The sequence below is a fragment of the Papaver somniferum genome, unplaced genomic scaffold (assembly GCF_003573695.1).
Source record: "Papaver somniferum cultivar HN1 unplaced genomic scaffold, ASM357369v1 unplaced-scaffold_132, whole genome shotgun sequence".
NCBI lineage: Eukaryota > Viridiplantae > Streptophyta > Magnoliopsida > Ranunculales > Papaveraceae > Papaver > Papaver somniferum.
In genome coordinates this window covers 18,084,161-18,156,249 of record NW_020622381.1, presented here as the reverse complement: position 1 = coordinate 18,156,249, position 72,089 = coordinate 18,084,161, and the positions used below count along the sequence as shown (strand labels likewise).

At 36.3% G+C, this 72,089-nt stretch overlaps 3 protein-coding genes across 3 annotated transcripts; 2 read left to right on the top strand and 1 right to left on the bottom strand.

Moving 5' to 3' along the window:
- The first annotated feature begins 15,847 nt into the window (after positions 1–15,847).
- Positions 15,848–18,649, top strand: LOC113332878. Its single transcript, XM_026579379.1, has 5 exons — positions 15,848–16,260; positions 16,330–16,893; positions 17,036–17,571; positions 17,941–18,101; positions 18,377–18,649. The coding sequence occupies exons 1-5, from the start codon at positions 15,848–15,850 to the stop codon at positions 18,647–18,649; spliced, it is 1,947 nt and encodes a 648-aa protein (XP_026435164.1).
- A 20,840-nt stretch (positions 18,650–39,489) lies between these two features.
- Positions 39,490–40,324, top strand: LOC113332958 (ferredoxin C 1, chloroplastic-like). Its single transcript, XM_026579451.1, has one exon. The coding sequence runs from the start codon at positions 39,570–39,572 to the stop codon at positions 40,017–40,019; it is 450 nt and encodes a 149-aa protein (XP_026435236.1). The 5' UTR covers positions 39,490–39,569; the 3' UTR covers positions 40,020–40,324.
- A 2,096-nt stretch (positions 40,325–42,420) lies between these two features.
- On the bottom strand, positions 42,421–51,319 carry LOC113332696. The gene is made up of 9 exons (XM_026579218.1): positions 48,731–51,319; positions 47,619–47,748; positions 47,392–47,480; positions 46,803–47,041; positions 45,792–45,878; positions 44,900–44,999; positions 43,838–44,051; positions 42,866–43,761; positions 42,421–42,613 (listed from the first exon to the last, which is right to left on the bottom strand). The coding sequence occupies exons 1-8, from the start codon at positions 50,957–50,959 to the stop codon at positions 43,292–43,294; spliced, it is 3,558 nt and encodes a 1,185-aa protein (XP_026435003.1). The 5' UTR covers positions 50,960–51,319; the 3' UTR covers positions 42,421–42,613; positions 42,866–43,291.
- Between the last annotated feature and the right edge of the window lie 20,770 nt (positions 51,320–72,089).

Below are 72,089 nucleotides of genomic sequence, written 5' to 3'. Positions count from 1 at the left end.
CTGTTAACGTTGGATTATCACAAAACATCTTTAGATCTACAAACAATCTAAAGATCCTTGTCGAAACTTCAATCTAGTTTGAGTAAATCTTATATCAGAAGAGAAGATTCTCAAGTATAAACAAACTAGGTGCAATCAAAGTTCAACAACCATTAGTCAATCAAATCAATCGAAAACTAATAATAAAATGCAATTATCTAGTTTCCCACCAACGGTACTAATATAGCTTCTCAATCCCAAAGAAGTCTTTAAACTGAGCGGCCGTAAGAGATTTCGCCTAATTAGGTTACTTTCCTCTCTGAATAGGCGACTCCACCAGTAACATCACAACTAGGTAGTTTTGATGGCTCTGAGGACTAGTTTGCTAGAAATGCAAACTTCAATATTTATAGACAATGAAGTTTGGACACCAAGGAATTTCCAAAACCGAATATTCTCAAAGATATGCAATAAACAAAAAATCGGTTTCCATAACTCCTGGAAATTCACTGTCCAAATATTGACAGAAATCCCAATAGAAAATATATAATCAGTAAATGCACATTACTAATTATTATTTTCTAAAGATATGCATTTAATTGCTGGAGATTAAATAACATATAAAAACTAAGAAACCTTAATTAAAAGATTCTCAATTTATTTCGATCCTGGGGTTCTCCTTTATCTATTAAGGAATATATTTGAACAATTATTGATAGGAGTTACTGCACATGTTCAAAGTATGTCGACATCTTTACTTTGCAACTCCTTTTTCATACTTACAATCTTGGAAACGATTTGCCACACTTCCAACCAAGTATAGAATTGGTTCGTCTGAATTCCAAGAACTATGTGATTGATTATCCTATCAAATCACCAATCATGGGTTTCACGGTTCTACCAAAAAAAGTTCGGTTCTACCTCCATGTGAGTGTTGTGCATATTCACACTAGTTACCAAAATTCGGTTGACTAGGTACGAGGATCGGTTCCCCACAACTTATGGTAACTACTTGTATTCAGTTGCACATGTCCATAGGATCGGTTCCCCCAAAACTACAAACTTGTTGCACATGCTCATAGGATCGGTTCCCCTATCTAGTTAAAACGTATTGCACCTCTTACAAGGATAGATTCCCTCTTGTAAATTTATTGCACCTCTTACTAGGATCGGTTCCCCAATGACTAGATAAAAGTTTCTACTTACAAGGCATCGATCATACCATCTTGAGTGATTACTTAAGATCGATTTCACTAATAAAAGTCATACCAATACATAAGTCAGGCCTTGTGAATAGTTTTACCAAGATACATAAACAAGTTTATGAGCGGTTATACTAAACACACATATTGGTAATTCAAAATAGATTTGCAATGAATAACAATACCAATATTCCTAGCGATTTCCCTTTCGATTCACAAAACGAGTTTATGAACTTACTTCCTTTAAACAAATGTAAAACATTGTTTCCTAGGATGAAATGTCCACTCATACCCATACATAATCATAATAGCATTCATATGATCATGTCGATGTCTTATATACAAAGTTTAATGGTTAAGCAATAAACCTCGTATTGTATTCCTTAATACTATATCTAACTAGAGTATCATACACAGCTTCGCAGTTATGTTTTCAATATGTACGACTTGAAAGATACGTTGGGGAATGAAACAGTTCAAGTCAAATATTACTAACCTCTAGAGGAAGGATGATGATGTCGTTGTATCTCCATACTTCTTCACATTCTTCAAGTCTTCATGTAATACTTGTAAGTCTCATATCCTAACACTTTCAAGCTAACCTATACGAAGTTGACTCTAGTATATAATCAAAAGACTCTTCAAATTAGTTTTGATTCACTAAAATATGACAACCAAACTTGACATACCAACGTTTGGTGGGTTCAACCGAGCTATGCTCTAACAATCTCCCTCTTTGTCAATTTTAGTGACAAAACTCTTACATCATATGGATAAACAAATTACAAAAATTCATTATACACATACGCTTGATTCCAAGTTCAACGGCACAAAACCTGCATTAAATTCAATCCTTAAATGCCGCTGCTGACATCATAATAACAAAGCTAATATTCCCCCTAAAGGTAAGATAGGTATATTTTCAATCCGCACATCTTTGTTATTTTCATGTAGTTCCTCATAATTACATATCATATGGTATGTGACTCCGCCTTAGTCTATGCTTTCACTCTTTTCGTTAGAATAAACATTTTAGCACAAATGTCCTTTCCCTTAGTGATACCAACTCACAACAAGTCAATATCACTTGTTTACTCCATATATTTCTCCCCCTTTTTGTCACAAAATGACAAAGAAACAAAAAATAAAGGACAAACCGAATGAATCTTACAAATCTCACAAAGAGAATTTGCAAACCTATAAGAGTTGAGCACGAGGGTTTTACACACCATTTTAGATAACCAATATCAAAACCGAAACTACAAGTAATTTGGTTTTAACATGTTATCTAGGAAAAAATAGGCCGAAGCAATTTTCCCTAATAGTTTAGCACATCAATAATCAACTAAGCACCTTAGTTCTTTTGCTAAACCGATTGTACAAATACAATCGCTTGTTCGATAAGACCAAAATAAAGATCAGAATTAACTTTATTTTTCTCATCAGGCTCTAATTATTCTCAAAAATAACTTAGACCTTTCACTTTTAAACAAGACAAATACTAGGTTAGTTAACTAGTAATTCTTCTTAAGGCATTCGGTTAGACTTGAATAACTGAAACCTTCACATTTTATAAGTCTAACTAAGATCCGAAAAACTTAGTTTCTCTTATCCGGAAATCACTTGGACTAAACAAATGATCCCGGACCACTTTTGTTAAGCCATAAAAAATCCATACAAACCAAATAAATCAACTTGCATAATAATTTATCTTAACCGGAAGCAATTGAAACAAACATAGACATTATAGCACCGCAATTGCACCGAAATTTTGTAAGCCTAAACAATTGATACCAAACAATAACGAAAGATAACAATAGTTTTTCTTAGCCGGAAATAATTGAATCATAATCAAACATCCATACACAAATAATGGAATCAACATCAATTGTACCGAAATTTTGTTAAGCAAAAGCAATAAGGATATGAAATAAAATCATGCTTTTCTTAAACAGGAAAACAATTTAACCAACAAGATTATTACCTCAAATTCTGCATCCTCTTCTCCCCTTAAGATATGTCATTAAGCGCAAGTTCACTTAGAACTCCCCGTATTAAAGTTGTCATCCTCCCGCCAAAACAAAAGAAAAACAACAAAGAGCAACCTTTACCAGAGAAAGGTTGAAAACCGGTTTTAACTATGCGATGCAAAAGTTGAAACCTCGAAACATATATGTTTTTATGCTAAACCAAAAGATTCAACATATTGTGACTTTTTCACATATTGTTTCTACAGGAACCCCTCATGATCCTTTGATAAAGCCTACCAACATGGGCTAGAACTTAATCCCGCTAAATCAAAAAGTCACCCAAACCATAAGGGTTCACACATTATGAGATCGAATATCAAGGTAATAAAACCTAAATCAAACATCCCATAAACATACATAGCAATAAAATAGAGCATTCAAGCAAAGGCTATGTGACCAAAAACTATCACAAGAAAAATTATAAAATAATAATTTTATTCATAATAAGATAGTTTTATTCATAATAGACTTTAAAATAATCATAACTATTGTCTATTAAACATTTTTAAAGATCATCTTCAATTTCCTCAAATTTTTCATGATCTTCATCAACAACATCTCGACTGATATCACAGATTCTTCTCGCAGTACCTTGATTATGTTCACAGGCTAAAGCGTTAACCTTTCGATTAATATTTCGAGCATACTCCCTATTACCGATTCCAAACTTGATCAGTTTTATTTGGTTACGGATAAGAGATCTTAGTAATGCTGCATGTCTATGATGAGTTTCGATGGTACTGAGGAGGACTTGCCGAAGATTGATAATATCAATATTAGTATCCAAACTATTTTGGACAAGGAGATGAGTCATATCACCTTTTTCTTTTTCATGATCTTCACAACCAGATTTCTTGAAGACTTTATCAAGATACATAGCTTCATTTGAAGACATTCCACTCAAAGCTTTCAGAATATTTTCTTGAGATCTGGTTTGAGGATACATCATGTTACCATAGATTCTCAAATAATCTGAGTTTATATATTCGAGAGACATCTAATACATTCCAAAATAGGAGTCTGCCTTAAATAAATAACTCTGACCAGATTTGAAAAGATTTTCACATCTAATGTGTTAGTCAATCACAAATATTATTTGAAAAGAATCAACCTTTTAGGTCAGACATCTAAAGATACTCTCAGAGGAGTAATTTTATCCTGCTTACACTTTTCTACGCTAGAAGACAGATTAAGCATCTTTAGTTAGATTTTGTAAGTTCTCTATATTGAATCAGAGAAGTTGTCAGGATACAAAATGGCCGGGTATATTGATAGCTATCGTAAGTGCAGTCAAATTAGTAATCTTATTTCCACACAATTAACTGGTAATATAATGGAAGTAAGGATCGTTCCCACGAAGAGCAGTGAGTTTTAGTTGTCAAAGTGTCACAAAGGGGGGTTTTGTTTTAGATTGTGAGCAAAGTAAATAATCAAAGCAAATAAAATTGCATTGTAATCAGTAGAGAGAGATATGATCGAGGAATCCTTCTTCGTATGTATATAAACCGTCAATGAGTTATTATAATTGCCTACTTGTTGTTAATCACAGATTATCACCAACCGTAGAATAACAGCTAGATCAGTGTTATCTCCTAAACTCATTATATCATTGGATACATAAGTTCTCGCCTACCAGATTCTATTCAACGAACCACCAAGTAGTAGGTCACTCAAGGTGTAATCCAATCGAATGATTTATCTTTTGTGAATTTATAGGTTGATCCTACTAGTTAGACTCTTAGATCAAGGTCCACTTTTTAGTGTTGTTTATACACACAATCGCTCCACAGAATCCCTCTGCAAGGTCTTGTGTTCTCTACTTGTGTAAAGTTTATTCGACAATTACTTATCTCCTAACTCAATACTAGCAATAGATCAAATCAACAAATCAATCCAGTTGGCCACCTAGACAATCTATCAATCATAAATATTAATTAGTATAAACAAACGATAATCATATGAAGAACTTCAAAGTAGATTAATATAATAACTCAAATCTTGTTTACAACTTAGAATCCATCCTCAATCAATAGGTGTTTAACTACTCATGGATGTAGAAACATCCATGATATACATATGAGAAAAGTAAGAGATAACGTTACGATTGATAATCGCTCCGTATGATGTTTCTTCTCTCCAAACCCTAACAATTTCGTGACCTTATGATATATGATGTATGATATATTTCACATAACCTAATACCTTTTTATAAGTTTACATTGCTTGGCCATCACGTATTGGGTTTGGTTCAAGAATCCGACCCAAAATAACGAAATAACGTTCCCAAACATTCCCTTAGGTCTTCCAAGGTGTGAATACACGTTTACCCTTTGCTAAATGCGCGATCCCAGTCCGAAAACTTCAAAATCCAGCAGAAATCTTCGGAATTAAGTCTGCGAACCCAGTTCGCGGACTGCACTATCTTCGGTATTCGATAAGAACTGTTTTGGCCAAAACTTCTTCATCCGAACTCGGAATGACCTCATTCTTTTTGCATTATTTTTATATTTAAATTCTCTTCAAGATGGTGACGAGAAATCCTTAATTTGAATGAGTTAAGATCGGTCTTTGTCCCTTCTCTTGATTTTGAGCGTTTTGCTCCTTTTCGTCGCTTTTCTTCCACTTCTCTTGGACTTGGGCACTTGGATACTTGAAATACTTCTCTTCCTAACTCTTTTCAGAAATTTTTAGCTCCTTTTTGGATGATTCACCTATTAGAGGCAAACAAGAGAAAACAAGAGTTATAATACGAAAATATGCAAGAATAATAACTAAAACAAGTATGGAATGGACACTAAAATCATATGAATTATGCACTTATCAAATTTCCCCACACTTAGATTTTGCTAGTCCTCGAGGAAACTAAATAAAACTAATCCTAAATACAACAACTCCATCTCGTTGAGGATACGGTTACTCTTAGCATGAATAACATGCCTTTAAACCTCTAGGTGTCCCTAGTGGACGAGTTTTAGTCTCATGAGGGTTTAAAAGAGGTATACCCACAAAACCTACTCCAATTTCTTGCCTTGGAAGAACCGCTAAGGATAGACACAAAGTAGAAAGCCAAATAATTAGCTTGCATATGTTCTTTAGCTACGAGAATCTCACATACATTCCAATCATCACACATAAGAAATTACTTACGTATGTCATTCAACATGATTGCAAAACTCTACTAAGATAGTCATCGTACTTGTTGCAACGTTTGTCACAACACTCGCATACTGAAGTCACATGGATAGATAAGAAAATGGAAATAGAAAAGTGAAGTGTGCAAATGTTGACTTAAGTGAAAGATGTGACCCACAATACTTGTATGAATGTCGTCAAAGAGAATATATTTATAGCGCACTAGTTGAGAGAAGCACCCATTTAACTCGACCAAATGATTAGATACTCTAAGCGCATGTTCCTTTCCAGCAAGTACATGATAGTTGCCTTGGATCCTGCATTCCACGCTTGTTTAGGCGACGGAGACAGGGACAACGTTTCACATATATTGCTATCACAGTGTCAAGAACCTCATCAATAGTCTCTTTGACTTTCTATATAATGATGATATGGTTTTTGTTTTCATTGACTATGATTATCCGCGATTCCGGACCTATCATTTATTAGTGTCGATAAATGAAGAAGAGCCTTTTTTTCGGCTCACTCTTTATTCTTTAAGAGTGTAAGACAATTGTCTTATGGGGATTTTATATACTCAACCAATGATTACCTTGCTACAACATCCACGGCAATATCTGGATCCCACCAAATCACTTTAGTGAAACATAAAACTGCAAAAATAAAAAGAAAGTGATTCAGTAATGATTAATTGCGAGGATGACTCTTTCAAACGACTACCATAACTTAGTTTCGCATTTAATTATGAACGTATATATTAATTAAGGATATGCAAAACTAAGAAAATTAAAAACAAAAGGGATAGAGATACAACACCGATGGGTTTCCTCCCATTAAGCATTTGGTTTAACGTCGTCATCCTGACTTGGCATCCTTTCAATTACTCCTCCAGAGGGAGATAATCACGAAATCCTTGCACATCGATATCCACATAAGCAATGCTTTCATAATATGGCTTCAATCTATGGTCGTTCACCTTCAAATTTTTTTCCATCTCTAAGACTAGAACTTTCAACTGCGCCATGAGAATAAACATTAGTAACAACATACAGTCCAATCCATCTGGACCTTAGCTTACCAGGAAATAGTTTAAGACGAGAATAAAATAAAAGAACTTTTTGACCCACAACAAAATTCTCTCGAGAAATCATCTTGTCATGGAAAAGTTTCGTCTTTTCCTTGTATATACGGGAGCTCTCGTACGCATCATTACGTATCTCCTCTAGATCATTGAGTTGTAACTTCTTTTGTTTCCTCGCATTGTCATAATCCATGTTGCACATCTTTATCGCCCAGTATGCCTTGTGTTCAAGTTCAACCGGAAGATGACAAGCTTTGCCATAAACCAACCGATATGGAGACATACCAATCGGTGTTTTGTACGCCGTTCTATAAGCCCATAATGCATCATTAAGCCTATAACTCCAATCTTTCCGTGTAGTGTTCACGGTTTTCTCAAAAATGGATTTAATCTCACGGTTTGAGATTTCGGCTCGCCCACTAGTTTGTGGGTGATACGGCGTACCAACCTTGTGTGTCATGTTGTACTTCTTTAGTAGAGCATGGAAAGATTTATGAAAATGCGAGCCTCCGTCACTGATAACCACTCCTGGTGTACCATATCTAGAAAAAATATATTCCTTCACAAACTCACAAACAACTTGAGAATCATTAGTAGGGGTGGTTTTAGCTTCCACCCATTTTGAAACATAATCCACGGCAAGAATTATATAAAATTTCCCATTAGAATTGACAAAAGGACTCATAAAATCAATTCCCCACACATCAAATACTTCAACAGTAAGAATTGGTGTGAGTGGCATTTGATTTCGAGCACCTAGATTGCCCGTTCGTTGACATCTATCACAAGATTTGCTAAAAATATACGCATCCTCAAATAGGGTAGGCCAATAAAATCCACTTTCAAGTACTTTGAAAGCGGTACGTTTAGAACCAAAGTGACCACCACATGCATAAATATGACAAAAAGTAAGAATAGATTGAAATTCAGAATTAGGTACGCACCTGCGGATGATTTGATCAGAACCGTGAAAAAACGGGGGTCTAACAACACCACCCAATATTTCTCTTAGCAATCTGTATGGACTAACTCCGAAATACTTTGCTAGAGAATCAACTAGACAGTCATACTCAATCTAGATAAAAGTATCTTAAGGAGTTAATATCTCTCTCTTGATTTGATTTTTACTCAAGCTAAAATCAATAGCGAGTCTTTATCAAATACAAGGAATAACTTGGACGGTACAAAAGACCAATGTCCAAGGATCAATCAATATCAATCAACAACCAAAGGTTGGATTTCCAATTGATGATCACGAAGGCACAACCTGTATTTTTTCAATTATATAAAATATAATGCGGAAAAGAAATAACACAGACACCAGAAGTTTTGTTAACGAGGAAACCGCAAATGCAGAAAAACCCCGGGACCTAGTCCAGATTGAATACACACTGTATTAAGCCGCTACAGACACTAGCCTACTCCAAGCTAACTTCATACTGGACTATAGTTGAAACCAAATCAGTCTCCCACCGATCCAAGGTACAGTTGTACTCCTACGCCTCTGATCCCAGCAGGATACTGCACACTTGATTCCCTTAGCTGATCTCACCCACAACCAAGAGTTGATGCAACCCAAAATCGCAGACTTGATAATAAACAAATCTGTCTCACACAGAAAAGTCTATTAAAGGATAAATCTGTCTCCCACAGATAAACCCTAGGTTTTGTTCCGTCTTAAGATATCAAATCAAGGTGAACACGAACCAATTGATAATCCGGTCTTATATTCCCTAAGAACAACCTAGATTAATCAATCACCTCTCTACAATCCTTCCTGACTACACAGGCGGTTTGTCGAGGAATCACAAACAGTGAGACGAAGATGTTTGTGAATTCTTTATCTTGCCTATCGGAGAACTCTCACGATCTCAAGCCAATCAAAGATTGTACTCGTACGATAGAAGATGCAAGATCAGATCACATAACTACGATAAAAGTAGTATCGGTCTGGCTTCACAATCCCAATGAAGTCTTTAAGTCGTTAACCTGGTTTTAGAGAAGAAAACCAAAGGTTAAAGGAGAATCGACTCTAGAGAGCGCACTAGTATCACACAGACGTGTGGGGATTATTTTTGCACAATGCTAGATGTCTCCTTTATATAGTCTTCAAATCAGGGTTTTGCCTTAGTTACAAAGCAATCTATATTCACCGTTAGGTGAAAACCTGATTTAGATTCAAGCTAATATTTCTCAACCGTTAGCTCGAAAACTTAGCTTGTCACACACACTTGGGTAGACGTTTACTGGGTTTGTGAAAACCATGCCCAAACGTGCACGTGTATGTTGGTTCAACATAGTAACCCAAAAGGTTAACCATATGAGCATTTCATATTAACCTTGTTCTTCTTCACCGTAGGTAATTCAATTGACTCAAATGAACTAGTTAAAGAGTTGTTCAATTGCTATGAGATCTTATGTAACTACACAAGAAACAATTGAAACAAAGATGATTCGATTCGATTGAATCGGCCCATGAACTTTATAGTCACGGTTTGCATAAAGCATTCCTTAGTAATTTAAGTTTCATGTTCAGAGCACATATTTAGATCATAACCTCTTAAGCTCACAAACAAGTTCGCGGACTTAAGACAACCGGTGGAGTTTTCCAAACTCAGCAGAAAATCTCGGCAAAGAGACTTTCGCCAGTTCGTGGACTAGGTTCGCGTACTGAGTTCGCGGAATTACACGCAAACGAGTTTTTGGAAAATCCCAGTAGAAATTCTCGGTACAAGAACTTCCGTCAGTTCGTGGACTGAGTTCGCGGACTTGGCAAAGCCAATTCCTCCGGTTTCTCTCAATCAACAAAGTTCGAAAACTTCGGATTAAGGAATACATGGTTATGTAATCTAAACTCTCATTCCAATCATTGAGACATTCTCAGAGGACGTTATATAGCCGTTATTCACAGATCGTTTCGCGTCAGAGCAATTCTCAAAGTAATTGAAACTTTTCATGACTTTCGTCACTAGGTGAAGATAAACTTGATCAAAGCGAAACGCTTTACCAACACATGATTTCGAGATATAGATAGGTGAAATATACTTGTCTCGAAATATCAAATGTGTATGATCCAGTCTATATAGCATACGACTTTTTTCTCATAAGAAGTAGGAGATAGAAGAGATAGACTTTTGAGTGATAGATAAGTTCAAGTCTCCACATACCTTTTTGTTGATGAAGCTCCACGGTTCCTTGAGTAGATCTTCGTCGTTGTATGATGAATCGCCATGAAGTCCTTGAGCTCAACTACACTTTTCTATCCTAGTCCGAGACTTATCTATGTAGGCTAGAAATCAAGACTCATAGTTTTGATCACTAACATTGAAAAACATGCTTGAGATAGCAATGCATACGAGGTCGACCGAGCTATGCTCTAACAAACCGTATTTCCACAAGTAGGGCTCATCCCACACATACTGCTTGGATATTTTCTTAAGCTAAAGCTTTTGAAAATTAGACATTGTACTAGGTACTTGTCTTGTAACCAATTAGTTCACAATATCCGCTTACCAAGGTGTTAAATCTTCAATTGAGAAAAGTTGTTCGTCTGGAAAACGATCTTGTAAAGGAAGTTCTTCTTCGGAAACAACAGGTCTACTAAGGTGATCAGCAACAGTAATTTCAACACCTCTTTTATCCTTGATTTCATAATCAAATTCTTGTAATAGTAGAATCCACCGTATAAGTCTTGGCTTAGCTTATTTCTTCTTTAATAGGTACCTAAGTGCTGCATGATCAGAATATACAACCACTTTTGAAACCACTAAATATGATCTAAATTTTCTAGTGCAAATACTATAGGCAAAAATTCTTTCTCGGTGGTAGAATAGTTGATTTGTGCATCGTTTAGGGTCCTAGATGCATAATAAATCACATGAGACATCTTGTCTACTCTTTGACCCAAAACGGCTCCAACTGCATAGTCACTTGCATCACACATTAACTCAAATGGAAAACTCCAATCCGGTGACTTGATAATTGGTGCAGTTGTCAGCAATTCTTTCAATTTATCAAAGGCATCCTTGCACTCCTTGTTGAAGTCAAAAATAACCTCTTTTTGAAATAATCTGCACATCGGCATTGAGATTTTGGAGAAATCCTTGATAAACCGCCTGTAAAAACCTGCATGACCAAGAAAAGAACGAATTTCCCTCACTGAAGTGGGATATTGTAAGTTTCTTATCAAATTTATCTTTGCTTTGTCAACTTCAAGCCCTCGAGAGGACAAAATGTGACCAAGCACTATGCCATGGTTTACCATAAAGTGGCATTTCTCCCAATTATGAACAAGATTGGTGTCTATGCATCATTTAAGCACAAGTAAACAAAAATCAAATGAATCACCATAAATACTAAAATCATCCATAAATACCTCAATTATACGTTCCACATAGTCAGAAAATATACTAACCATACACCTCTCAAAAGTGGCAGGCGCATTGCAAAGACCAAACGACATCCGTCTATAGGCAAACGTACCAAAAGGAAAAGTGAAAGTAGTTATCTCTTGATCCTCCGGTGCAATAACAATCTGATTGTAGCCCGAATAATAGTCTATAAAGCAATAATATGAATGTCCCGCTAACCTCTCTAACATTTGATTAATGAAAGTCAAAGGAAAGTGATCCTTTCGGGTTGCGGCATTAAGCTTTCTGTAGTCTATGCACACTCTTCATCCTGTTTGAACTCTTGTAGGAACAAGTTCATCATCTTGATTTCTAACAACAGTGACACCTGCTTTCTTAGGTACCACCTGAACTGAGCTAACCCATTTGCTGTCAGAAAATGGGTAAATCACCCCCACACTTAGCAATTTGAGGATCTCTTTCTTCACCATTGGGGGGTTAAGCCTACGCTGAGCATCACGCCCTGGCTTAAAATCATCTTCCATTAGGATTTTATGCATGCACATGGATGGACTAATGCCTTTGATATCAGCAATTGTCCAACCAATAGCCGTTTAGTGCTCTTTCAGAACCCTAAGGAGACGTTCTTCTTGTATTGGGGTGAGGTTCTTTGCAATAATCATCGAAAGTTCTTCTTTATCACCCAAGTATGCGTACTTTAGGTGGTCTGGAAGTGGCTTCAATTCTAGTTTCGGTGCCTGCACAATAGAAGGTAATGGAACCTCATTAGTTATGGGTAAAGAAATATAAAAAATATTACCCATTTTTGCTTCTTGTAGTGCTGTTAAAGCATCACACATCTCCACTAGCTCTTTGGCTATCTTAACGTCCAGGTTCGGTTGCCCGTGAACGTCCAAATCAATATTATTCTGTAACACAACTCCAAGTTCATCTTCAGCATTCAATTCAAACATTTGTTGTGCTAACGAACCAATAACATCAATGGAGAAAGCTGAGTGAACATCACTAGGATAGCGCATGGTTTCAAAAATATTGAAACGTATGATTTCCTTATCAAATTCCATAGTGAGTGCACCACTATCGACATCAATCTTCGTTTTTGCAGTCTTCATGAACGGTCTCCCAAGAAGTAACGAAGTAGATGAACAATTATCTCCATTGTGCATATCCATAATATAGAAAGCAACCGGAAAGATTAATTGATTCACTTGAACTTGAAAATTACTAAGGAATGCAGGTTACAAAGAAGGAAAAAGATCGGTGAGTTGAGCTCTGCAACTCGGCGACAGAATCGGTGAAAAAATTCTTCCCGAAATCACTCGATCTGTCCTCAAATCTTAATTGCTTCAGGTGAAAATCATAATATCAAGTGAATTACAACATACTCAATGATTGGTGTTCGTTAATTGTTCTTTGTGATTTCGTTTTTTTCTATTTTTCTTCCTTCTTTCAATTTTAATGGAGACATCTCAAAATACTGAGATGAATTCAAACCCAAATTCAGAAGTAAATCCCACCATTGTTGATCTTGATAATACAGTAGAGGAAAGTCCTTCTATAAATCTTATTAATGGAACTGAGGAGAGGTGTGTTGTATGGAAATTTTCTTTGATTGGACGTCTAGATTTGCTTCGTTTAAAATTTGCAGATGTTGTTTCAAACTTGAAATCTCGGTGGAAACTAGTTGGCCAGTGTAAGATTATTCCATTGGGAAAAGGATTTTTTACAATTAAACTTGACAATGAAAGAGATCAGAACTATATCAAAGCAGGGTTATGGGAAGTTTAAAACCAAACTTTATGGATTCGAAACTGGATACCAGATTTTCGTCCAGAATTGCATAGAACTTCTTCAACAATGGTGTGGGTTCACTATCCTGGTCTGAGTTTAGAATATTGGGATGAGCAGACTCTGTTCAAAATCATTTCAGCATTGGGAGAACCAGTAAAGGTAGATGAAGCTACTTTAAACTTTGAAAATTGTTTATATGCAAGAGTTCTTATCAAAATTGATTTAGCAAAGAAGATTCCACATAAACTATGGATTAAAACCAAGTTTGGAGGCTTTATGCAAAGTGTTCTTATAACAAAGTTACCAAAATTCTGTCATCATTGTAAGATTGTTGGTCATTTACAAGCTGAACGCAGAGTGAAAGTATCCAATGATGCAGAAGCAAGTGCAAGTCAAGAAAAACATGGAGCAGAAACAACTAATTTCAGACCAAAATCTACAGAGCAGAAAAAGGATAAAGAAAAGAATTCAAATATTAATACATCACCCAGAATAGAATCTCAACAAGAACAGGTCAAATTTGATATATGTTATACTCCAGTACAAGCAATCAGTCAGAATACTCAAATTCCTCAACCAACATCTGTTAATCTATCTTCTGGTATATTTGAAACTCTAAATACAGTGATTGAGGAAGAAGTAGAAATTAATATAAATGAAGGGAGTGGAATTTTATCTCCAGCAAGAATACAACAAATAGCTGAGGATAATGCAGTTGAGAAGAGTGTTATCAATTTCATTAATGGCAAAGATGGGTCAATATCATAGGAAAGAGTTCCAACAACAACTTGGTCAAAAATAATTCAAAAACCTTCAACTTCTGGAACACAGCCAACTCCAGTAATGACACAAAATGAAGCTCCATCTAAGGTAAAATCTCAGCAAGTAAGCAACAAATATAATTTCAGAAAGAATCAAGGAAAAGGGGATATTAGGGACCTCCAACCCTTACAATGAGAATTTTCTTTTGGAATCTCAGGGGCCTGAGAAGACCTAGGGATCAAGAGAAATTAAGGTCTTTAATAAATCAATTTCAACCTTCAGTAGTGTTTATAGCAGAGCCTAAAATAAGTTGCAATGCAACATTTTGCAATAAGTTGCAATGCAACATTTTGCAATAAGTTGAATTTACCTGGGATACAAAACATAGTAATTCATAATTCATTGTTAAATAAGAAAGGGAACATTTGGTTATTTTGGAATAAGAATCTTCCTACACCAACTGTGGTTTCAATTTCATCTCAAATGATCACAGTCAATATTGGAGGTAATTTAATATCTGGAGTACATGCTCATGTTGGTGCAGTGCAACGAAGAAATTTATGGTCTGAGATGGAGGTAATAAGCGACTTAAAGCTTCCTTGGTTGGCTATTGGTGATTTTAATGCATTCCTAACAGCAGAAGAAAAATCTGGAGGAAGAGCTCCTAATACAAGAAATATGCTTGATTTCAATAATTGTCTTGACAAATGTGAACTTCAGCAAGCTTCAAAATCTGGTTGTGAGTATAGATGGTCTAACTGTCAACATGGTGCTAAAAGAATCTTATGCAATCTTGACAGGGCAGTAATAAACAATTTGTGGGTTCAAAAGTATACAGGTTGGAGTTATAAAGTTGGTTTGAGGATAACTTCTGATCACTCCCCTCTTTTAGGTGGTTGTGTAAGCTGTCCAAAACCAAAAAATGTCCCACAAAAGTTTAAAAAAATTTGGATTGAGCATCCAGACTTTATGGAAGTTGTTACTAAGTGTTGGTCTGAAAAGGTAGAAGGAGATCCAACTTTTGTGTTCCAGAGTAAGCTAAAAAAGCTAAAAAAGGTGTTAGTAGAATGGAACTGGAAAGTGTTTGGAAATGTAAATGAACAAATTAAGGAAGCTACAAAAGAAGTTCAAGAAGCAATGAAGTTATCTGATGACAATCCATTTAATGAGGAGTTATTGGAAAACTTAGTAACGGCTGAAAATAAGTTAAATTCAAAAGAAGTGCAGTTGAGTACAATGCTCAAGCTTAAAGCTAGAACCAAATGGGTTAAAGAAGGATCATCTAACACTAATTTCTTTCATACCAAACTCAAGGTAAGACAAGCAAGAAACTCAATCTGTGAATTGGAAAATAGTAAAATGAAATTATTACATACCAAGGTAAAATTGCAGAAGTGCTTATTAATTTTTTTGAAGAAAAATTCAAATTCAAGGAAGTGAATATTTCAGAAGCATTACTTGATGTAATTCCAAGTTTTAATAACAGCTGAAGATCAAAAAATGTTGGATGCAATTCCATCCGTGGAAGAAATTAAACAAATTTTATTTGAAATGGACCCAGACATCTCTCCAGGTCCAGATGGGTTTTCAGGCAGCTTTTACAGGGCTTATTGGATGATAATTCAAGATGATGTGGTCAATGCTGTCCAATTTTGCTGGAAAAGAAAATTTATTCCAAAGGGTTTAAACTCTAATTTCCCGGTGCTGCTTCCAAAAGTTGAAGGTGCAAGATCTCCTCAGCAATATAGGCCAATTGGTCTAAGCAATGTCAGCTTCAAAATTTTTACTAAAATTATTGCATCAAGAATGTCAGGTCTCATGCATAAGCTAGTTTCTCCTCATCAAGCTGCATATATCAAAGGAAGAAAGATACAAGATCAAATTATCTTAGCCTCTAAAATGGTTAATGAAATGTAAAAAAAAAAAAGAAATGGCAATATTGGTCTCAAACGTGACATATCTCAAGCTTATGATTCTGTCAGCTGGAGATTTCTTTTTCAAGTTCTAAAGAAATATAGATTTCCAGATACTTGGTGTAAATGGCTTGGCATTGTTTTTGAGTCTGCAAGAATCTCTGTCATGATAAATGGAGGGCCAAATGGTTTCTTTCCGGTGGGTAGAGGGTTAAGGCAAGGAGACCCTCTATCTCCATTACTCTTTGTTTTGATGGAGGATGTACTTAGTAGGAATATCACAAAGTTGGTAATGGAGGGTAAGATTAATCCAATGGTGATAAGAAATGGAATACACCCTTCTCATATGTTTTTTGCAGATGATGTTTTTATTTTCTGCAATGGAGCTAAAAAGAGTATTCAAAATTTGATGAAGATATTAGAAGCTTATCAAGACAGTTCAGGTCAAGTGATAAACAAAAATAAAAGTAAACTGTTTGTGGATGGTACAACAGCAGCAAGAGTAATACAAATTAAGGAAATGATGCAAATGGAAGTAAGTAAGTTACCTGACAAATACTTGGGAGTCATCTTACATGCTGGCAGAGTTAAAATTGCTACAGTCTGGCCTATGATGGAGATGATGCAAAATAAGTTAGCTAGCTGGAAAGGCAAATTGCTTTCTTTTAATGACAGACTGGTCCTGATTAAATCAGTTCTTTGCAGTGTTCCAATTTATAGCATGTCAATTATCAATGGACAAAACCTGTTATAAAAATTTGTGAAAAATTATCAGAAATTTTCTTTGGTCTGGAGATGGTGATATCAAAAAATTTAAGACCCTCTCATGGAAGAAGGTGTGTTCTCCTTATAGTGAAGGTGGCCTTGGTCTGCAAAGATTGGAAATTCTCAATAAATCTCTGCTCATGAAGATTTTATGGAGAATCATTAATTCAGAAGCTGAATGGGCATTATTTATTAAGGCTAAATTTCAAGACAAACAACAACAATGGAAGTGCAATTGGCAACTGTCATCCATTTGGCCAGGACTGAAAGGGGCTTGGAATCATCTGAAAGAAAACATAAGATGGTGCCTTGGAAATGGACAAAAAAATTCTTTATGGTATGACTCATGGCTTGGTAATACTCCTATAATTGAAGAGGTTGGACTTACAGATTATGTCAAGAACCATATCAACTTAAAGGTGTCAGATTTAATTCTAGAAGGAAAATGGAATGTACCTGAGGAGCTAAAACCAATAATTGCACATTACACTCTGCCTGAAATTGGTGTTGGTGAGGATATTTTGGTATGGAAAGAAGACATCAAAGGTAATTTCACTACTTCTTCTGCAATCAAGTCAATAAGAAACAAAGAACAGCCTTTGCAATGCTGTAAAAAAATTTGGAATTCATTTTTGCATCCTTCAATAGCAAGCAACATATGAAAAATATTACAAGGGGTGTATGTGGATGATTCTGTAATGGTTGAGAGGGGTTTTGAATTAGCTTCCAGGTGTTGTATTTGTGAAGAAGAGCAAGACAATATGCATCATTTGTTATGGGAATGTAAATTCAGTGAGCAGATTTGGCATTGGATATGCCCCGTGTTCAATTTTCAAATTCCAAAATCCTTGGAGGAAGTGTGGAGAAGTTCAAAAAGTAAAAGTCATTTCATCAAAGAGTGTTGGATTATTGCAGCTTGTGCAATTTTAAAAGAGCTCTGGTTTCAGAAGAATAAGATGTGGTTTGAGCAGATAAAACCAAATTTGCAAAGTTTCAAGGCAAGAATTAAGAAAACAATATATAAAGGAAGCCTCAGAATGAAAAGCAACAAGTGGAACTCTGACATTGATAATCAGGTAATCCTTTTCTTCAAACTTGAGCCAAGAAAAATCAAATATCAATGCATAAAAAATTGCTACTGGAATCCTCCTTGTCCGACTTTATTATGTTTTGTTGTGATGGTGCATCAATTGGAAACCCAGGATTTGCGGGTTTTGATGTAGTAATTAACAATCATATGAGTCAAGTGTTGGGAGTTTTAACTGGAGGAATTGGCATTGCTACAAATTACATAGCATAAGTGTATGCAGTTATAAGTGCAGTGGAACTGGCTGTTAAATGGGGGATGCAGAAGGTAATTCTGGTTTCAGATTCCAAAACAGTCATAACTGAATTTGAAAATAATAAGATGCCCTGGTTTGTGAGAATGAGATGGCAGAAGGAAATAAAACAGATTCAGAATATCCAATTCTTACACAGCTACAGAGAAACAAACTTTGCCGCAGACACAGCAGCAAAAAAAGGGGCCAAATTGGCTGCAGGGCAAAGGAAAGTATATGTTGGAAGACCTAGATTTCTGGCTAGAGTAGAACAACCAAATGTGGAGTATTATAGAATCTGTTAATCTTGTTTAACAAAGAGCCTATGTAGTTGGCTGTTTTGAGTTTTCTTTTTTATTGTAATTTTTCAGTAACTCTTTTTACAACTAATATAATGTGATTCTGAAAAAGAAAAAAAAAAGACTCACTTGAACTAACACGTCCTCCACGACTCCCTTAGGATATATATTGGACTTGTTAGCTAATTGAATATTAATCTTTGCCTCTTTTTAAGGTCCGAGATTCAAAGAATCATAAATATCGGCTGACATAACACTTATGGATGCTCCCAAATCAAGCAAAGCACACTCGAATCTTCGGTTACCAATGGTAACGGGAACTGTGAAGCCGCCAGGATCTTCACACTTTGTAGGCATCTTCTTTAGTAACATAGCTGTAGCACTTTCGCCCACTTGAGTAATCTCATTAGCAATCAACCTATCCTTCCTTGTACACAAATCCTTCAAAACCTTGGCATACCTGGGTATGGTTTTGATGGCCTCAATAAATGGAATGTTGATGTGTATCTTGCTGAAAATATCCATGATCTCCTTGTCTTGAGCTTGCTTCTTCGACTTGGCAAAACGACTAGGGAAAGGAGGTGGTATGGTAAAAGTGGGAACTGTGTCCTTAGGTTGGACGTTAGAGGTTGGCTTTACCTTTGGAACAGTTTCCTCTTCTACTTCCTTTTCGATGTCGTTACTAATCTCTTTTTGTTGATTTGGTTCCTCAGTTTGTCTCCCACTTCTTAGAGTGACTTCATTAACGTGCTCTCTTGGATTTCACAAAAGGTTGTGATCGGAGTGTTGTAGACGCATGAGCCTTCATAAGATTCATATCTGTTGCCAATTACCAATCTGAGTATGGAAATCTTTAATGGCAGCATCATTCTTTTGTTGATTTTTCATTACTGTTTCTTTAATAGCCTCATTAGAAGAAGCAAAACTCTGCATAGTTCGCAAGATGCTATTGAGATTATCGTCTACAGATGAATCTGTATTCCGTGCTTGATGTTGTTGTGGTTGCTGAAACTGTTGTTGACAACCACCCTGTCTTGCATATGGATTAGGAGCTGCAGCTTGCTTGTTAGCATAACTGAAATTAGGATGATCTTTCCAACCAGGATTATAAGTACTAGAATATGGATCATACCTGGGCCTCTGATTAGGAAATATAGCATTTACCTCAGCTTCATCTTCATATGAAGGAATGATCACTGCTGCCATACTTTGTATTATCTTCTCCATGTTGTTCATTCGTTGCTCTGATTGTGAAGTTTCTTCCATATTGCTAACTCTTCTGACATTTGAGTCATGTCTGGTGTAAAATTGGTGAGAATTCGAAGCCATACTCTCGATCAAACTAGTCGCCTGGGAGATTGTATTCTCAGTAAGTGAACCACCAGCGGCTGCATCAATCAAGTTTCGTTGTTCTGGAAGTAATCCTTCGTATAAATATTGAATGATGAGTGTTGTAAATATTTTGTGGTGAGGGCAACTCGCCACCAACTTTTTGTACCTATCCCAGTATTCATAAAGAGATTCCCCAGTAATCTGAAGAATACCACTAATCTTTTTACGAACAGAGGCTGCCTTAGAAGCAGGAAAATACTTCTCTAAAAATAGTTTTTTCATCTCACTCCATGTTGTAATACTCCTTGGGGGAAGGTAATACAACCATTCTCCTGCTGAATCTATTAAAGAGAATTGGAAGGCTTGCAGCATTGTCGTATCACTGTCTTCGGTACTTTGCCTAAGACTAGTCATCTTTTGTTGAAATTGTCGAAGATGACGATTCGGATCCTCAACTGGAAGTCCCTTGAACTTTGGCAGATGATGAAGTAAGTTTAACTTCAGCTCCACTGGGTTAGTAATTGTAATACACAATGGTTTCGAATCTAAGCATGGAGATGTCAACTCTCCTAACTTCTTCTCCGCATGTGGAGGTGGTGGATTATTTGTACCACCTACCATTGTTGATGTAGAAGGTTCTTATTGCAACTGTGGATGTGCTTGTAACACCGTTCCCCTACGAGTTTGGATTCCGCACCTCTGGTATTCCCAGTCTTTCGGTGCCAGAGATTAAGTGCCTGAAAACAAAAATAACAACTAAAACTACCGACTGCTCCCCGACAGCGGCGCCAAAATTTGATGGATGTCATAAGTGCAATCAAATTAATAATCTTATTTCCACACAATTAACTGGTAATATAATGGAAGTAAGGATCGTTCCATGAAGAGCAGTGAGTTTTAGCTGTCAAAGTGTCACAAAGGGGGGTTTTGTTTTAGATTGTGAGCAAAGTAAATAATCAAAGCAAATAAAATTGTATTGTAATCAATAGAGAGAGATATGATCGAGGAATCCTTCTTCGTATATAAACCGTCAATGAGTTATTATAATTTCCTACTTGTCGTTAATCACAGATTATCACCAACCGTAGAATAACAGCTAGATCAGTGTTATCCCCTAAACTCCTTATATCATTGGATACGGAAGTTCTCGCCTACCAGATTCTATTCAACGAACCACCAAGTAGTAGATCACTCAAGGTGTAATCCAGTCGAATCCTTTATCTTTTGTGAATTTATAGGTTGATCCTACTAGTTATACTCTTAGATCATGGTCCACTTTTTAGTGTTGTTTATACACACAATCGCTCCATAGAATCCCTCTACAAGGTCTTGTGTTCTCTACTTGTGTAAAGGTTATTCCACGATTACTTATCTCCTAACTCAATACTAGCAATAGATCAAATCAACAAATCAATTCAGTTGGCCACCTAGACAATCTATCAACCAATCATAAATATTAATTAGTATAAACAAACGATAATCATATGAAGAACTTCAAAGTAGATTAATATAATAACTCAAATCTTGTTTACAACTTAGAATTCATCCTCAATCAATAGGTGTTTAGCTACTCATGGATGTAGAAACATCCATGATATACATATGAGAAAATTAAGAGATAACGTTACGGTGATAATCACTCCGTGTGATGTTTCTTCTCTCCAAACCCTAACAATTTCGTGACCTTATGATATATGGTGTATGATATATTTCACATAACCTAATACCTTTTTATAGGTTCACATTGCTTGGCCTTCACGTATTGGGTTTGGTTCAAGAATCCAACCCAAAATAACGAAATAACGTTCCCAAACATGCCCTTAGATCTTCCAAGGTGTGAATACACGTTTCCCATTTGCTAAGTGCACGAACCCAGTCCGCAAACTTCAAAATCCAGCAGAAATTTTCGGAATTAAGTCTGCGAACTCAGTTCGCGGACTGCACTATCTTCGGTGTTCGATAAGAACTTTTTTGGCCACAACTTCTTCATCCGAACTCGGAATGACCTCATTATTTTTGCATTCTTTTTATATTTCAATGATATTCAAGATGGTGATGATAAATCCTTAATTTGAATGAGTTAAGATAGGTCTTTGGCCCTTCTCTTGATTTTGAGAGTTTTGCTCCTTTTCGTCGCTTTTCTTCCACTTCTCTTGGACTTGGGCACTTGGATAGTTGGAATACTTATCTTACTAGCTCTTTTCAGAACTTTGTAGCTCCTTTTTGGATGATTCACCTATTAGAGGCAAACAAGAGAAAACAAGAGTAATAATACGAAAATATGCAAGAATAATAGCTAAAACAAGTATGGAATGGACACTAAAATCATATGCATTATGCACTTATCAAATTCCCCTACACTTAGCTTTTGATAGTCCTCGAGAAAACTAAATAAAACTAATCCTAAATACAACAACTCCATCTCGTTGAGGATACGGTTACTCTTAGTATGAATAACATGCCTTTAAACCACTAGTTGTCCCTAGTGGACGAGTTATAGTCTCGTGAGGGTTTACAAGAGGTATACCCACAAAACCTACTCCAATTTCTTGCCTTGGAAGAACCGCTAAGGATAGACACAAAGTAGAAATCCAAATAATTAGCTTGCATATGTTCTTTAGCTACGAGAATCTCACATACATTCCAATCATCACACATAAGCAATTACTTACGTATGTTATTCAACCTGATTGCAAAACTCTACTAATATATTCATCGTACTTGTTGCAACGTTTTTCACAACACTCGCATACTGAAGTCACGTGGATAGATAAGAAAATGGAAATAGAAAAGTGAAGTGTGCTAATGTTGACTTAAGTGAAAGATGTTACCCACAATACTTGTATGAATGTCGTCAAAGAGAATATATTTATAGCAGACTAGTTGATAGAAGCACCCATTTAACTCGACCACATGATTAGGTACTCTAAGCGCATGTTCCTTTTCAACAAGTACATGATAGTTGCCTTGGATCTTGCATTCCACGCTTGTTTAGGCGACGGAGACAGGGACAACGTTTCACACATATTGCTATCAAAGTGTCAAGAACCTCATCAATAGTCTCTTTGACTTGCTATATAATGATGATATGGTTTTTGTTTTCATTGACTATGATTATCCGCGATTCCAGACCTATCATTTATTAGTGTCGATAAATGAAGATGAGCCTTTTTTTCCGGCTCACTCTTTACTCTTTAAGAGTGTAAGACAATTGTATTATGGGGCTTTTATATACTCAACCAATGATTACCTTGCTACAACATCCACGGCAGTATCTGGATCCCACCAAATCACTTTAGTGAAACATAAAACTGCAAAAATAAAAAGAAAGTGATTCAGTAATGATTAATTGCGAGGATGACTCTTTAAAACGACTAACATAGCTTAGTTTCGCATTAAATTATGAACTTATATATTAATTAAGGATTGTGGAATTGATAAAGTGGAACTCAATCTATAGCCGTAAGAACTGTTTCAACCTTAAAAAGGTTTTGAGTGTCGTCCTAAATAGCTCATAATTAACTTCAAAAGATGAAGTCTCAAGAATGCAAGAAATCAAAGAGTATGATTATTATTTTTTATGTGTATATGCATAATGTATAACACTAAATGCTCCCCCACACTTAAACTCAACATTGTCCTCAATGTTCAAAACCGAAAATTCTTATTTCTGACATAACAGCCCTGAAAAACTCAAAAACTGTACCAATAGGTAGGGAACTAGGAAAAATATTCTAAACTAAAGTTTTTCACCTATATCTTTTATATAACGTGTCAAAAGGTCACAATGTTTCGAAAAATGGTCTGATTTTGATGGCCTCCGGACTGACTGACATGCAGTCTGAAAAAGTTCTGGAAAAATTCCGAAACTCAAATGTCCAGGCCTATAACTCCAACTTAACAGACTTCAAATTAGGATTTTATTTTTGTAAAATAAAGGTAAGTATGTCCTCTTTAAAATTTGGGGTCAACCACTCAAATCGGACTCTGTATGAAGTCTCGAGAGCTATTTTCGTTACAAGTGCGCAGTCAGAATTTTCTGACGAGAGTTCGTGAAAACTTTCATTATAGATATAGGACTTGTAAAATCTAAGATGGGAATGCAAAATATGATATGAAAAACTAAGAAAATTAAAAACAAAAGGGATAGATATACAACACCGATGGGTTGCCTCCCATTAAACGTTTGGTTTAACATCGTCAGCCTGACTTGGAATCATTTCAATTACTCCGCTAGAGGGAGATAATCACAAATCCTTGCACATCGATATCCACATAAGCAAGCTTTCATAATATGGCTTCAATCTATGGCCGTTCACCTTCAAATTTTTTCCATCTCTAAGACTAGAAATTTCAACTGCGCCATGAGAATAAACATTAGTAACAACATACGGTCCAATCCATCTGGACCTTAGTTTACCAGGAAATAGTTTAAGACGAGAATAATATAAAAGAACTTTTTGACCCACAACAAAATTCTTTCGATAAATCATCTTGTCATGGAAAAGTTTCGTCTTTTCCTTGTATGTACGAGAGCTCTCGTACGCATCATTACGTATCTCCTCTAGCTCATTGAGTTGTAACTTCTTTTGTTTCCCCGCATTGTCATAATCCATGTTGCACATATTTATCGCCCAGTATGCCTTGTGTTCAAGTTCAACCGGAAGATGACAAGCTTTGCCATAAACCAACCGATATGGAGACATACCAATCGGTATTTTGTACGCCGTTCTATAAGCCCATAATGCATCATTAAGCCTATAACTCCAATCTTTCCGTGTAGTGTTCACGGTTTTCTCAAAAATGGATTTAATCTCACGGTTTGAGATTTCGGCTTGCCCACTAGTTTGTGGGTGATACGGCGTACCAACCTTGTGTGTTATGTTGTACTTCTTTAGTAGAGAATGGAAGGATTTCTGAAAATGCGAGCCTCCGTCACTGATAACCACTCTTGGTGTACCATGTCTAGAAAATATATATTCCTTCACAAACTCACAAACAACTTGAGAATCATTAGTAGGGGTGGCTTTGTCTTCCACTCATTTTGAAACATAATCCACAGCAAGAAGTATATAAAATTTCCCATTAGAATTGACAAAAGGACCCATAAAATCAATTCCCCACACATCAAATACTTCAACAACAAGAATTGGTGTGAGTGGCATTTGATTTCGAGCACCTAGATTTCCCGTTCGTTGACATCTATCACAAGATTTGCAAAAAATATACGCATCCTCAAATAGGGTAGGCAAATAAAATCCACTTTCAAGTACTTTGAAAGCGGTGCATTTAGAACCAAAGTGACCACCACATGCATAAGTATGACAAAAAGTAAGAATAGATTGAAATTCAGAATTAGGTACGCACCTGCGGACGATTTGATCAGAACCGTATTTCCACAAGTAAGGCCCATCCCACACATACTGCTTGGCTATTTTCTTAAGATTAAGATTTTGAAAATTATACATTGTACTAGGTACTTGTCTTATAACCAAGTAGTTCACTATATCCGCGTACCAAGGTGTTAAATCTTCAATTGAGAAAAGTTGTTCGTCTGGAAAATGATCTTGTAAAGGAAGTTCTTCTTCGGAAACAACAAGTCTACTAAGGTGATCAGCAACAGTAATTTCAACACCTCTTTTGTCCTTGATTTCATAATCAAATTCTTGTAATAGTAGAATCCACCATATAAGTCTTGGCTTAGCTTTTTTCTTCTTTAATAGGTACCTAAGTGCTGCATGATCAGAATATACAACCACTTTTGAACCCACTAAATAGGATCTAAATTTTTCTAGTGAAAACACTATAGACAAAAATTCTTTCTCGGTGCTAGAATAGTTGATTTGTGCATCGTTTAGGGTCCTAGATGCATAATAAATCACATGAGACAGCTTGTCTACTCTTTGACCCAAAACGGCTCCAACTGCGTAGTCACTTGCATCACACATTAACTCAAATGGCAAACTCCAATCTGGTGACTTGATAATTGGTGCAGTTGACAATAATTCTTTCAATTTATCAAAGGCATCCTTGCAATCCTTGTTGAAGTCAAAAATAACCTCTTTTTGCAATAATCTGCACATCGGCATTGAGATTTTGGAGAAATCCTTGATAAACTGCCTGTAAAAACCTGCATGACCAAGAAAATAACGAAATTCCCTCACTGAAGTGGGATATTGTAAGTTTCTTATCATCTATCTTTGCTTTGTCAACTTCAAGCCCCCGAGAGGACACAATGTGACCAAGCACTATGCCATGGTTTACCATAAAGTGGCATTTCTCCCAATTAAGAACAAGATTGGTGTATATGCATCTTTTAAGCACAAGTTCAAGATTTTGTAAACAAATCAAATGAATCACCATAAACACTAAAATCATCCATAAATACCTCAATTATGCGTTCCACATAGTCAGAAAATATATTAACCATACACCTCTCAAAAGTGGCAGGCGCATTGCAAAGACCAAACGGCATCCGTCTATAGGCAAACGTACCAAAAGGACAAGTGAAAATAGTTATCTCTTGATCCTCCGGTGCAATAAAAATCTGATTATAGCCCGAATAACCGTCCAAAAAGCAATAATATGAATGTCCCGCTAACCTCTCTAACATCTGATCAATGAAAGGAAAAGAAAAGTGATCCTTTCGGGTTGCGACATTAAGCTTTCTGTAGTCTATGCACACTCTCCATCCTGTTTGAACTCTTGTAGGAACAAGTTCATCATCTTGATTTCTAACAACAGTGACACCTACTTTCTTAGGTACCACCTGAACTGGGCTAACCCATTTGCTGTCATAAATTGGGTAAATCACCCCCACACTTAGCAATTTGAGGATCTCTTTCTTCACGACCTCCATCATTGGGGGGTTAAGCCTACGCTGATCATCACGTACTGGCTTAAAATCATCTTCCATTAGGATTCTATGCATGCACATAGATGGACTAATGCCTTTGATATCAGCAATTGTCCAACCAATAGACGTTTTGTGCTCTTTCAGAACCCTAAGGAGACGTTCTTCTTGTATTGGGGTGAGGTTCTTTGCAATAATCACCGGAAGTTCTTCTTTATCACCCAAGTACACGTACTTTAGGTGGTCTGGAAGTGGTTTAAATTCTAGTTTCGATGCCTGCACAATATAAGGTAATGGAACCTCATTAGTTATGGGTAAAGAAATATTATAAATATTACCCGTTTTTGCTTCTTGTAGTGCTGTTAAAGCACCACACATCTCCATTATATCTTTGGCTATCTTAACGTCCAGGTTCGGTTACCCGTGAACGTCCAAATCAATACTGTTCTGTAACACAACTCCAAGTTCATCTTCATCATTCAATTCAAATATTTGTTATGCTAACGAACCAATAACATCAATGGAGAAAGCTGAGTGAACACCACTAGGATAGCGCATGGTTTCAAAAATATTGAAACGTATGATTCCCTTATCAAATTTCATAGTGAGTGCACCATTATCGACATCAATATTCGTTTTTACAGTCTTCATGAACGGTCTTCCAAGAAGTAACGAAGTAGATGAACAATTATCTCCATTGTGCATATCCACAATATAGAAATCAACCGGAAAGATTAACTGATTCACTTGAACTAACACGTCCTCCACGTTTAGTTAAACAATAAGTTCTGCGACATCATCTAGACTGTCAATGGTTTTTCCCTTTTCTGAATAGGTTTCAATATGTTTGAAAAACCTTACTAACATCTTACAAAATCCAGAACTTGGGTCTGCTAGTGAATCTAATCTCTTTTCGTATTCTGAAAAAGACGATTTTTCACTAGGAATTGGAGTCAGATCCAAAACAGATCTCTTGAGTTTCAGATTTATTCTTTTTTGATTAGAAACTTGAATCCTAATCAAATTATCAGTAACTGACTTTTTATTTGATTTTCGAAAAGACTTTCGAGACCAATTTCCATTGACCTTTTCTGAGACTTTAGTCTCATTATCTTGACATACATTAACTGAGTCTTTCTTTATAAGTTTAACCTTTGTTTTCTTATTTTGACTCATATCTTGTAGGATGGATCGCACCAAACACAAATTATTAGATCTTTTCGTGTTTGCCTCGCTCTGATACCAATTGAAAAGACGAGGGTATCCAAATATACCTCAATCTAAAAAAATTCCACCTATAAGTCCTTTTCCGAAAGTGATGGACTGAGTCGAGACAATACAACTAATTGGTTCACACTTCGTGTGATCGTCTATAGATACAAGATCGAGACAATAAAACAATGAAGTATGTTTACTTGATAATAGGTTCGGACTTAACCAAACTCTAAGGATTGTCTATCAAGTAAAATAGGAATTAACGTTTGTGCGATTTACTTTAAACTATAATAAACACAATTATAATTGCGGAAAATAAAAGTAAATGACACAGCAAGATTTTGTTAACGAGGAAACCGTAAATGCAAAAAAAAAAACCGGGACCTAGTCCAGAATTGAATACTCTCAGAATTAAGCCGTTATACAAAATCAAACCAACTTCGTATAGTTGAGACCAAACAACTAAAACTATAGTTCACCTAGTTTCCTCAGTATCCCCGCGCCTCCAACTTGTTAATAAGTCACGCACTTGGAACAATTCATTTGGCCCGTATCCCAAACAGTAAAGGAACAACAAATCTGTCTGGTAACAACTCTTTTCAAACAACGTGATATGAGTCTGACAAAGGCTCTTCCGTTTAACCAATAAACTCCTTTGTCGGGTCCTTAGATCAATCTCTCAACAACTACCGAAGTAATTGTTAGAATATGCAATCAATACTATTAATCACAAAGAAGTGTATTGATGTCGATCTACTCAACTAATTAATCCAATCTATCACAAAGATAAACTGATTATAGTTGGATCCTTTTCCAGCCGAAACAAGTATTGTGCACACCAAAGATTATGAACCCAAAAAGTCTTCTGTCTTCAATTCTTCGTTAATCTTCAATCGGCACCTGCACACAATCAACTTGAATCTCTTGTAATCAGTCACACACAGAACGGGGTCTGTTAACGTTGGATTATCACAAAACGTCTTTAGATCTACAAACAGTCTAAAGATGCCCGTCGAAACTTCGATCTAGTTTGAGTGAATCTTATATCAGAACATAAGATTCTCAAGCATAAACAAACTAGGTGCAATCAAAGTTCAACAACCGTTAGTCAATCAAATCAATCGAAAACTAATAATAAACTGTAATTATCTAGTTTCCCACGGACGGTACTAATAGAGCTTCTCAATTCCAAAGAAGTCTTTAAACTGAGTGGTCGTAAGAGATTTCGCCTAATTAGGTTACTTTCCTCTCCGAATAAGCGGCTCCACTAGTAACAACACAACTAGGTAGTTTTGCTGGATCTGAGGACTAGTTTGCTAGAAATGCAAACTTCAATATTTATAGATAAGGAAGTTTGGACACCAAGGAATTTCCAAAACCGAATATTCTCAAAGATATGCAACAAACAAAAAATCGGTTTTCATAACTCCTGGAAATGCACTGTCCAAATATTGACCGAAATCCCAATAGAAAATCTATAATCAGTAAATGCACATTTCTAATTATTATTTTCTAAAGATATGCATTTAATTGCTGGAGATTAAATAACATATAAAAACTAAGAAACCTTAATTAAAAGATTCTCAATTTATTTCGATCCTGGGGTTCTCCTTTAGCTATTAAGGAATATATTTGAACAATTATTGATAGGAGTTACTGCACATGTTCAAAGTATGTGGACATCTTTACTTTGCAACTCCTTTTTCATACTTACAATCTTGGAAACGATTTGCCACACTTCCAAACAAGTATAGAATTGGTTTGTCTGAATTCCAAGAACTATGTGATTGATTATCCTATTAAATCACCAATCATGGGTTTCACGGTTCTACCAAAACAAGTTCGGTTCTACCTCCATGTGAGTATTGTGCATAGTCACGCTAGTTACCAGAATTCGGTTTACTAGGTATGAGGTTTGGTTCCCCACAACTTATGGTAACTACTTGTATTCGGTTGCACATGTCCATAGGATCGGTTCCCCCAAAACTACAAACTTGTTGTACATGTTCATAGGATCGGTTCCCCCATCTACTAAAAACGTATTGCACCTCTTATAAGGATCGATTCCCTCTTGTAAATTGTTTGCACCTCTTACTAGGATCGGTTCCCCAATGACTAGATAAAAGTTGCTTCCCCAATGACTAGATAAAAGTTGCTATTTACAAGGCATCGATCATACCATCTTGAGTGATTACTTAAGATCGTTTTCACTAATAAAAGTCATACCAATACATAAGTCAAGCCTTGTGAATAGTTTTACCAAGACACATAAACAAGTTTACTAGCGGTTATACTAAACACACATATTGGTAATTCAAAATAGATTTGCAATGAATAACAAACCAATATGCCTAGCGATTTCCCTTTCGATTCACAAAACGAGTTTATGAACTTACTTCCTTTAAACGAATGTAAAACATTGTTTCCTATGATGAAATGTTCACTCATACACATACATAATCACAATAGCATTCATATGATCATGTCGATGTCTTATATACAAAGTTTAATGGTTAAGCAATAGACCCCGTATTGTATTCCTTAATACTATATCTAACTAGAGTATCATACACAGCTTCGCAGTTATGTTTTCAATATACACGACTTGAAAGATACGTTAGGGAATGAAGCAGTTCAAGTCAAATATTATTAACCTCTAGGGGAAGGATGATGATGTCGTTGTAGCTCCATACTTCTTCACATTCTTCAAGTCTTCATGCAATACTTGTAAGTCTCATATCCTAACACTTTCAAGCTAACCTATACGAAGTTGACTCTAGTATATAATCAAGCGACACTTCAAATGAGTTTTGATTCACTAAAATATGACAACCAAACTTGTCATACCAACGTTTGGTGGGTTCAACCGAGCTATGCTCTAACACATGTCTTATCAGAAGAATCTGCAGTCATTTTGGAATTCCTCCTTTCAGAACTTGTGTTGGTCATCCTTCTCCTTTAATTCAGACTAACATCAACAAAATGAAGAAACCTGCCAATCCTGAAGTTGCTTCTTCAACAAAGAATTAACTGCATGCAGAAGTAATTGACATAAGCCATAACAGCTCATCCAGACCTGGTTGAACCAATATAGAAGATTGCTGAGGACTTCTATCACAATCTGGCATAGATGGTTTCTTTATTATGTTTTCATATGTTATGTATGTTTTAAGTTACTTCTGTTGAACTGTGTTGGAACTATTTTATTATTAGTTGTAATGACTTTGATAGTATTTTACCCGTGGATGATTTTATTTTTCAATTAAATTGCTAAATGTGTCAAATCCTTAAGAAGTTCAACAAAAACAATGGTAGGATTATTCAAAACATTTCATGCGATTACTTTCATTATTCTAGGAAACTTCTTGTGAGAATCTATTCTTGCTTTCGAGAAAGATAACTAGGGTTTGGTATAGCATGAACTGTGATTACACAAGCTATTTCCAATGATTTTCATCTTACATGTTTCTAGATTTATTTATTTAAATTCTAGAGTTTTTGGAAGATGAACTTGCAGTATGTAATTACTTATATTGCAAAGTCTTATGAGATATATGTGTCCTTTACTTTTTGAAAATTGAACTGATATCTCATATATGCTCAGAAGTTAAATCTAATATGTTTTATAAACTGGAAATAGAACAAACTTTGTGAGAATTTTTCGCAGTATCGATCTACTTGTGATCACACTTATTTTTATTATTGCACTACACACTCCATAAGTTTTTCTTATGTTGAGCCATACCGATTAAAATTATCTCTTTGTTCGTAACTGGCATTGAGATTAATTTATATCGATGCTAATCCATGTAATTCATTAATTTCCGACAAAATCCTTCTTTTTACAAAATTAAGGTCACTCATGTTGTTCTCTTGGGAACTTGTGCTAAATTTTCTATATCTTTGGGGGGGGGGGGGGGGGTGGCTGTGGAATTTAAAGGGGATACTTGTATCTTAAATCTCCTAGATGAGTGCTAAGTATTTCATACTATGTGATATCATCTAAATAAAAGTTTATATGTAATTCCTTTAAGTCTTGAACTATTACGATCCCACGATTTTCGTACCATTGCCAATTTTTATTAACAAAAAGGCGGAGAATTAATTAGTAGTTTCGCACTACATACATATGGTTTACAGACCATTATGTAAGGGGAAAGAATCAATATCTATAGGTTTCACCTATTATGCAAAAGATGTAAGTATTGATTAAGGGGGCGAAACATATCATCGTAGTATTACTTCGATGTTATGATACAATTGAACTTTGGAGAATATAATAATATTATGTTTCTGTACACCGACGATTGAGAACATTTGTTTTGAAAGTTTTTATCGCTACGGATATTCAACAACAACGATGCTGATTTGAACACGTTCAGAATCATTGCAACTTGAAGTAACGAAGAATTCAAGAAGTTGAAGAAACCAAGGAAATCAAGTATGATGGATTCAAGAAGTTTTTGAAGCTTCATTTTTCAATCCATATGCATTGATAGTTTTGACATTAAGATTGACAAAGGGGGATATTGTTAGAGCATTGATAGGTCGAACTCACAAATGTTGATATATCAAGCTTGTTGTCAAATTTAGTTGATCAAAACTATGTCTTGATTTCTAGTCTACAACTAGTTAAGTCTCGGATTAGGATAAAAATATGTAGTTGAGAATCGGATATCACTGTGTTCTACCATTTTAAGGCGAAGATCAACTGAAGCTTTTGGAGAACTTCTTCAACTAAAGGTAAGTGAAGATTGAACCACCTATTTCTCAAATTATACTCATCCTTCAATCTATGAGACGATGTCGCATGACTAATTATACTATTACAAGCATAACAAGAATTTCGAGTCATGTTTATCTTGATAATTAGTTCTTAAAATATATATGACTAAGCTAAATGAACATTTGTTCATACTTGATGAATTTTTCGGTTAAGAAAAATTTATTGTTCGTAATCTAAATCGTGATTCAAGATTATCATTCGAAAATAGCCTGGAACAGTGATATGTGTCATTCATGTTATTTGGGAATGTTTGGAATTGACTTAGAGAGAAATATAGATCTACTGAAAATATGGATACATGACAGTAAACATACCAGTTCATATACAGGGAAACTGTTAAAGGTACGGAGTCGTTGTACATGTACCTAGTACACATATCGGAGTAGCTTGACGTCGACAACAACTTTTTGGTATGCATACCCGGTATCCATACCATAAAAAGTCTGTTTCTCGTGAACCATAAATGGTACACATACCAAGTATGCATACCGTAAAGGAACTATTGGTTTTGAAACCGGTATGGCATCCATACCAGGTACGCAAACCGGAAAAGTTCTGTGAGATTCTGAACTCATTTTCGTCTTAAGGATACATATACCCGGTACATGTACCATGATAAAAAACAGTCACGAACAAGGTAGAGTACACGTACTTGCCCTGTCGAATATTTTCAGATGCACAAAAATTATTTCTGTGAGATGATTGGTATTTGAATAAAACTCTAAAAACACTATATAAACATTATTGATCACATTATAACCTATGGTTGTGACTCAAACTTAAAGTCTTAAGTGTCATATGAAAATGATTAAGCTTATGGTTGAATCGGCTAGTTTCCGCTAACCGTTCATGAACAATGTCTTTGTACATGGTTCGGTTACGGTTCATGCTAACCAAAGTGTATATCTTGGTATGTTAATCTCATTTCACAGATTCATCTAACGGTGGATATTGTTTACTTGGTTCCAAAGCAATCTTAGCTTAAACCTAATGTAACTTATACTTTGAAAGTCTATATAAGGGAGAACCTCAAGCAACTGGGATTTTTGAATCCCTGACACTATTTTTTGTGTGTCCTATTTGTAAACTAGATTCGTCCTCTCCCTAAAACCATTTTAGGGTTTAATGAATAAAAAAAGACTTCACCTAGGTATTCATGAATCCAAGTCAAACTATATTTTACTATGGTAGTTCGTGTATCCTGATCTTGTTTTGATTGTTGAGCTGCTCACTCAAACAAGATAGATAGAAATAGCAAAGTTTTCTTCATATCAGACTTTGTGATTCCACAGGTTTAATATTTGTGAGGTGAATAATAATCTAGGCTGCTCTTTGGGAAGCATAAGTCCGGATTTTGAGGTTAGCTAGAGTTTGTCTATTGCTATCGATTTCCAGTCTCACCTTGATCTATCGATCAGAAAGGACATCACACATAGGCTTATCTGTGGGAGGCAGATTGGTTTAAAATCTTTAACCAATCTGCCTCCCACAAATAAGCCTATATGTGATTTCCTTTTTGATCGTAGATCAAGGTGAGACTGGAAATCGATTGCAATAGACAAAGTCTAGCAAACCTCAAAATCCGGAACTTACGACTCCCGAAGAGCAGCCTAGATTCTTATTCACCTCACAAGTATTAAACCTGTGGAATCACAAATTCTAAGACGAAGAGAACTTTACGGTATGCATACTAAGTATGCCTACTAATACTGGTTCCCGAGCAACAGACTTTTTATAGTATGGATACCGGGTATGTGTACCAAAAAATCGTTGTCGAACTATAGCTACGCCGGTACGTGTACTGGGTACATGTATTGCAGCTCCCGACCTATAACAGTTTTTCCAATATGTGAAACTGGCATGCATATTGTCCTATATCCAGATTTACAGTAGTTCTATATTTATTTCTAAATCAATTCGAAACATTCCCATATAACATCAATGACACACATCGTTGTTCCAGGCTATTTTCGAATGATAATCTTGAATCACGATTTAGATTATGAACAATAAATTGTTCTTAACAGAAATTCATCAAGTATGAACAAATGTTCATTAAGCTTAGTCATATATATTTTAAGAACGATATTACCAAGATAAACTTGACTCAAAATTCTTGATATGCTTGTAATAGTCTAATTAGTCATGCGATATAGTCTCATAGATAGAAAGATGAATATAACTTGAGAAATAAGTGGTTCAGTCTTCACTTATCTTTTGTTGAAGAAGTTCTCCAAAAGCTTCGGTTGATCTTCGCCTTCAAACGGTAGAACGTAGTGATGTCTGATTCTCAACTACACACATATAATCTAATCTGAGGCTTAACTAATTGTAGACTAGAAATCAAGATATAGTTTTGATCAACTAAATTTGACAACAAGCTTGATATAGCAACACTTGTGAGTTCGACCGAGCAATGCTCTAACAATCTCCCCCTTGGTCAATTTTAGTGACAAAGCTATCAACACTTATGGATTTGAAAAATAAAGCTTCAAAACTCCTTGAATCCATCATGCTGGATTTCCTAGGTTTTTGCAACTCCTTGAATTTTTCGCTACTTCAGTTGCAATGATTCTGAATGTGTTCAACTCAACGTCTTTGTTGTTGAAGATCCGTAGCGCTAACAACTTTGAAAACAAATATTCTCAATCGTCGTTATACAAGAACATAATATTATTATCTGCTCCAAAGTTCAATTGTATCACAATTTCGAAGTAATACTACGGTGATATGTTTCTCCCCCTTAGTCATTACTTACATCTTTTGCATAATAGGTGAAACCTGTAGATTTTGATCCTCCACCCCTTTACCTAACAATCCGTAAACCATATGTATGTAATGAGAAACTACTAATTAATTCCCCCCCTTTTTGTCAATAAAAATTTGCAAAGGTATGAAAATCATGGGATCGTTATGAATTCAAACAAAAGATACTTCAAGACTTTAATTTAAACGATATCACATAGTATAAAATACTTAGTGTCTCATCTAGGAGATTTAAGATAAAAGCATCCCCTCTAAATTCCACAGCCACACACCCCACAAATATATAGCAATTAAGCACAAGTTCATTTAAGAACTCTCCCCCATTTGATGTCATTCTCAAAAGAACAACATGGGTGAGCTTACTTTTGTAAAAAGAAGGATTTTGTCGGACATTAACAAATCACATGGATTTGTATCCTTAACATCGATATAAGTTAATTCAACGCCTATGAACAAAGAGACAATTTTCATCGGTATATAAGAAAATCTTACAGAGCAGATAATGAAGTAATTACACAGGAGTGTGACCGAGTAGATCAAGCGAAAAAAGTCTCACAAAGTTTGTTCTATTTTATAATTTATAAAATAAAATACAATAGATTTAACTTTTAAGCATAAATGAGATATCAGTTCAATTCACATAAAGTAAAGGACATATATATGTCATACGACTTGCAATACATATAACCAATAAAGATGAAATACTGCAAGTTCATCTTCCAAAAACTCTAGAATTTAAATAAATAAATCCAAAAAAAAAACATGCAAGATGAAAAACGTTGTAAATAGCCTGTGTAATCACAATATTTGCTATACCAAACCCTAGTTATCCTTCTCAAACACAAGGATAAATCCTCACAAGATGTTTTCTATCAATGCATCAGGTTATTTTTAATATCCTGGCATTGTTGAAGAAGTCGCTGATGATGGGCTCATTCAGTTCTTCCAAGTCTTCAGAAATATCAGTTAACTCACTAAGTCATGTTCTTAGTTCACACAAGGTATCTTTTGTCTCAGCCAACATGTGTTCATAGTGAGCTATCTATCTATGGAGAGGTTGATTCGAGATTTCAAACCATTCCTTTTGGACACAAAGTTCTTCACTGCAGCTCTGAAATCATTATCCTGATGACCTAAAGATAAAAGACAAGTTGAGGTAGAACATGTTTCTTCTGATCATTGATGATTTGATTCCTTCACATAGGTAATTGTTAACAACATCTACAGCATCCTTTTTGGTGATACCTCTAGTTACAGGAGCCTTGATCGTTTTTCCTCAAGAAAAAAAAAGAATAGGGAAGTAACCTTAAATAAGAGAAATGACCATCTTTAAGAGGGTCTGTGAACCGGTGCGGCTTTTGTAGAAACTTGCCGTCCGTGAGCCATGCAATACACAAATTCCGACAGCCTTTTATATTTTAATTATACTAATTATTAGTTACTTATCCTCATGAAAATCATAGTTATGTCAACATAAGATTGAAACATATTCTTAGCTCAAATAAACATGGTTTAGAGCACAAGAGTAAATGATTCAAAAATTACGGACTAGAGATAGGTGATGGAACGCGACTATGCATTCTAGACTGTGAAGCTAGCTCAACAAGATCACATACACAATATCTTTATGAGATTACAATGAGGTGTTTCACGTATAGAATTAGCAAACTTCATAAAAAAGAGTTCGAGTCGACTTGAGTAACCTTGTCATCACAACGAGTATTGTGATGAGTTTTGTGCAAGCCTCATTTTCTCAAGCTAAAATATTGATGTTGCACTCATTACTACAATTAAGTAGTGATATGGTGACCAGGAGACTCACCACTTTGTCACTAGGTGACTTAACCAAGTTATTTGTATGTTCCGGATTCTTACCTTTTCTGGTTCGTCGTCTCTGTTTAACTCTCTTTGGCATTGAGATTCCGAATTATGCTTCAGTAGCTGACTCATTCTCTGCATGTCATTCTGAAGTTTAACAATTTTCTTGTTATTCTTCTTGAACTTCTTGCATTTTTCTTGAACATGGTTCTTACTTCCGCAAAAGAAGTAAGAACTATGGTTCTTACTTCCAGGATTGGGTTATAGGTTGGTTTGTTACTAATGATCATCTTGTGCATAGTAATGTTTCAATGTCAGATACTTTTATTTACATGCTTATGTGTACTGTATGGTACATTTGGAAAGACGGATGCAATTTGGTTTTCCAAAATTTATGACCTAATGCTCATAGTACCATCCAGAGAATACAGAATCTTGTGAAACAATGAGATACTACTGGTGTTTCTACTATTCAGAGTAGAAATCATAATTTTGTTACCAAAGAATGGTTACCACCAGAAGGAGGATATGTTAAGATCAATATTGATGCTTCTTATGTGCATGATACAAAAAGAGACAGTATTAGACTAATTGTTCATTATTGTGCAGGTGAAGTCGTATAAGTTCAAGGTATCAATTTTGAAGAGGAGGTGGACGCAGAGGTAGGAGCAGAACATTTTGAATGCAAAGTTCTGGAAATGGTAGTTGAATGGATTGAAGCATTAGGATTTAATAAAGTCATATATGAGATGGATTACGGTAATGTAGTGACATCTTTACATAGTGAGTAATCACAGGTGTGTTGGTGTAATCATAACCTTATTTTAGCAGTTAAGAGTAAATTTTCTTCTAAGAACCTTTGGTTTGGTAAGGCAATTAATAGGTTAAGCAATAGTGTTGCTCATGTTTTAGCTGAAAAGGCTAGGCTTGAAGCTCACAATTTTTGTTATGATCACAACTATCCCTCTGATTTTATTTATTTTTTGATCGGTAAATAATTTGGTGCTGGCGAGTTTCAAACTCAGGTCACTGGTATCATCACCCAGTGACTTTATCACCGAACTACAGTGACACCGACAACTATCCCTCTGATATTGTTAAATGGATAGAGGAAGACTATGTAACTTTTCATAACAAGTGATGAATAAAATCTCTTTTAGTATCAAAAAAAAATTCCTACAGGTCTCAGTACCACCGAGCTCTTTATATGGACTCTTCCCCGGTTTGCGTTAGTCAGTACAATTTCATGTTCCCAAAAAACGTTGACACCTCAATTACACTGTAGTTTCTTACAGGTCTCGGTACCACCGAGTTCTTTATATGGGCTCTTCCCGGATTTGCGTCAGTAAAGAGGGAAGATCCATGGACACTCTTAAGTGGAAACTATCATACATGATTTGCGTTATTTTCTCCGCAAAACCCAAAAGACAATGAATTTAAATCTAATATTTTAATGATATGTTCCTCATATAAGACTCTACATTCCTACCAAAAATAAGCACCCTAAAAAAATCCGACTCCTGCAGATTCTGTCCCCAACTAATGAAGATATCTTGGCGGAATTGTCACATATGAAATTGAGCACAATTTTACAAAGAAATACCCCACTTGTTTCTCGAGAAGAGATGGGAAACATGTTCAATCTCATTTGATTGAATAGTTGACTCAGCTCTTTGTTGTCTGAAAAAAACCTCCACTTCAATTGGTTTTTTTCACGAAAAGCAGACGAGATAATTCAAGACGTATAACACCACCATATACCCTTTGAATATCAACCGTTAAAAGTTAACGGTTGAAATTAAGATCGGTAAATGATGAGGTTTGGTATCTCGAATTGTGCTCAACTTTTGTAAGAATGTAAAGTCTTATAAGAGGAACGTAAAATCAAAATATTAGATTTAAACTTTTTGTCGTTTGGGTTTTACTGAGAAAATGACACAAATCATGTATGATAATGATAATAGACTTCCTGACATTACATTCAAGTATTCAACGCTGGTGAAAAACACCAAATGGATATGGAATAAGCAACAAAATTGAGTTCCCGGATATACCCCTCACGCAGACAAAAAGCTTATCCGCTGGAACACCAAAAATCACCTCTAGTTTCTCCCCAGCAAGCCTTCCATCCTTCCCATCTCTTTAGGAACAAAACAATGGCGACGACCCTTCATTTCCGTGCTTCACCTTCCTTGACCCTCCCTAAACAAAATCAATTCTCAAAGCTGTCTGCATTTAGATACAACTCATCACAATTTATATCGCGGCGAAGCCAATTATCGTTCAAAATTTGCTCATACAAAGTCGTTATTGAGCATGAAGGAAGCACAACAACACTCGACGTAGACCCGGACGAGACTATTCTTAGCAAAGCTTTGGATAGTGGCATGGAAGTTCCTCATGACTGTAAACTTGGTGTTTGTATGACTTGTCCTGCTAAACTCATAAGTGGTTCCGTTGATCAGAGTGATGGTATGCTAAGTGATGATGTTGTCGATCGTGGTTTTGCATTATTATGTGCAGCTTATCCTCGTTCCGATCGTCATATTCGAACAATCCCTGAGGAAGAACTTCTTGCAATGCAGTTAGCAACAGCTAATGATTAAGTGGTTTGCGTTTCTTGACACTAATAGATTTTGTTTTCTGATAACTACCCGAAATTACTTATTGTCAATAAGAGTCTTGAATTGTAATGAAAGGGTTGAAATGAGTGTTAAGATGATACTCCAGCAGTCCCGGAGGTAAGAACTATATACATGTTCATTTCAATTGGCAATAGCAAATGACTTTTGTGTTTAAGTTTTTCATATGGAGTTTGAATTTGTATCATGTTTTGGGATTAATGCGACTTGAAGAGTAAAATAGAACTTCCACAATTTCGTGTCTTGCAATTCTAAATCAAAATTGTATTCATTGTTGTCTGTAGAATCTTTACAAAGTTTGTAAAAAGGAGTACAATGAAGTCTCATATCTTCTAAGGCATCAAAATCCACTTCAAATTCATTTATCAGATTTGAGACACATCACTCAAGCGATCATATCTCCTTGACTATTAAACCAATTATGCAAATGATACCATAACGAAAGACTAAGGACAAGCCTCAGAACTGCCTCTCGTTTGTCTACATTTTTAGTGTAGATTTAACATATTTGCGATTGATTTACTGATGGGGTTAATTCTGTTCCTTTCTCTGGGTTCAACCAACAATCAGCAACCAGTTTACCAAAGTGCATCATTGAAAAACAGCAATTACAGTTTTCTGATTAAAGCCAACGATCACATCAGCCAACCAGTTTTTATTTCATTTTTGTTTGAGTATAAAACAACCTCATTACACTAAACAAAATGAAAAAATTGTTTAAATGTTCTACAAATTGAATGAATCAATAGTTAAGTAACGTATACAGGCAGTCGACCCCAACAATACAACCGTACTTCAAACTTATCAATCCGAACGTCTTGCTGTGTTTTTCCTTCTTCCGGAGAACATAACAGCAAGACCAGCTACACGAAATCTTCGATTAAGAAAAGCAAATCTGCCAAATGGTCGTTGTTCTTGCAATCCAAGTCTTTCGAATCCCCACCGACGGCGACGTACATTTCGAAACATGCCATAGATAAAAGGGATTATACCTGTACACCCATCTCTTCTTGCTTCACCTGTCTCCATTTTCCCCCGAAACAATTACTTCGTCGAATGTATATTATCTGATGCCCAAGTACTCTTAATTGTTATGACAAATGCGATGTTCACCGCTTATAAATGGATGGAAAAAGAAGAAATGTAATTGATTCTTAAAGAGAAAGAAGATAAGAACTAATGGAAAGAAACTTTCTAATGGGGTTTTAAACATGCATGCACGCACGTCTTGACGTCTTGTTTGTGGATCACACGCAACCTTATACTTATTTTTGCCCTTCTCCCCCAAAAAAGAAACAAAATAAAAATTGAACTAATCCTACAATAAGCTAGAAATACAACTGTTGGGCAAGTAGTTTTCCAGTTTATTGGTGTTGTTTATTTGGTTCAATGCAAATGAGTAGCGATTACAATCTACTACTGTTCAAATGTTTGCGGTCTTGCTGAGGGTTGTCTAATTTTTTTATTGGGCGTGAATCTTTGACTGCCTGTCCGAAAGCGATACCTTAACCTCTAACATGTATCCAACACACTTTCAAAGGAGAATGTGATGCAGGTCTACGAGGACGGAATGACAGAGCGCTTTCCCCGTGATACTAGAAAGCCTGTTTAGTTCTTATTCCGTAACATCGTTTGATAAGACAAATTCAGAAATCCAAGTTTCCGGTGCAAATGAATCAGGTGCCAATATATCAAGCAAGCACAAGGAGACTGACAAACTGTTGTGCTACAACCACGTATTAACGAAGAAGAGTATTGTTTTGAGAGGGTTGGATGATGTTCAACAAAATTCAAATGTAAACAAGTAGGGTAGGATGAAGTCGAACAAAATTGAAATGTATACAAATACATTCGTCTTTCATATTTCAATCTTTGATGAACTGTACAAATAATCTAATGCCTAAACACAAAAATGATGGGTGGTTGAGGTACATCATCTCCTACTAGATTTATAATAAGAAACAATTGGCGGGAACCCTATTAAACAAATATGGAGTAGGAATATATTTCCCATTTCTGTACATATTACAAAGTTGGACGAGACTGTACCAACTACCAAAAATGGCAAATATGATTATAGCCACTGCATAGCATTTGCGGTCTTGCGGAAACCCCATCTGTTATCGGGAAATCCTCGTATACAACAGACATAAGTCCTTGAACTGCTATATGTGGAACTCTAAGGAGCGCCTTTAAAATACTCATCATGCAATTCTCGATTATCTCCTGTGAGAAGAAACAAATGACGCCTCTTTTATAAGAAACAGAAATAAGAGTAGCAATTTCAGGCGTAAAGGATGGAACAGTATCGTAAAGAGTAATGCTGTTACATAAAAGTAGAAATGGTACTTGCTAAATACTTGCCTTATTTCAAGTTTGCCTCGTTCTGTACTTGAATCGTCTGACAACCCTAGGTTAAAAGATGTATGATACTCTTGACCTATCTAGGTGATCGAATAAAATCAATCAATGTCGAAAGCTATCTGATATCCGATGCATAAGTACCCAGGCATCATTCAAATTCACCATGGATGCACCAACAAGCATTTGACACCAGCCTGCAAAATAACACCCAAATTTTTGTCAATGATGAAACTATAAAAAAATATATACCTGCAAGATCAATTGAGTTGGAAAAGGAAATCTGAAACAAAAAAAACATCAACAATAACCAACTAACAAATGCAAAAAAAGACACCATAGATTTGTAGTTATCCGTCTATTTTCATTTCTATTTGATGATAGAGCACATAAGAGAAATCGGTTTTAATAACATATTAAGACATAAATTCCAGTTTAACCAAACTAACCTTGTTATACCAGCCTCCACCAAACATAACCCCGAAGCGAGGAATTCAACCTTCCACGAGTAACTAGCCAAGGGAACTTTCTATGCTGCATACCAATATGTTAAAGCCAAGTCCCAGGACATGTCATAAGGTTGCTCTTTTAAATACTGATGGCTGTGTTTCCATGGGAAAAGCTTATATTTCATTGGTTGAGTATCCATCTAATTCCATAGGATTGAGGATCCACAAAAAGAAGTGTTGCCAAAAATATGTTACTAGTTTAATTCCGCGGAAATCTATGGAAATTCTTTCCTTGCTTACCCCAGGGAATCTCTTTCAATAGAAACAACTCTTATTCCATGAAACTAATTCTCTGATATCAAACAAAACCTAAGGAATTCCTGGATTCTCCAGAAACTGCATCAACTGCCAAAAAATGATCCTAAATCACGTTGCTTCATCATCTGGGACATGAAACTCCTCATGTGGCACACTTTCCATATTCTGTCCATTATCCAAAGAATGGATTCTAGTTTGAACATCAGGAATCGTGACAGCTTTTACCTCATCAACATCACCCAAGGCAACCACACTACATTTAATATCGTGTTCAGCTGTCTCCAAGACAAGTTCATTTTTAACTTCTAGCTTATCATGAAGAATCACAGAAGACTGAAGGCCTATGGTTTCAGGAGCAGATGTGGGGAGCTTGTCATCTGGTTCATAGTAGCATTCGGGTACCTCAGGAGCTTGGAAACAAGTTTGCACAGATACAGCTTCAGTTTTCATATCATGGCCATCCTGAACACTCTCATCAAAAGCAACATTGACAGGCGTGGTAGAAGAATGTGGTTCTGGCTTTCCTATTCTCTCAGATGGCAGGTGATCATTTCTTGTGGGTTCAACGACATCCATATCTGCGAAGGTAACACATGAAGTTAACCACGTGAACAAGAATGAAAACCCAAAAATTGTACACATTTACGAGATTACCTGTGTGATCTGTCGTTTGTCTTTCAGAAAGATTATTAGTTAGTAGCAACTTTTGCAAGAGATCTGTCCCAGGAAACACTAGCATATTCAAAGATCTGATTCCTCGCTTGTCTGATTCCTCAAGAGCCTTGAAACCAAAAACCGTAGTCCATGCATTCATAAGTTCAGAAATTGCAGGAATGATGAGTTTTTCAACCTTGAGAGAGCACAGAGCCTGAAAATAAGTATACATAAATATGACTTATCATTTTGACTACATACATATCAATGGTAACATGCTAAATAAGAAAGAAGTCATAGTTTCGAGAACTGTTCTCTGTGGTGGACAAAAAGTAGAAAACATCTATCCCAAAAGCTAATCGCCACCAGCTGGTATTTGAAATTTACAGATGCAATGAAGAGGATATGTTTCATTGTTAATGATGATTGTTCAAGAATAGCAGAGGTATGAACGGGTACATAATAGCGAGTGAACAACTGTAACAAGAAGCATTCAATTTAAACTTCATAATATGCAATCTCTAACGCCGGCAAACTTCTTTGCACTCACATATTTATTAAACTGTGGATCCCACATCAAATAATACCAAAACTAGGAATGTAAATACTGTTTCGCAGATAGATCTCATGCATCAAAAACTTGACCGAAATAAGTATTTATTTTCACCAACAGAGTTAAAACGAACAATCAGCATCATTCAAGGAAACAAAGGTACATGAGTAGTAGTACAAAACTAAAAGGCCAAAGGAGCTAGGATCGTGGTCATACATCTAATTGTCATGGTTTTCTCAAAGATCCAGGAAATGTAACTAAAGTGCAAGCTAGTAGTATTATGTTTTTTAAATTAACAATAGGAATCACAATTACTGATTCCCCTATCCTATTTTACCTAACTCTGCATCCTCCTTCAAGGAAAAAAAAAGACCCACAATAAAGGGTGAGATACAGAAGCAATGGCGAGTGAATGCCTAATTTAGAAAAGGATAAAAAGAAAGAGATATTAAAGCTTAAACTAAATAGCAGGCATTCATGAATGTAACTAAATAATCCCAACTACGTACTGATTCAATTGCATTTAAGAGTCGACGGCACATTCCTTGGCGCCTATATATATGGCGAGTTCCAATGTATGGCATCTCCGCTAACCTGGTTCCATGAATCCTGGCAAAACAGTTCAAAGTGTACAAATTTATTAGACCACTCGAAGGAATGACAATAATTGAGGAAAACAAGCAAATACGTAACCCAAAATACCAATGTACGATTTATCAAGTGATAGGAAGACCACATAATGCAACATAAAACTTAATTTTAAGTTTGTAAAGATGCTGCTTAGAGACAGCATAAAAAATTAAGCACAACCAAGGGTATGCAAGCTTTACTATAACAGAAACACCAATAGATCTCATCATTCTTACGAACTTTGATAAGAAACAGTCTACAGAAAGATATCTGTTAGCAACACAAACATGCTGTGAAACACAATTGTTAATTTATTATAATAAGGAGATGAGAAAGAGGTGGACTGTGCTTTCACACAAACAAGCCACATAAATTGAAAACTATCCAAACTGGTATAGTATGACAGTCTTTGCTTTATTAAGGTTTTCTTTCCTCATGAAGAACAACATCTTCCAGTGCTCAGAGTCCACTGCATATGAAAACCGAGTGCAACAAAATTCTACTAGTTTCTTACACTTGTATAAAACTGTACAAAATTCTAAGTGAACTGTAGTGCGGTTAAGTCATAAGTGCTTCTGCTCGTTGTGCTTATATTAGTTGCAATAGAGTCCCCAACAACTGTCCCTTACATCGATAGTAATTTAACAGTTTCTCTAGCGTGTTCCTTACTTACAATATTTTTTACCTTCAATACCCCTTAGATCCCACTTTTATAAAGGTTTAAGAAAATACAGAATTCATTTTTTTCAGTATATGTTACGCAATGTATACCTGATGGAAGCAGCGGAGATAATTTCATCACCTCTCTCTAAAACAGCAGTGTAAAAGCCACTATAGTTCAACCTATTAAAGTTTGATCTGCAAAAAATAAAAAATAAAAGGAGGAAGCAAGGAAAAGTTATATGCGGAAAAGGAGGTCTTTAAAGATACAGATAAGCACGTGAATGCCAAATTAAATTAGTTTCTTATATGCGACATAATCTGCAGAAAGTATAGTTGGTGGCATTCAAGTGATCAGCGTAGTTACGATCACATGTGGTCAGTGAATTCCAAGATACACAAAAGAGATTAGCTAAGTTACCTCTAGCTCTAACCATACAGCTGGCGCACGTGTTTCATGGGCCATAAACTTTACATTATTTTGAATACATAACATTCTAAACATAAGACGTTGGGAAGTTTGGTGCGTAGAAAGATATTACGAGTGACTTTAATGATAACCACATAATGTAGAACAAATTTGCCAAGAAAATCGGCAAACCAAATATTTTTTATACGAGGAGCAAGAAAGAACCATGGTATCAGGTTCTGAAAGAACCAAATAGCTGATCCATTAACTACAGTCCCACAATTCATACTTCAGTCCTGTGTTACAAGGACACGAACACGGTGTCGGTGTGTCGTGTCCAATACGTTACCTTGACATGACAACTTAAAAAATTAGAAAACGGGGACACGTATAGCGAGCATAGCAAAATACTTACATGTGTATATGACTAATAAAAAAGGCATTATTTCTATGTATCTCCATCATCTCATAGATATAGCTGTAGTTGTGGGAGAATATCTCCATTTTTGCTAAAAAAATCTATTGGAGATCAGTGGAGAGTTTCGGGAGTGTCTCTGAAACTAAGAAAATATGTTTTTACTAAAGATAAAGGTTCTTATACAAGTTAGAATGAAGAAACTATTTTCTTTTCGGATATAAATATGTAAAAAATCTATAGTTGTTATAAATAGGTAACTCAAAATAAGATAGTATGTCAGTAACTAACTGCTTACCCGCAATTATATATAACGTTATGGATCAAATTGATGCCACTTCTACGGTCGATGATAGGAAAAAAACACTCATTCATTACAGTCAAGGCGACAGCTAGCTTGGAATTGCACTCAGCCATTCGGGATAGTCCAAGAGAAGATGTATTAGAGTCTAAATCACAGAGCTGGATTAATGTCCATGAAAATCCTGCTTCCAGTTCATGTTTAACCCAGAGAAGCTTCTGCAACTGTTCAAAGAGCTGCAAAGAATAAAAACAATTAAAAAACAGCAAGGACCTCAGTAGGCTAGATAAAAGCAGATATTAACCCCTCCAAAAGCAACAAGACATAGATTAGACAAGTAATTCATTATCTAACACCAAATAGATACCACAGAGCCTGAGACCCTCATGCTCAAGGAGACTTGCACTGCAAACAAATAGTAGGCTAAGTGTCTAACTAGTCATGGCACCAAAACCTCAGCCCATGTTTCAATTTTAATCAACTAGAAGTGCTTTCAGAATAATGGTAACAGTAAATGATTTCACACTTCATTACTGTACAAAAGACTAAACATTCATACATTAGAAAGTAGATATACAGGTAATACCTCTCTGCACTTCAGACCACAAAAATAATTGCATGAAGCATTGAGATCAACAACTACAGTGTCTGTTTGCTGCGTACAGAGTGTATGATCTGCAAAAGTCAAGAGAGCTCATGGAGTTCAGTTTTTGATAAAAGAATGCCTTACAAACAGAAATCAATCCTAACAAAAATTTGGAAGTTTGTTAAGGCTGTTAAGACCGAGAGATTAAAAGTATAAAAAAAAATTACATTTTTCCTCGCATAAACTGCAAGTAAGCATTTCCATGTCCCCATTATGATCCCTTTGACAATTACCACCACTTGAACCACAGAATTTGCAAGAGCAACTTGAACAGTGCCAGTCACCTTGAGGAAGCACCTGCAACAAAGAAAAACAAATTTTCCAAATTAAGTATATCCAAATTCTATTACAGCTAGGAGTTGTACCCTATAGAGGTACAGGACTTTAGTTTTGTAATCAGCGATGTTTTAGATTGATTTTGGTGCAAAACTGAACAAAATAATATTGGTCTGTTTAGTTATTATTCATCTCTTGTGCTAACGTATTGGTTCAACGGTTTCTGAACTAATTGCAAGTCTGTACTTCAGCAAAACTCAGGCAGACTTGGGCATTCTACTTACCGATTTATATTGTCAAGAAAAATAAAACAGAAATTTGAAGCATTCCCTCCAGACTTGTATCCTAGAAAGTTGATTAGTTACTTAAGTATAGTACAACAGTCATCAAGGTTCTGGTGGAGGATATAGGGTAATACCGTAAGGGTTCTGCCGAATGCAGCATTCCCTCCAAGCTAGTGTCCTAGAAAGTTGATTAGTTACTAAAGTATAATACAACAGTCATCAAGGTTTTAGTGGAGGATATAGGGTCTACAGTAAGGGTTCTGCCGAATGCACAGTGCCTAGTAGATCAACTTTTGCCTGCGAGTAAGAAGTGTATTATCAAAGGGGAGGAGAGAAAGCAGCGAAACCATTCAATGTGCTGGTATTTTCCATAAACGTGGGGCGCCAAGGGTCACAGTTCACAGGATATGACACCTGAAAACACTCCACATTAAGTACAGAAACTTGACCAAATAAAAGAAACGCCTTTCTATTAAATATTTTCGTGATGTTAATGCACCACCCCTCAAGACAGGGAATCTAACTAGCTAGGATCAAAACGGAACTATGATATCTATCAATCATCACACTCAAGAAACCATTTTCACTGCTACATGTCAAATTTATGTCTGGTTTCCCTGAAAACCTCATTTACCAGCAATAAGTGAAAAAAAGAGCTGAGACGACAAAAACATGCACATATCTTTGTTAAAAATGACATGCAATAATGTGACCCATACCTGTATATCTAAGCAGCTTTGATGGAAAGTTGAAGGGCAGCCATCACAACAGATTAAATCCCCCCCATCTGCACAGATCCCACAGGTATCATCATTTGGATCATCACCATTGACATCTACAGACCAGAAACCCCTGCGTTCAGATTCCTCTTGCCTATCCCAAGCATCTAACTGGCACTGCAAAAGGGAGTCCCCAGATTCCACACAAATATTCTGGTACGGTTGACGCAATTTGCTCCCTGAATGAATCTCGAACTTCGAAACCGTGAGAATCTTACTGCAGCAAGCACAATGAATGCCATCCCTTGTAATCCAACCTTCCAGCAGTGTCTGTGTACGTTTCTTGTTCATATACTTCACTTTTTCACTTGATGACACAATACCAGAATCTATAAGCCACGAAAGAATTGTTAATCGTCCTTTACACTGAATAACACTATTTTCGTCTTCATTTGCCCCTTTCTTAGAGGACCGCACCAACAACGCACATCTATTTTGCTTTTTAGTTTTTCTTCTTTGGAGTAAATGAGCACTGGATGCAAACGATAACTTCTGCTTCTTAGTGTAGGCTTTCGAGCTTTCAATGGGAGAACCATTTTCCTCTCTTTTAACCTTCACTAATTCGCCATTTTCCCTCACATAAGGGGTCTCTTCATTTGTGTTCATGATATTTTTAACATGCTTATGTCTAGTATATTTCCTTTTGCTGGTTTCAACTCCATTGGTACTTCCTCCACTAGCTCTTTGCAATTTCATATTTTCTCTCTCAAGCTTCTTGCGTGTTTGTCTTGTTAATTGACTGAGAACCTCCTCTGCTATTGGTGTAAAAGAAATACCTGCCCCACTCTTCTTAAGATCACTGCTCTGTTCTTCCCACTGCTTCTGATGTGCATAATAGGCATTAAGGATCGACCAATACTCTGTTCCTGAGGGATTGGTATATACAGCGTCCTGATAGTTTCTGTTCTTCCTAGGCCTAAATTCAATTTTCCATCCCGCTTCTTCCAGCATTTTTCTAATTTGATCCCGCAATAATTGCTTCTGGGTGCCAGTACCACGTCTTACTTCTCCTACCTTGCGCCTGGGTAACAGGCAAGGTTCAGATGCCAAATTTGAGTCTACTTTATTCCTTCCATCTTTCTTAATACTATGAGTTTTCAAACTTGATGACCCTGGTGGCAAGGACGTATCACTGTCTTCCGAATTGTAATTGTGACTTGTGCATCTACCCGAAGAAGGTTTACTTGAGTTTGTTTGATTCTTCATGGAATTATGAAGAAACTTCTCTTCATACGCTGGCAGATGAAGTTGAGGTTTCAGGTTAGAAGTGCCAGCAGACCTATACGCCTTTCTATTTTCTTTGGTTCCAACATGACCATAACTTGTGTCAAATCCATCCACTTTCTTATTGTCTCTGATCATCAATTTCAGAACACCATTTTTACCCTGGATCCTGATAGGCATATCACGAGGAGCTTCAAACTTCCTCCTCAACGAGCTAACCAGCCCAAAACTATCAGCCTTCGTCTTATATTTCTGCTTGTCAAAAATGTCAGCTCTCCTATTATTTTCAACAGAAGAAAAATGCATATTCCCGTAAAACTTAGAATCCCCATTATTAACCATAATGCCTCTACTGGACTCGCTATCAAATTCCTTCCACTTACCACGTGTTTCGAAATACTTAGAACCTAAAACCTTATTGCCACCCATCTCTTCATCACTATCATCATCATCATCATCATCATCATCATCATCATCTAATACTTTCTTTTTCCTATCAACTAATTTAGCATCTTCATCATAGTATCCAAAAACATCCAACCCCCCACTTCTTTTGCCACCTCCAACTCCATTATCCGGTTTCCAAAACAATGTGCTATTATCTTCTCTATATCTAACAGGTTCAGATTTAATACTCTTCCTATCCGCTTTAGTCCGTGCCATACCACTATAAGAATCTATCCTACTATCTCTACCAACAGATCCATTACTAATCTCATTATTTCCATAAACAAATTTTCTTTGGGGTGAAAAGAATAAACTAGTATCCGAATCAGAATCAGACTCGCTCTTTACCAAACGAGGTCTTTTCCTATCCTTGTTACCAAAATCCCTTTGTTTCGACGGAGAACCAAAATTTCTTCTCATCTTATCACCATTGTAATAGTTCAGGGGGACTGTATCTTTCCCCAGTTTCCCATTACCAGATCCCAACCCCTCTTTCATCTCATACAACTCAACACAAACAACAAGAATAAAACCCTAGTTTCCTCAAAATATTATATCAAACTTCACCATAAAATCTTAAATCAAGATAAATTTAACAAATCCTTACCATTCAAAACCTAGAAAATAGATCTAAATTCCCTGAAATAAATTTTAAAAAATGAAAATAAATAAATCGAAATCGCAATAATCAGTCTGAGGTTACTTTACCATTGGAAAACAAGATTTGCTAACATTAAACGATCACTCTCTCTCCAACGAGAATCTGATGTTGAATCGTGACGTGGAAAATCTTTGGTTTGGGGAAAGTATTTGGGGTTTTTTCAAGAGTTTTTTCTTTGTTTTGTTTTAGAGGGAGAGAAGAAGGGGGGTATGTTGGATTTTGCTGGTGTCATTATTATATTTATACTGCTCATTGTTTTTTTAATGTTACTTTTTTAAGCGTTGTTTTGGAGTATTTTTCTTATTCTTTTTTTTGTTTATTTCCCATTTTATCGTTTTTAACGTTTTCACAAGTTTTTGTAGCGTGGTACCATTGCGAATGCATCCTAATTGTGATTGAACATATGGAAATTGGAAACTAAAACAATTTCCAAAAAAGAATTAAGAAATAGTGTGCAAATGAAAAAAATATGTGCTGGCGTTTGTGTTCTTCAAAGAATATGGTCACGAGCTGTGGACTCGAGTCCCTGGCAGAAAATATCTTCGCCATGTGTAATCACGAAGTACTCAGGCGCAAGAAATAATCAGCGGATAAGTTATCGGAGGGCACTTTACTCTAACTTGAAATACTAATTTCGTAAGGTAAATGTTGAGATTATTAGTACCACATTGTCGGGGCATTTAAGATCCTGCGGTTTATAATTTTTAGGGCCTCTCCACTCATTGCCAATTGGTTTTGAGTTGGATGCCCATATTCTAACATGGTATCAGAGCAGACTATTTGCAACGAGTCATTTGACCGCGCCTTTACTCCGCGTCACCCGATTTAATTGTCCACGTGTTAGACCCAAGGAGGCTACACGCGAGGGGGCGTGTTGAGATTATTAGCCCCACATTGTTTGGGCAATCTAAGATCCTGCGGTTTATAATCCTTTGGGCCACTCCACTCTTTGCCAATTGATTTTGAGTTGGATGTCCGCATTCTAACAGTAAAGACACATGGAAAGCTCGAACGAGATCAATGGTCGAGTTTGAAATAGGTAGATATGCACTTAATATTGGGTTAGAATGATCAAATCGAACGAAATCAATGGTCGAGTTTGAAATAGGTAGATACGCAAAGGTGGTCATCTGCGTTTCGGCTAGCTTTGCTGCGACGATGAAGTGTGTCGCAAGTAATACCACTGGAGTAAGCCCTAACGAATTATACTCAGAGATTCAGCAAGCGAAACGAGTTGTTAACCACTACCGAAATTCGCATATAAAAGGAAAGAGCGACAGTATAGCGAGGGTTGAGCTTTTAGGGTTCATAAGAGAGTTTAAGTTTTGAGATAGATAGTGTTCATGTAAAAGAGAGAAAAGACTTGTAATCATCTTCTACTCATAGGGAAATCACCCCCGTGGATGTAGGTTTTAACACCGAACCACGTAAAATCGTTTGTGTATCATTTAACTTACGTACTTGCAAATCTAACCTCATAATCTTTAATACTTCACTGGTATCTTTTTTGGGTGTATTGTGGGATTTTTCACAGCTACACTTTAGCGCTATAACAAGGAAAACATTTTCAAAAGGATTTATCCTACCCATGTGCTTCATTACGGGTAAAATTTAGATTTTGAATTTTGACAAGAAGATATTGATACAAGAGTTAGTAAGTTTTGTAAGTTTCTCTGAGAAAACTAGAGATCTGAGTTTCTAAGAGTGTTGATGGTGGATTTTTAACGGATGCTAGATTCATAAAATTGCATATAAAATATGTATTTCTGACCAGTATCAGGAGCATAAAAAATTGATGTCTTCATGTTCCGCAAGAATAAGTTTTGTGAAGTTTCTTTGAGAAAACTAGAGATCTGAGTTTCTAAGAGTGTTGATGGTGGATTTTTGACGAAGGCTAAATTCGTAAAATCGACCAGTATCAGAAGCATAGAAAATTGATGTCTTGACGTTCCACTAGAGAAGTGATTGCAGTCCTATCAAAGTAAATATATGTGACGACAATATTAGCGCCTCTGAGGCAGAGCTTTCAATATTCCATGTATTTTGCAATTTATGTTGAGTGGCTTGGCATCTCTTTCGAAATTCATTTGAAAGACACTGTTGTTGCTGCAAATCTTCCTAAAATAATGTTCAGAACGAATACAATGTTGTCATCCCATATCTCGATTTTCGAACCAATTAAATGCTCATAGACATATTGCCTGCTTGTATAGAGCGATTAATTAAACTAGTGTTGCATATTTATTAGATGAATTCCTAGAAAACATGTTATTTTACCCCTAATATTTATTTACCTCAATCCGTGGTTTTTCCTGGATGAATTCCATGGATTAGTAATAATTATTCAACTTTCGGGCATAAGGGCCACCACCGAGTAAGCCCCTAGTAGAAAGTACGAGTGTATTTAGTAATAATGCTCTGGTGAGCATTTAAAAACATGGATGAAGGATGATACAAAATACTCATCAAACAAGGAAAGAAAGAGAGGTAAAATAATAATAATAATTTCCGTGTTTTGGCATTCTCAACCCTTGGTGAACTAAGTGATGACTTTATTATCCTTTTGAAAAGATTGAACAACTGCATGGCGAGCCATGATATTAATAACAACTTAGGCAGTTCTCTTTTTCATAGGTTAGGTATTATTATTCATAAAGGCATTGGGGCGCAGCTTGTTGCGCGACTCCCAGCCAAATCTTTGTAAATCATCTCAGTTCATGCAGGTTTGTGGACTGTCTTCTTTCAACATCAACTCTATTGCCACTCGTCCCATGAAATCCTTGGAAATGCAGTATTTTGTAGTCGTTAAGAATGACATTCCTTACAAGTTCTCTATGACAGACCGTGACACTATCCTATGGCAATGCAACAGGCTCGATCATGCTCAGGATTATCTCAAAGCTATACCAATATGTGGGCTTAATCAAACTCTGGGGCCTCGGCAGTTCAGGGCAGTTCTCTGTTACAGACTTGGTATACCTATTTTTGAAAATGTAGATATTTGTGCTTGTTGTAAAAGGAATATGGATTCCTTTGGGGATCATGCACTTCACTGTGCAAGTGAGGTGGGGATCAAGTTTAGGCATGACTTTGTTAGGGACGTTGTTTCGGATATATTGTATAAGGTCGGAGTTGCAACTAGAAAGGAGGTCAATCTTGGACTTTTATCGGATGATGCCAAGGATTTAAAGCCCGCTGACATTCTTGTCTATAATTGGGTTAATGGGCAAGATTTTTGTTTTGATGTTACAGGTGTTTCACTTTTTTCCGGTATTAGTGGTCGGGCTTTCATTCCGGGTGTCGCCATTTCTAATGCTATTTCACGCAAGCGGGCGAAAAATTTGGATAAAGTGTCTGCTCATGGGTATGGTTTGGGCGTCCTTGCTTTCTCCACTTTAGGAGAACTTAGTGAAGACATGGTGATTCTCTTGAAGAGGTTGAGAAATTTTATAGCTAATTACGACCTCAATTACAAAATAGGTATTTCTCTTTTTTTATAGATTAGGTATTTCAATTCAAAAAGGTGTAGGAGCTCAACTTGTTGCTAGGTTGCCCTCTATCGACATTGTACCTTGTATTTGATTCTTTTGTTATTAAAAGCCTTTGCGGCGCCTTTTTTTTTAAATAATAATAATAATAATAATATAGGCTAGGTATAATTATTCAGCGAGGAGTTGGAGCCCAGATTGTCGCTAGGCTGCCAACTAATCACTTGTAAAAGACGTTGTTATTTGTTTTGCAATAAAATGCCCCCTGGTGGCACTATTTATAATAATAATAATAATAAATACTTAGATGTTTGCACTTTCTGCAGCAATTACTCGCAAGAACACTAAATACTTAGATGTTTGCACTTCTCTCGGGTATGGGTTCAGTGTTTTGGCTTTCTTCACTTTTGGTGAGCTTAGTACGGATTTCTTAACTTTCCTGAAGAGATTAAGGAATTGCATGGCAGGACATGATGCCAACTTCAAGATAGGCAATTCTCTTTTTCATAGGCTAGGGATCGTTATTCAAAAAGGTGTTGGTGCCCAACTTGTTGCTAGGCTACCCACCATCTCTTGTAATATTGATTTTGAATAATAATAATAATAATAATGGCGAAAAATTCCGGTGATTGAAAGCCGAGAATTATCTTTTCTCCCTCCTACAATCTAGCAGCCTAAAATCTACTCAACCTGTATATCATTCGATCCCTCACTTTTTCCCCTACAGATTGATACCGCTTGTGTGCAGGCTTACGAATTTTTCAGAAGATTATCGAGCGGTTATTGCAGTTACTAAGGTTTCTGCAATGCCAAGAACAAGGAATCTATCATCTTCTGAAGATCAATCCCTCTCAGACACTGATGAAACTGTCGATTCACCAGATGGCGTTTTGGTACATTGTCCTTTCAAACACTTTGACGATTGTATGGATGGGTATAACAGCAGAGGTTATGTTAAAACCTCTATCATCCGGCATATTCGTGATCAACATTGGCCATCTAAAGCGCGATTAACAGTATGCAAAGAAAGGATTCGTACTAATAATAATGTGTACAATGCCTGGGAAAGATTACTCCTACAATTACATATGTGGTTGTGTGGTGATTGTATGAAAGTGCAGTCCTGGAAGCGTTCTTGTCGTCCACATAATGGCAATATCCTAACAGGTCCCTACAATGGCAGACATGCGGAATTTTTAATCCATGGAATAGATAAGCCTTCTGAATATGCCCCCCCCCCCCCCCCCCCGTGGTGGATGTCTCTGCAGTGCAGGATGAATCTCCAGGTTTGTCCCTTGAACTGCTTGATCTGGTGTATCAGAAACGTTTCACCACAACTGCCAATTCCACCACCTTATAGATTGAACTTCTCGAAGGCATTGAAAACATCACTTGACAAAGTTCTTTCTAAACCTGAGGACCTTACTGTGTGGTTACAGTTACTGTTACTACCCATTTGCACACTTAATCTATATCTGCCCAACAATGCCAGTGAAGAGAGATCACTTACACGGAAGAAACTGCAAATTGCAGCAATTAATCAAAGCCTACTTAAATGGAGTGAGTCGAATGGATGTGTCAGTATTGTCCATCAATTACTTGAAAAGGCAACACAAGATGAAGCCATACTGCAGCAACATAAACAACCCTTGCGGAAGAAACCCAAAACCAATATTGAGGCCTGTCATAAGAAGCTTCAATTTGGTCATTATACCGCTGCTATACGTATTCTATCATCCAATGGAGTAGCCCATGCAAATCCTGACACACTCCATGAATTACAACAAAAACACCCTCAAGTACGGCCACATATTATACCTCATGAGGACCCCAACTCTGCTGTAATATTTGTAGATGTCCAAGCTGTGTTGAAGGCCTTGAAAAGCTTCCCGAAGGGAACGTCGTGCGGTCGTGATGGTCTTCGTTCCCAACATCTGTTAGACGCAACCAGTGGAGCAGCAGCAGCAGTCTCAGATTAACTTCTTTTTTCATAACAGGAGTTGTTAACCTGTGGCTTGCTGGTAAATGCCCATCATCCCTTGGACAATACATAGCGAGTGCACCGTTAACCCCATTGCTTAAGCCTGGTGGAGGCCTTCGTCCGATTGCAGTGGGTACAATCTGGAGGAGATTATGCTCCAAATTAGCTGCTACAGCGGTACTTCAAGACATGACGGCATACCTTGGTAAACATCAATTCGGAGTGGGCATTCCATGTGGTGGTGAAGGTATACTACACTCTGCAAATCGACTATTGGAACTGAAAGGTACCCATGACAACTTGACTATGCTACTAGTCGATTTTTCTAATGCCTTTAATGTGGTCAATAGAACTGTCATAATCAATGAGGTTCGTGCGAAATGCCCAAGTATATCGAAGTGGGTAGAATTTTTCTATGCAAAACCTGTCAAATTATATTACAATGAGTTCACCTTGTCTTCTGCACAAGGAGTTCAACAAGGAGACCCTCTTGGTCCCCTACTCTTCTCTTTGGCACTACATCCTCTTGTTTGTAAAATAGCATCGCAGTATTCTTTGGACCTCAATGCATGGTATTTAGATGACGGTACATTAATTGGGGATACCTTGGAAGTGGCTAAAGCACTACAGATCATACAAGCTGATGGACCTGCAAGAGGTTTGGATTTAAACATTCGAAAAACTGAAGTTTTTTGGCCTAACTCAGACCCCAGAAGTAGAGCGGCTTTTCCGGCAGAGATTTGCAGACCTTCTGATGGTGTGCGCTTATTGGAGGACCTGTCAGCTTAAATGACCAATACTGCAGCGACACAATCATGGCTAGGGTCAACAAAACTATACACCTGATGGACTGCATCAAAAAGTTAAAACACCCCCAGAGTGAGCTGTTACTCCTCCGTAATTGTGCTGGTGTCTCCAAATTGTATTTTTCTATGCGTACAATACGGACCCAAGTCATGCAGGCTGCACAGAGACGTTTTGATCAACACCTTATTCAGTTCCTGCAGTATATAATCACTGCTGATGGTCCAGGCTTTGGACAACTGCAACAGCGCATAGCTACCTTACCTATCAATTGTGGAGGTCTGGGAGTTTATTCTATGGCATACACCATCCAATACTGCTACATCGCCTCCTGCTATCAAACCGAACACCTGCAAAGCAAACTCCTACCTATTTCAACTGATCTCGGCCCTAACTTTCATAGTGCAGTTGCTTCTTTCATTCAATTTTGTGGTTTATCTACTTCTTCTTTCAACATCAGAGACTTCGCCCCCCAGCCTATGCACCTCCTGGCGAAGTGTTATTTTGAGGTTGTTATGAAAACTATATCAACCACTTATACCATGTCAGAATGGGATGCCATTCTATGGCAGTGCAACAAGAAAGCACACACACAAGACTACCTTAAGGCTGTTCCCATTCAGGGTCTGAATCAGTCCATTGGGCCGCGTCAATTCAGGGCAGTGCTACAATACCGTCTTGGGATTCCTCTTTTCGACGACGATAGCATTTGTTCTTGCTGCAAAAGAGCCATGGATCGGTTCGGGGATCACGCCATCCACTGTGCTAGTGAGTTTGGTCTGAAATATCGACACGATATGGTAAGAGATCTCTTTGCGGAATTATGTTACAAAGCTGGAGTTGCAGCAAGGAAAGAAGTCGCACTTGGCCTCACAACAAACAGGAACACTCCTCTCAAACCAGCAGATATCATGGTCTATAATTGGGAAAATGGACGCGACATATGTTTCGACGTCACGGGCGTCTCCCCATTTTCTAAAGGGGGTAACCGAAGTTTCACCCCAGGATATGCTATTTCAGCCGTTATTACCCGCAAGCGTAACAAGTATGATGATATATGTTCCGCTCATGGGTACAGTTTCGGTGTGTTAGCATTTTCAACCTTAGGGGAACTAGGAGACGACGTCATTGATTTCGTGAAGAGATTGAAGAACTGTATGGCAGATCACGATGTGAATAATCATCTAGGCAGTATTCTATTTCATAGGCTAGGTATTATTATTCAGAAAGGTGTTGGTGCGCAAATTGTTGCGCGACTCCCAACCAAGTCATTGTAGTTTTCTCTTTTGGTTTGCTTAATAAATGCCTCAGTGTCCCCCTTTCATAATAATAATAATAATAATAATAATAATGGGGAAATAATCGTTTGGTCCTTTTTTAGGTGGTCCCAAGTCTGTTTGGTCCTTCGGGAAAACGCGTTTCCTGTTTGGTCCATAATTATTTGAAAATATAAAAGAGATAAAAAAAAACCTTTCGTGTTAATTCCTACTTATTTACTTGTAGCAGTTCATTTTGTTTGATGAACTATCAGTCCTTTTGTACATTTGAGTTCATTCTGTTTCATGAAAACTCTACACTTCATTAAATTCTATGAACTTCATTATATTCTACAAAAAATTACGTTATTAAGAACAAAAAATCAGAGTTCATTCTTTCAAATGAACACACAACGAAACTCCACTATTATGAATAAAATAAAAACAAGAGTTCATTCTTTCAAATGAACATATAATAAAACCTATATGAAAATAGAGTTCATTCTTTCAAATGAACATATTGCTAACGACCCAATTATTCTCTATGCTCTATCAACTCATTGATGTCCTCCGAAACTCGAAACAAACTTCTTCCAGAATAACCATCATGATCAGCAGCGACACAGGCACGTGTTCTTTGTGTTTGAATTAGGGAATAGAAGAGGTGCCTGAGTAAAAACATCAGGTGCTCTTATCAACTGTGTCTTCCTTGAGAAATTCGTTAGTCCCGGGTGGGTGCCTTTAGTAATTTTATGTGCTCAAAAATCCCGCAACTTTGACTTGCTTCAAACGCCCATAAAATCTTCATACGACGTCGGATTGACCTCATTCTTTCGCCGTTGGCTTCGTCTTTTTGCCCTCTTTGAGATGATATCAAGGACTCTTAAATTTGAACAAGTTCCACTTGGTCTTTGTCCCTTCTCCGTTTGCGGCTAGCTTCTTTTATTGCACAATTAAGTGCCAAATCGCTTCTTTTGGATGATTCACCTAATAAAACATAATTGCACAATTAAGTGCCAATTCGCTTCTTTTGGATGATTCACCTAATAAAACATAAATAAGAGAAAAAAGAGTAATATACAATAATTCGCAAGAATATATAGCAAATACTAGCATGGAATGGACACCAAAAATATATAAAATATGCACTTATCAACACCATAATACTTTCGTTTCAACCTATAAGTCTGATACCAATTGTGATTGTCTATGGACAAAGTCAAGACAATACAACAACAAGGTATACACTTGATAATAGTTACGGTATGAAACCATATACTATATGATCACAATCAAGTGTCTTGGATTAATGTACACGTGTTATTTACTTTATTATAACTTAAACAATTATAACGCGGAAGTAAAGTAAATGACACAAGAAGATTTTGTTAACGAGGAGCAAATGCAGAAAACCCCAGGACCTAGTCCAATTTTGAATACTCTCATAATTAAGCCATTATACAAAGAACAAAGCTAACTTCATACAGTCGAGACCAAGTAATATACCCCTATTACTTAGTTCCCTCAATATCCATGCGCCTACAACCATCTGGCTGACGCACGTGAATACCAAGATAGAAATCACTACCTTGAGTTGCTTTACCGAGGTAAAGTCTTAAGCACTCAACTCCTTTTAATCGTATTCCAAACAGTAAAGGAACAAAGTTGTTTGGTAATTCCTCTCTCAATCTTTAAGAATAAAGATATGTTGAGTTTTTGACAAAGGATCTTCCTTTTAAACAAGTAAACTCCTTTGTTGGGTAAGATCAATCAATATCCAAGATAATTAGATATAGAGTCACAACTATCAGATTCGAATATTGAAGAATACCACCAAATGATAGTTGCCGATTTATACGACTACTTGATCAAATCTATCAAAGATAAATTAGATTTTAGTCGGATCCCATCCAATCAAGATTTGTGCCTAAAGTAATATCACAAGATGCGAAACCAATCAAAAAAACTCTTTTTTGTCTTCAAATCTTCAGTTGTACCTGTACATAAAAAACTTGATTCCACTTATGATTGATCACGCACATAACAAAATCTATTAACTATAGATGATCACAAATTGTCTTCGGATAAAAAGAAAAAAACAGTTATGAAGATCCCGTTGATACTTTGATCTAGTTTGAGTGACCTTATTTAAGAAGATAAGGATCTCAAGAATAATCAAAGTTTCAACAATTGTTAGTCAATCAAATCAACAATTGAAAACTAAATAACAATGCTCTTTTCTAGTTTCCCACCAACGGTCATTGCTAGAGCTTCTTGATCCCAAAGAAGTATTTAAATGAACAAAATTAAGAGATTTTGCCTAATTAGGGTACTTTCCTCTTCGGTATATAGTATTACAAGTAATACTAGTAGTCATCTCCGTCGGAAACAATGAAGTTCGCCTGGCTAAGGATATTATGTAACAATGATAAGCTTCTTTATTTATAGACCAAGGTTGTTTGGACACAAGAAAATTCCAAAACCGAAAGATTCTCAAGATATGCAATAAAATACCAAATTTCGGTTTTCATATTTCCAACTAACATCCAACCTGTAATTCTAGAATCTCTCTTTATAAAATATCTAATATTAGTTTAACACTTAACTAATATAGATTTTATAGAGATATGTAAAATCAAAACTGACACAATGATAGGTGTCATAAACACCTTCATTTATATCTATAGTTTATGCTTTCTTTGGTATGTTTTCATGTAAATTATGTATCTTATGTTTGCTTTTGAGTTTAATAGGTACTTTGGAGTCATTTGGAGCAAAAGAATGAGAAATCGTATTTTTGGAGCGTAAAGGGCAAAAAGGTCAATTCACATGCGATATTTATATTTGGAGCAGGCTAGGTTTCACAAGAAGGAGATAAGGAATGAACTAAAAACAACAAGAAGAACTAAGATGGGAACTGAATTGTCACACCTCCATTTGGGTGACCCTTATCCTAATGAGTGGGTATCGTAGATCCGTTTTCCTTATAACCTGGAAACTAGGTCGAGTTGGTCATTACACGACCAGTTCTTCTCTCAGCCAAATCTCGTCGCCGCTCTCAGTTCCTTGCAAAGAATGGTTCACGCCGGAAAGCTCAGGTCTGGTCTGGTGGAGTACGTCGTCGGACCAGAGAGTTGTAAAAGGGTAAGACAAGTCGAATTTGTAAGAGTTTAGTTTGTGTTTGAATTCTCAGACGAAAACTCTATCAAGAACAATAAGCTGGTGTCGGAGAAAATGGAGATGAAGGGAGTAAAATCATCAAGCAGTTGCGAGTTTCTGTGGATTCAAAGGTCTGTAAACAATGGGTTTGTGTTGGATTTGCATTTGGTAGTGATGGTTTCGATAATTGAAGACTAGGTTTGAATTCAAACTGGAATTGGGGTTGATGTTGCTCCATTGAGTGATCTGTGTTGTGAATCGAAAGAGGAGAAGTTGCTGCTGCTGCACAAAGTTAAGAATACGGAAGCAATGGGTTCTGATATTGCTGTTACCGATTGAAGATTAGTAAGAATGCAATATGGAGCATGACTCAGGTGAAGAGATTCAAGGTTTTAGTTCTCTGTGTGTATTGCCATGAATGATTACAAGGAATTTGAGTGCATCTGGAGCTGGTGGTGATTGAATTATGGAATGGTGCAGCTGCAGATTTGTGTTGTTGTCACCAATGGGAGATGACATTGCAGATTATGTGTGATGGGTTTGTAATGATTCTGAGTTCGAGGGGGCAACGACGAGATTGTGCTTGAATGCTTGCTGTTCCAGTTGGGCTAGAGAATTCGACAGCGAATATGATGAATTGAACTGCAGATTTGTATTGCAGGATATGGATGAATATGCTGAGCTTGTGCAATGCAGGTAAGTGATAGTTACAGCTGAAGTTGGGGCTGTTAACTGGTGCTTCTGGTGTTGAACATCACTTGCAAGTAAGAAGCTGATTGCATAGAATGAGATTTCGTATGAGGCAGTGGTGTGAAGTTAGTGGATAACTTTGAGAAACAACTGAAGGCCTAGAAGGTGAAACAGTTGATGGAGATGGGTTTTGAATAAAGGATGGTTGCAGTTGCAGTTTGCTATTAAGGGATGATGGCAGCTGAGTTAGCATGTGGACTGCGAAGAAGATATGGATTCTGGGGAAACTGAGGCAAGAAGCGTTCGAGTTAATGGAATGCGGCAATGTAGAGAAGGAATAAAGCTGGTGATATACGCAAGTGATGCAGCTGCAATGGTTGTGCAGGCATGAACTGAAATGGAAATGGTGATTGCAGGTGCTGAGATGATAGAAACTAGTGTTCTTGCTGGTGATTGTCATGGGTGCAGTGGTTGATTATTGGAAGGTGTTAGAGATGAGTTGGTACTGGTGGTTGCTGCCAAGGGAGTGAGTTGCAATTGCATTGCAAGTGGAGAAGGAAAATGTTGGATTGCTGGCTGCAGTTGAGTTCAGAATTGCGGGTGCAGTGACTTGAGTGGAGGTTGGATGTACTCTGGTGCTGTGTTGCAAAGAACTGTAATGGGAAGAACTATTGAAGCTCAAGGATATTGCAGGTGCAATAACAAGAACATGGAAGATATGTCCTGATTGCAGCTGCAGCTTGGTGCGTGTTTACAATGGGTTTAACTGGTGGTGATGCTGAGAATTGTATGAGAATGGAGTAATTGAGCTGCAGATGTAGAACAAATGGGTTCCAGTGATTTTTAGATGGGAATGGAAGTGGTGGTGAGTTGAGCTGGTGCTGGGAAGGCTGAGTTGGAGATGATTGTTGGTTGCTGTTCAATGGGAATATGGAGTTGCAAGCTGGTGTAGCAGATGATTTCAGTAGCTGAGCGGTTCAGAAATGGAGCTCTCAGTGCCATTGGCTGAACTGGGAATGAGTTCTAATGTTGATGCCTTGATTCTGGTGGAATTCGAGACAGGGAAGAATGAGTGAAGCTTAAGGAGATAGCAGGTGCTGGGTAACTGGACTGCAGGATTAAATGGAGCAGAAATGGAATGAGTGACAGTTGCAGCTGAACTGGAAGCTCAGATGAATAGCCGGTGAAATCAATGGAGTGGTGTGTGCAGTGAGAATGGAGTAGCAGGAAATTGATGCTGCTATTGATTGCAGGTCAGCTGAATTATCAGATGGAAGCTGAACTTAATCTCAGTAATAAGAAGAAGGGTTGATGCAGCTGTTGTTATTGGAGATTGTCATGGGTGATTGAGCTGGGTACACTTGTAAGTTGTGAAGAAGAAAAGATGTTGTAACTAGCTATTTCGGAACTTGGCGAGAATTTTCTGAAGAATGGTGGTCTCTATTAAGGCCATGGGATATGAACTGAGGCAGCAAAGAGATGCAGGTGGAAGTGGCCTGAAGTTGCAGTTGAGATGAAAGCTGGGAAAGGTGGTGAAACGGCTTGAACTGTGTTGAATCAGTGCAACTGTGCACGTCATGGAAGAGAATCAAAAGATGATGATTGTCTGATGCTGTGACTGGTTACGAGCTGGAGCTAATAAATAGCTTGTCAGTTTCACAAAACTGACAAGCATACCTTATGGTTATGTTTGAAAGGGTACAGGCTTATGGGTTCTTGAGTTATGGGCTTGTTCTAATTTTGGGCCAAGTCTTAGCCGAGCTAACTTATGTTGGATGTGGTCTAGATTGAGAAATCAGGGAAGGAGAGAAAGTCTATAAAAGGGTTTTTGCATCTATCATATCGGGAGATCTATATCTTTTTATCTTCTCTTCTACTTTTGGTTCTAGGGTTAGAAACATGAGTTTTCTTTTTCTCCTTGTGATGAACTCCTATGCCATGAGTACCTAGATTTTATTATTGGTTAAGGAATAAGTTGGATTTCCAAATATGGGTTTTCATTCAATAAATTAGTTTTGTCTCACAATTATCGATTATGATTCACTAGAAATATCGCATGTATGATTGATTGTTAGTTTCGTCAAGTTGCAAATTGGTAGAACTCGTAATCATGTTTATTGCTAGTTTAGGGTTTATTATACGTAAACATGATACACCTTGAATACAAGTAGCATAATTGTGATTATTGCTTGTAGTGATACATCCTAGTAGTCACATGTGAGTCGTAACCTTTGTTAAATCGGATTAGTGCTTTTGCACGTTCGATTGCTTTGATTGGCCTGATTTCATAAAACTTAATGCATCTAGGGAATTAAACTTGATTAGTGCTTTTACACGTTAGGTTGTTCTCCTAGGTAAAATTCATATTCGCATCTTTTAATGTGTTTGTTGATGATAAGAGGAAATTAGCGGGATATTCTTGCGATCAAGGTATCCTAGGGCCTTTGATAAAAGTTAAGATTAAATATCAATTCTAGTTATTGTTACAAATTCATGTTTGTGAATGAAAACTAATCCTTGACCAATATATTCATCTTATTGATTTGCTTGTTTATTTCATTATTTGTTTTTAGTTTATTTTCCTTTACTTAAAAATCAGAAATCCCCCTTGTTTATATAGGAAACCGAAACAACTTGACAACCTAGATCCTCTCTGTGGGAACGATCCTTTCTTACCCTTACTATATTATATATTTTAAGTTGTGAGAAAGTAATATTACTTTTGACGCATACGACAGCGATCACACAAAACTGTAAAGTAATATGTGAATGTTGAAAATATGTTTTTCTCTTGGGACCGGTTTTACCATGACTCCCAACATAGGTTAGGATCGGTTCTACCAAGTCTCCAAATATAGGTAGGGATCGGTTCTACCATGACTTCCGACAAAAGCTAGGATCAGTTCCATCAAGGCTTATAATATAGGTAGGGATCGGTTCTACCATGATTCCCAGCAAAAGCTAGGATCGGTTCTACCAGGATTCCCAATATAGGCAGGGACAGATTCTACCATGATTCCCAAAAAATGTTATGATCGTTTCAACCAAGTATCCCAAGATAGTTAGGGACCGGATCTACCTTGACTCTCAACATAAGTTAAGATTTGTTCTATCTGAATTCCCATCTTAGGTTCAAATTGGTCAACCAAAAGATCTTCATAGAAAACCGGAACAAAACACCTATTGATTTCTTTCGACTACGAACCAAGTTCGTATATGTACTTCCTTTAAACCAATGTAATGAAATATGGTTTCCTAGGATGAAATCATAGATATATCCAATACCCAATTAAATAAAAATCTACAAATATTTTATCGATATCCCATTTACGAAGTTCAAAAGATAAACGTTATACTTCACAATTTAATATACTTCTCTGACACTTTGATCATATTAATATGACCAAGTCTAATACTATAGTATCATATATATAACCTCGTATGTTATGTTTCCAATCTTAAACGACTTGAAAGAAACGATATGAATTGAAACAAGCAAAGTCATTATCACTAACCTCAAGTAGAAGGTTGATGTCTTCGTTGTAGTAGATACATCTTCACGTTTTTCAGGTCTTCAGAGTAATACTTGTATGTCTCAATATTCCTAGACTTTTTAGTCTAACCTAAACGAAGTTGACTCTAGTAATTTTAATCAAGCGACTCTAATTGAGTTTTGATACTAAAATATGACAACCAAACTTGACATACCAACGCTTTGTGGGTTCAATCGAGCAATGCTCTAGAAATATCTGTTACCAGATCCGAAGCTCCTCAGTTACGAGATCTAACAATACAATGACACCGAAATAATTAATCTTGATTACAAGGTTCATGATAAAATCACAAACAACTTGCAGATCTCAAAAGGCTTGTGTTTATCGAAATAAACAACCTTTTAATCCTGGAAAATCAAGTTACAGAAAGTCACACCAAGATCAAAACACAAGAACAAAGTCTACAAATCTTCAAAGTCTTCAAAATTCGATTTTAACTTCAAAGTAATAACCTGCAAAAAGAAACTTGATTCCTCTATTGATTTATCGCACATAACAGAGTCTGTTAAAAATGACAAATCTATGGATCTATCCTGCAGATCTAGAATTACTTAAATCTGTAGAAACGTTAAATCTCTGATCTAGTTTGAGTGACCTTATATCAGAATAGAATGATCTTAGAATAATCAAACTAGGTGTAATCAAAGATTCAACAACCGTTACTCAATCAAATCAATAATCGAAAACTAAAATGACAATGAAAATTCTAGTTTCCCACCAACGGTAGTATAGAGCTTCTCGGTCTTACAAAAGACTTTAAATGAGCGGACGTAAGAGATTTTGCCTAATTAGGGTACTTTCCTCTCTGGTATAGTATTACAAGTAATACTAGTAGTCGACTGGATTTACCGGAAACAACAAAGATGAAGTTTTCCCATCTAAGGATCAAGTTTGTAAGTTGAACAAACTTCTCTATTTATAGACCAATGTAGTTTGGATACCAAGTAATTATCAAATTCCGAAAATTCTCAAAGATATGCAATAAATACATTTTTTTTGTTGTATCAAAATTACAACTAATATTCGATTAATATACCTTAAGTATCAAGGAATATCTTTGAACAATTAATAAATAAGATTTATGCACATGTTCAAATTACTCACTATGTCGACATTTTGAACTTTTCTTTTATGCAAACCCAATTTCTAAAATCACGCAAACCCTAAAGTGTACGTGATATTAGAAATCATTTTTTTTCTTAAGGGAATCAGTTCTACCTTATAAAGATAGATAGGTAGGATTAGTTCTACCTTACTTCCCAAAATAGGTTGGGCTATGTTCTACCTTATAACAATAGATATGTAGGGGTTGATTCTACCTTATACAAATATATAGGTAGGTACGGGTTCTATCTTATAACAATAGGTGGGAATGGATCGGTTCCACCTTGACTCCTAACATAAGTTAGGATCGTAACTACCTTAATTCCCTCCTTAGGTACGAATTGGTCATCCAATAGATCTTCAATGAAAATCGGACCAAAACACCTATTGGTTTCCTTTCGATTATGAAACAAGTTCGTATATCTACTTCCTTAAACCAATGTAATAAAACATAGTTTCCTAGGATGAAATCATACTTATATCCAATACACAATCAAGTAACAATTTACATAGATTATGTCGACGTTTGTTATACAAAGTTCAAAAGATAAACGTTATACTTCGTAATTCAATATACCATATCAAAGAGAAATGGTATATACTTCCTTAACACTTAGATCATAATAATATGACCAAGTCTAATACTAGAGTATCATATGTAACTTTGCATGTTATGTTTTCAATCTAAACGACTTGAAAGAAACAAGATAGAAACGGAAGCTGTAGTTACTAACCTCAAGCTGAAGGATAATGTCTTTGTCGTCTTCAATCGATCTTCAGATCTTCGTGAGTAACTGGAGCATAATTTTTTGTATCGTTTCTAGTCTAACCAAACGAAGTTGACTCTAGTTCACTTATTAAGTGACTCGAGTTTTGGAACAAAATATGACAACCAAACTTGACATACTAACGCTTGATAGGATTAACCGAGTAGTGCTCTAGCAGAGTTGGTTACTAAAATAGATTCAGTCCTTTGTTGTTTCAGGTTATGCTCCAAAGGAGTTTAGAGCGGAAATCTTCATAATGATGAAGCAACTCAAGATAATAAACTTTATCATGAGATTCATGTGTGTAGGTCAGATTGGTTATAAGCACCACGATACTGAAGGAACTGAGTAACGAAGGATTGTTTACTAGGTCTTAACTATACGTACAAAGTTGCGGTAGTCAATTTTTATAGCGGCTTAATCATGAGAGTGTTCACAACTTGACTAGTTCCAGGATTTTTATGCTAGACAGTTTTCCTCGTTAACAAAATGTTGCTTTTCGTGTCGTACATAACTTTTTGCATTATAATTATTGTTATAGTTAGAATTAAGTAATTGCACATGTACGTTAATCAACTTGGTAACGATCCCATGGTTTGTTCATTTCGAATTGACCATTTACCAAATAAATCTTATTGAAATAATCTTTTAGACGTTATTATTTCAGTAAGGTTATACAAGGTATGTCTGCATAGATAGTATTGAAAAGATTATGGTGTACTCAGTAGCCTCGTCATTTAAACAAACTTGAAACCGTAAAAAGAATCTTACTGCAAGCCCGGTTCTTTCCATTGAAATAATTTTAGGAAATGACTTGGTTTAGGAAATTGGGAATTATCTTAGGTTGCAAGAAATTCATTACTTAGATCCCAAGCATCCCATCTTTGATTATCCACTAAAAAAACTTAATCCCAACACTCATCTGTATCGCGTTGCAAGGTTTCCCTCACAACCTAAAGGATCTTTGTAATCTATGGTTCGACTATAAAAAAACTTCACTTAGAATTTATGAAGCACAGGTTCACCTATCTTGGAAGAAGGATACTTTTAAAACATGTATCTGTATTTGTGTTGCTTAATAATTCTTTCCTATTCTAAGGTCATTCTCTTATGATATAAAGACATTCAGGAATTTCACATCAAATCCAAATTTGATAGAAAACATAAACATGATTAGGTAGAAATCTTACCAACTGATTTGTGTGTTTTGCTTGAGATTTTAATTCTAGATTAAGTTCTAGTTGTTTCTTGTGTAAATGGAAGATTACGTGTCTCTATAATTCTTGAAGAGAATAAACCATGTTCTTGGATTTAGATTATTCTAAGTTTAAGAAAGTGATATCTATCCTTAATTTAAAATTAAAACAAAATCTTCAAGTGTCTTGTTTGAGGCAGGATAACATTATCCTTAACGAAGAACTGCATATTAAGTCAGAGGGATGAAAAAGACATCAGCTAGGGAAATCAAGTGTGTAGGTTCTTGCAAAAATCAAGAGACATATGGGCACAGTTTCAGCAGAGTAGCTTGGAGGGTACATTTTATCTCAATTACATTCTAGGCCAAAGTCTTATAGTAGGCTAGTGTTTGTAGCAGCTTAATAAAGTGTGTATTCAAACTGGTCCAGGTCCCCAGGTTTTACTGCTAATTTGCGGGTATCCTCGTTAATAGAAATTTTGATGTCTTGATTTACTTTTATTTTCGACAATATATTGATTTTATCTTTATAACTTAAAGTACAAGCAAGATGTACATTAATTAATCTTTTTGATTCAAGAATATCTTTTAAGAGATCATCCAACGATATTTTCTTGTCTATTTTAATCTTGTATTGAAGTTCAGGCAAGTAAATAGTTTATAGGTTATGTAACGAAGAAGTTGGTGGTGTATTTTGAACCCTCCCCTTTTCAAAAAGCAAAACCTAATTACATACAACCATATGAGAACTATACTGCTCCATATAATTTTTAATTATAGTTCGAGTTCAAAAGGAAAAAAACAAAAAAGTATGCTGAAAAGACGAGGGTACCCAAATACACCACAATGTTTTTGTTTCAACCTATAAGTCCTCTACCGAATGTGATCGTCTATGGATAGAGTCGAGACAATACTACAATTCGGTTCACAATTCGTGTGATCGTCTATGGATACTGAAAAGACGAGGGTACCCAAATATACCACAACTACAAAAGTAGTAGAGTTTAGATTTTGCAATCACAAATAGGATCTACCAAGATACTATATAGTGATGCCGATCTACGCAACTAATCAATCAAATCTATCAAAGATAAACTGATTATAGTTGGATCCCAGCCGATCAATTTTTGTGCACACCAAAGATTATGAACCCAAATAATAAATCTTCTTCGTCTTCAAATCTTCTTAAATCTTCAATAAACACATGCACACCACAACTTGAATCTCTTGTGATCAATCACACACAGAACGGAGTCTGTTAACAATGGATTATCACAAGATGTCTTTAGATCTACAAACAGTTCTAAAGATCCCATCGACACTTAGATCTGGTTTGAGTGAATCTTATATCAGAAGATAAGATTCTCAAGAATAAACAAACTAGGTGCAATCAAAGTTCAACAACCGCTAGTCAATCAAATCAAATTGAAAACTAATAGTTTCCCACCAACGGTACTCGTAGAGCTTCTTGACCCCACATAAGTCTTTAAATGAGCGGTCGTAAGAGATTTCGCCTAATTAGGGTACTTTCCTCTCCGAATAGACGGCTCCACCAGTAACAACACCACAAGGTAATTTTGCTGGCTCTTAGGATAGTTTGCTCGAAATGTAAACTTGGGTATTTATAGACCTAGGAAGTTTGGACACCAAGGAATTTCCAAAACCGAATATTCTTAAGATATGCAATAAATTCTCAAAATCGGTTTTCATAATTCCTATAAATGCTCTGTCCAAAATTAACCGAAATCCTACTAGAAAATCTCCAATTAGTAAATGCACATTACCAGTTTTTATTTTCCAGAGATATGCATTTTAATTGCTGGTAATTAAAAGCATATAAAATTAACAACCTTAATTAAAAGATTCTCAACTTATTTCGGTCCGGGATCTCCTTGAGTTATTAAGGAATATCTTTGAACAATAAAAGATAAAAGTTACTGAACATGTTCAAAGTATGTCGACATCTTATTTCTTTGTAAATCCTTTTTCATATTTATTAGATCACTGCTCGGTCGAACTCGCATGCGTTGCTATCTCAAGCATGTTTGTCAAGTTTAGGTGTCAAAACTATATGTCTTGATTTCTAGACTACTTATATCTAAGTCTCGGTTTAGGACAAATTAGTGTAGTCGAGCTCCAGACTCCATGGTGATCATCTTACGAAGACGAAGAACTACTCGAGGAACTAGTGGAACTTCATCCGACTAAAATGTATGTGGAGACTTGAACCTATCTATCACTCAAAAGTCTATCTCTCTATCTCCTACTCTTGAGACAAAGTCGTATAAGTATGATAGTTTTCATACATACACATTTTCTATTTCGAGCCGAGTTTACTCGCCTATCTTTTTCTAGAAACACGTGTTGGTAAGCTTTCACTTTAACCACTTTTCATCTTTATCCGTGACGAAAGTCATGATGACGTTTCAATCTTGAAAATAGCTTTGATCACGATAGTGGTGAATAACGATTGTTATAACATTATAGAAGAATGTTTCAATGATTGAAATGTAGATTTGAGATTATGTAACCAACTATGGATATAAGCATATATAGTGTGTTCGCACATTAATGTATAAATCCATGTGTCGGAAACCAATTGTGTGCACTTGTGCATGCGACATTGGTAAAGGAGACAGGTTGTTGTAAATGTGGTTTAGATTCTGAAGCTATATTCTTATCATCTTTAACAGGAGTATCCTTACAAACATGTTTACATAAGTATTTTTTTTTCTTCAGAAGTTACTTTCTTTGATTTTTTTTTTTTTTTTGGTTTAAACCATTTGCTGCCTGTGTTCTCAAAAATAGGTTCTCTATGAGACATAATTTCTTTTGAGGCACTAAAGGTTCTTCATATAGCAAATTTTTTTGCAAGGTCATGTTCTTACGACCCCTGTGGTTCTTTTGGGTGGAAATTGTACTCGTACTGGTTACCCGTGTAACTGACACGAACCAATTAAGGAAACCCT

What these genes read in the sequence shown, in the direction of transcription:
- LOC113332958 (XM_026579451.1), top strand. Translation starts at nt 39,570, where the DNA reads ATGGCGACGACCCTTCATTTCCGTGCTTCACCTTCCTTGACCCTCCCT.
- LOC113332696 (XM_026579218.1), bottom strand. Translation starts at nt 50,959, where the DNA reads ATGAAAGAGGGGTTGGGATCTGGTAATGGGAAACTGGGGAAAGATACA. An exon ending in AAAGCTGCTTAGATATACAG is followed by an intron (nt 47,749 to 48,730) that starts GTATGGGTCACA and finishes TCTTTGTTGCAG; the next exon opens with GTGCTTCCTCAAGGTGACTG. An exon ending in CAGTTTATGCGAGGAAAAAT is followed by an intron (nt 47,481 to 47,618) that starts GTAATTTTTTTT and finishes TGACTTTTGCAG; the next exon opens with ATCATACACTCTGTACGCAG.
- LOC113332878 (XM_026579379.1), top strand. Translation starts at nt 15,848, where the DNA reads ATGTTGGATGCAATTCCATCCGTGGAAGAAATTAAACAAATTTTATTT. An exon ending in ATGGAAAGAAGACATCAAAG is followed by an intron (nt 17,572 to 17,940) that starts GTAATTTCACTA and finishes GGATTATTGCAG; the next exon opens with CTTGTGCAATTTTAAAAGAG. An exon ending in ACTCTGACATTGATAATCAG is followed by an intron (nt 18,102 to 18,376) that starts GTAATCCTTTTC and finishes TGGGGGATGCAG; the next exon opens with AAGGTAATTCTGGTTTCAGA.